Raw genomic sequence first — 72,089 nt, 5'->3', positions numbered from 1 at the left:
CTTCACGAAACTGCGTATATGTGCGTACTGAGCTAGTTTATGCTCTGGGATCTTATTTAATAATTAATTACTTTCATTAATATCTTGCAATGTGCTATTAATTGTGTGATCACTTAACTTGATCCCCGAAAGCTTTTACGACCGTTGGTGTCACTTGACATTTGAAACGAGCTATGTATTTCGGTACACGTTTAACTTTGGTCATAATCAGAATATTATGACTACGAAACACTAATTGTTATTTTATAATAACAATTACTTGGGTTTTTGGATGCTTAATTACGCTTAGTAATTTACTAGAGCACACAAGTTAGTCTTGTTGGACTTTCTACCTTGTTGGACTTTAGCCCACCCTACACTAGCTAGCGGACTATTTAATTAGCCAAATTTAAATAAGTTAGTGACCCATATTAATGAAAGATAAATGCCCATTTATTAGAGGGAACATACTAGCATTTTTGTTAAGCATTATCCTTAATGTTGCATGAGATCCTAACATAAGCACCAACTTTAGACAACCATTAACCAAAAAGCAAAAAGGTGTCCCCCTTGTCCCCCACCATATCCCACGTCCACCATCACCCACCCACCTCCTCACCACCTATAAATACAAGCCTTAGCTCACCCATTTCACACTTGATTTCATTTGTAATTTACACACACTTACTCTATAATTCTCTCTCTAGTTCGTCTCTCTCTAAAAAGTGTAAGTATTTGATTTTTCTTCTTCTTCTCCATTCATCACCCACGACATCATCATCATCATGTATGGATCTAGCCTTTAGCTTTTGATCTTGTTATATCTTAAAGATTCAAACTTGGGTTTGAATCCTTCAAGATCATGGAAGATTCAAGCTTTCTAGCTTTGAATCTTCACTTATTTTGTAGATCTAAATCTTTTCAGCTTTAATCTTGTTATTTTGTTATAAAGATTCAAACTTGTGTTTGTAATCTTCATGTATCTTAAAGATCCAAGTTTTATGCTTCAAGATCTTCAAGAACACTAAAGATCCAAGCTTTTTAGCTTAGGGTTTCATTATTATGTTAAAGATCTTAGCTTTTTAGCTTATGGTCTCATTACTTACATTATTTTGTTAAAGATCTTAGCTTTCTAGCTTATGGTCTCATTAATCTTGTAAAGATCCAAGCTTTCTAGCTTAGGGTTTTCTTAATACTTGAGATCTAAGTTATTATTGTAGATCTCACTTACTTGGAACCTTTTTGTGTTTATTGTGATGATAAAGATCAAGTCTTCATCATCACATATGATGGAGATGCATAAATTTGTGTAAAAATGACAAAGGTTGAAGCTTTATTGGATTTATGCAATAAAGAGGCAATCTTGATGTTCAAAACTTGTAAAATGATAGATTTTACTCTTAGTTGTGTGTTGATGGTTGAAACTTGGTCAAAGAGATGCTAAAACATCAAAGAGTTGTACACTTGAAGCTTCCAAGCATCAAGGATGAGAACCGTGATGAGCATCAAGCACCAAGAACCTCACCGGAGCACTTGTTTGCTGTTTTTCGGGGTCTGATCAGACCCCTAGGCTTCTGGAAAATTAATTTTCAGATAGATCATTTTGAGTAGATGACTTTTCGTTTAGGCCTCGACTTAATCCGATATACGGTTTAGGATTAATGGCCTTCCGAAAGTCACTACGCCCTTGTAACGTTGTGCTGAAATTTCTGACCTACTCGCACTAAAACCGTCGCCACGGTCAAACGAAGACGAGTTAGGTTCTGAAAATTGGTCAACAGTTAGAGGACTCACATACGGAGCCATAGCCATTGACTACGCGTCTTTTCGATTTTTAAAGAGGTCGTAACAGCTGTCCGAATTCAGCCTTTTGTTTTGATCTCTATTCTTGTTAAACTTACCTTAGTATTAATGCATGATGATGATAATGATGATGTCGATGATGACACTTAAACTTAATTTATTCACTTTTAACCTTTTAGGACAACATACTGACCTAGTGACCTTTGACTTAGGTTGACGACCTTTCGGACCGACTTACTACCTGCATACGTTTCGTATCGACTTTTACTGCTTATTCACTGTGAGTTATAGCTTCCCTTTTTACTTATACTTTTTTGGGACTGAGAATACATGCGCTTTTTACGTTTTACTTACGTGACACGAGAACTTAAAATTTACATATGTGTGGGTTATATAACGGCATAAACTTTCCCCTTAGCACGGTAACGTTTAATCATTGGTTTTGAACCGGTGAACGCGAATATTAGATATGGATCCATAGGGTTTGACATCCCCACTCGGGCTAATCGCGCTAGCATTTAACGGGTGTTTGATACTTCGAGGACATACGCACTCGCCAAGTGTACTTTTAGGGGGTATTACTATTACGTTAAGTTAGTTACCGGGTGTCCACGGTTAAGAATATACTTTTCATACTGATTTAAACTGCTGGTTGAAGCACTGAAATCTCGTAGTCTACATTACTTTACTGATTATAAACTATAGCTCACCAACATTCGTGTTGACTTTTAAAGCGTGTATTTCTCAGGTGCTTAGACGTTGTTACTTCCGCTGTTATCTAACGACCCGTCTTAATCCATCTGAATGAATACATTACATTTGGTTACATCGCGAGGTACTTGACCTCTATATGATACATTTTACAAACATTGCATTCGTTTTTAAAAGACAAACTTTCATTACATCAAAAGTTGACAGCATGCATACCATTTCATAGTATATCCAACTATAAATTACTTAATAATATTCTTGATGAACTCAACGACTCGAATGCAACGCCTTTTGAAATATGCCATGAATGACTCCAAGTAATATCTCTAATATGAGCAAATGCACAGCGGAAGATTTCTTTCATACCTGAGAATAAACATGCTTTCAAGTGTCAACCAAAAGGTTGGTGAGTTCATTAGTTTATCATAATCAATCATTTCCATAATTTTAATAGACCACAAGATTTCCTTTATTCAATAATCATACACTCGCAAGTGTTTAAATATCATTCATATGGATTGAACACCTGGCAACCAACATTAACATCATGCATATAGAATATCCCCAAAACAGAAATCCATCTGTATAATATAAACTCGAAGTACTAAAGCATACCATTTTCTAGTATGGGGGGAGTTAGTGCCCGTAGATCTACCTTTAGGATTCGAGTCAATTAGGGTGTTTGTTCCCTAATTCTTAGGCTACCAAGCTAAAAGGGGTGATATTCGATTCGATAATCCAACCATAGAATGTAATTTTCAAGTACTTGTGTCTATTTCGTAAAATATTTATAAAAGCAGCGCATGTATTCTCAGTCAAAAAAATATATATTGCAAAAGCATTTAAAAAGGGAGCAAATGAAACTCACAATACTGTATTTTGTAGTAAAAATACATAGGACGACATTGAACAATGCAGGGTTGACCTCGGATTCACGAACCTATATTATTTGCATACTCATTAATATATATAATTGTAATTGATTAAATATATATATATATATATATTATTATTAGTGATATAATTTTTATATTTATTAATTTATAAATTTTATTATTTATTTATATATTTTCATTTTTGTACATAATAATATTAATATAGTTAAGTTAAATATAGTTTTATATGGGGATCACTTGGTTGAAATTAATAATTATGATAATACTAATATTAGTAATAATATTGATACTATATGATAATGTTAAAAGTGATAATAATAATGTTAATGATGATAATGATATTAATAATGATAATAATACTAAATTGTATTAAGATAACTATGATAACATCAATTATAATAAATCCTTTAAGACATACTTTAGTTAAGATTTTAATCATTTTCATAATAATGTTTATATCCAAAATTTCTATATTTTTAATCTTAACAATATTATTAAACCTGTATATTCATAGTTATAATAATCATAACCTTCGTGTTTAATTTATAAACTAATGACTATAGTTTCTTTTAACATAAATTTGTATTCATAATCATAATCTTCATGTATTCATATAATTATAATAAATTTCCTAATCTTTATCATATCACCTTTTCATTATAAATTAACATGTTTAATATTCTTGGAATCAAAATAATATTACTTATGTCAATATTAACAATTCCATTATTTATAAAAAGATATTAATACTAATATTTACGAAAATGATAATAATTCATATTACTTTCATAATAATAATAAACATATTTATGATAATAATACTAGTGATACTCATATCATACAAATATATATTTTTTTTATCATCAAAACATATCAAATTATTATCATTTTCATAATAACAATAATTCTTATAATACTTAGTATTAATAATACTAATACTTTGTAATGATAATAATAATAATGATAATGGTAATAACAAATATAATAATAATAATCATAGTAGTAGTAGTAATAATAATAATAATAATAATAATAATAATAATAATAATAATAATAATAATAATAATAATAATAATAATAATAATAATAATTATAATGAAATAATAAAAATAATATGTTTAAATGTACAACCTTTGGAGAAAACAGGTTCCAAAAAAAATACACCACCGCCGGGGCTCGAACCCAAGACGTCACATTCACCCAACCAACACGCTAACTCATTTCATCTGATTAAACCCACACCAAAATTTATTTAAACCATCCCTGCTGTTTTCCCTATTTCTTCATCTTCTTCGTAAAATCAAAATCAAACTACTAATCTTTCAATCTTGATAATAGTTACCAGATTGATTTCATAATATATTATCCAACACAAAATAATTTAATTGTGATGAATTGGATTAAGGAAAAATAATATAAAAAAAAATATACAGGAAGCAGACTGCAGCTTCGTCGCTTATAGGAAAGAAAAAAAATTGTTTTTGAAATCTAGACCGTTATAGACTAAGTTCATAACATGAAATACATTGTAGTTCACCCTTAGAAACTATTGAAATCATTAATTGAAGTTGAAACATAACTATAAACTCGAATTTCTTCAAGAACAAATTCGTTGACCTTTTGAATAATAACTTTGACTCAAAAATTCGTCTTCGTTTCGAAGAATTGGAAAGTGGGATTTTGAAGAAAGATTTACTAGTTAATTCCTAACCTAACTGCACTTTTACATTTTTAATTTGTTTCGAAATCATGGATTTTGCAGTTTGGGTTTCAAACAGAGGTATTCGTACTTAAAGGAAATATATCTGTTTTTATTTTTGATATGCAGTGAGTAATGAATTTGTTTGAGTAATTGAGTGACTTGTAGTGCATATAGTCGATCCAAATCAGCATGGAAGAGTCACAATATTCAGAAACGAGGTCCAAGAATGAAGAAGGGGTAGAATTACTGAATGTGGATGTCGACGTCTAACGGATTACAGACAAGGAGTAGACAGGAGCAAGAAAATTGAGAAAGGAAATAAATAAAAAGTATAATTCGATCGGGACTTGCAACAGATTTTGTTGTTATCTTGTTGATTGATTCCTCAATGAACTGGCAATAAGGAAATAATACAAGAACAATCGATGGAGCCTCCTAAGTAATCGGGTAATTATTTGACTCTTTAATTTATAATTATTAGTATATATATATATATATATATATATATATATATATTAATAATAATAATAATAATAATAATAATAATAATAATAATAATAATAATAATACTAATAATAACAATAATTATACAAATAATAATAATAATAATAATCTTCTTAACAATAATGATAATAATAATTCTTAAAAATGATATTACTAATGATAATAAAAATAAATTGTGTTATTTTTATAAAAAAATCTTATTATTATTAATAATGATTTTATTGATAATGGTAATTATAACAATAATAAAGATCTTAATAATAACTAAAATCTTAAATTTTACTATTATAAATAATCATACTGATATTAATAATAACACAATAATATTAGTAATTCTAATACTATAACAAATTATATGTATCAACTTTCATATCTATATATTATATATAGTAATATAACTAATATTGAATTTTAATATTACTATTAATAAAAGTAATTATAGCATTAGTATAGTAATTATATTTTTTTTAAATTGTAATTACGTTTAACATGTTAATATTATATATTATAAATATACCATATATATATATATATATATATATATATATATATATATATATATATATATATATATATATATATATATATATATATATATATATATATATATATATCATATGATAACATATGTCGAATATTTAATACATTATATAATATGTGTTGCGTATTAAATATGAGAATATAATTATCTTATATATATGAGTATTGTATATATATTTATTTAAAATATTATATTCTTTCATCGTACAAGTAATTTTCAACATATAATATCTATAACTTTTATATATATATTCCAATATACATATGATAATAATTATTACACAAATCATATATATATATATATATATATATATATATATATATATATATATATATATATATATATATATATATACATAGATTTATTTTAATAACAACTTTCTTATATTGTATATTATTTTACATGTTTAATTCTGCTAATTAAGTTTGTATTTTATTATTTCACATTATAATATATATACTTATTTATGTTTATATATATATATATATATATATATATATACACATAATTATTTACACACAATTGTTCGTGAATCGTCGGGAATGGTCAAAGGTCAAATGTTATCATGAAATAGTTTCAAAAATTTTGAAATTCAATTTAACAGACTTTGCTTATCATGTCGAAACCATATAAAGATTAAGTTTAAATTTGGTCAAAAATTTCCGGGTCGTTACATGTTAGACTTGCTGTCTTGGTGTTATAGACTTGCTGTTATGGACCTGCTGTGTTAGATTTCCGCTGCATTACTTAGAGATGTCTCAATCCTGAAACTTTTATCTTGCATTCGTAACTTATGTTATTTTCAAATAATGGCTTTGTAACGACCTTTGGGTCACATACTTATGTTAACGTTTCTAGTAAGCATGTTATCTTTTGTAAACGCTATCTTTTTATGAATGCAAAACAGGTTTTCAAACAGCATGTAGTGTTTGACCGTGTAAAGATCCTGTTGTTGACGAATCGTACACGAGGATTTTGTACGGGACGTCACACATCTCCCCAGTCATAAAGAACTGCTCATCTTCATCTCCAAAATTCCAATCATCTTCCACGAAACCTTCATCACTGTGTTGAGTTTCAGTTTCATCAACAAGAGTGTTCAATTGATTGAATAACTTGAACAATTGTGATTTTGAGATTGTATTTCCTCTGTTGTTGTGCTTAACATTCACATCGGCTGTCCTTTTAAAAGAAACATTGTGTGTTCCTCGCCTGGCTTTCCACATTCCTCCACTAGAACTCCCCATCAACGGCTTCTGCAATTATGGTATAGTTTCATGAACTTGATCATCGGTGTTACCAGTGTGCGGTAGGTCCTCTTCTTCAATTGAAGTTTCCTCAATAGTTAGCTGATCCACTGGTATGTTCTCGATGATGTTTTCATCAACTGGTTCAAGTGTTGTTTTTGATGAGGTTGTTTCGGTTGTCTTCGTGTTCTTGGTGGTTTTGGTGGTCCTCGAGAAAGGTGGCGCCATTTGTTGGTATGATTTTCCGTATAACGGCTGTAAAGTACCACTACAAGACAATAGCTGCTCAGCGTGTGGCGTATACTGTTGATTGTTGTTTACCCTCGAGAAATAATCTCTGCAGACCCGAAACACAGATGTAAGATCTGTGGGGTGGCCTCAATCAATCTGTGGATCAATCTGTAATGATCCGTCTAGCGTACTGCTGCTAAGCGGCTAATGTGTTTTTAGAGTGAGAAAGAACTGTGTCAGAGAGAAAGTGTACTTCTCTCTGATTGAAGTTCAGATCAGAATGATGTGAAATGTGGTGACCCAGGGGGTCTATTTATAGGCGTAGAATGTCCGAAATTAACGGGATACACGTGTCAATCACTGAATGGTTCTGTTATGTGAAGTATCCGGAATGTCGGTGGCGTGTGCTGACGTGGCTGCGTGCCGTTCACGCGCTGAGTTAAAGGGCTTATGCATAGAAGCTGCCTGCATGGCTTACGCTTGACGCTGGGCGGCCTGCTCTACGCTGGGCGGTAAATACTGAATACCGCTAAATTTTGTTATCTTTTGTGCTTTTTTATCCATTTTTCTGTATGAAAATGGTGTTTTTATGCGTATATCTCCTAGGATACACCATTACGTAGTGGCATGAAGCACGATCCGGTAGCGTCATAGCATTACGTATGGTGTGAACCATGAGCCGGTAGCACCATAGCGTTTATGGTTAACCATATTATGTTGTTGGATATTGTTTAGCATGTTATGTATATATTGTGTTGAGTATATGCTAATGTGGTGTTGTGATAGTGTACGAGTTGTTAGCATTATGAGTATGACGGCATGCTATTTGAGTTATATTTTCGTATGAGGTATTTGGTGGGTGCGATTGCAAATAGATGGGTTATATATGTGTATGTATAATTGCTGCACTCACTAAGCTTTGCTTACCCTCTCGTTGTTTACCTTTTTATAGGCTCTGGCGTGGACAATGGTAAGGGCGTTCGTTTGGATTAGAGACCCCGCTTTGTTGTGATAGGGGACGCTTTTTGGATGTGTTAGCTTTTGAAGTTTGACCGAGATTTGGGTAGTTTAACCCCCAAACATCATGCTCTAGTGTCGTTTGGAAATTAAACTAATTTGGTCGAAACTTGTATTTTGTATGAAACTCGTGAATTGGGCACATGTGGGCCCGGGTTCGTAAAACTTGTTTTATTATTGAAACGTGTTAGTTTTACATATTAGAACATGTTGTGAAAAGCGTTTCGTCTAAATATGTCGGGAAGTGGGAGATCTTTTTTTGAAAAACTGCAAAACCGGACAGAAGCTGATGCAGCTTGTGCACGCCGCGCAAAGGGGTGTTGCGCGCCGCGCACCCTTTGTAAAAAAAAAAAAAAAAAAAAAAAATTTGTTTACTGTTTTGGTTGGATATTGGGTTGGGTTGTTACATTTTGGAGTTGGGATATAACCACGTTAAATCCTGTGTCGTTTACATTTATTGTTACATGCTTTATTTTTTCGTTTATCGTTCGTGAAATTGGTGATTGATTTAAATCACCGGTCTTATTTGGGTCCATAAAATCCAAACACTAGTAGTCTTATTTTTTCATTTGGTCTAATATGCACAACCTAAATCAACCCAAATTAACATGTCGGTATTGCCACCTCTATACAAAGACAATGATTAGGAAACAAAACAGCTTGTCATGCATCAAGTCTAATATTGTAGTTCTAGAATAGGGATAGATTCTTTACTTGAAAATTAATCTTATATTTTTCTATTGAAAAATTCAAGCTCTAAGAAGTTCTACAGAATAGACTTTTGTATACAAGAATTCACTTGTACATAACTCCACCTACTTCCTTTTTCTTCTCTTTAATAACTAACTCTCTTCGTTTCTCTCATTGTGTTTACTTTAGGCATTTGTTTTCATGCATATCAGTGATCAGTGATCAGTGAATCAGTGATTATTAAGGGTTTATATATAGTCGGTTTGTATCATTGTATGAGTCATGATGCGTTATACTAGTAGTACAGACTACCTAGCTATTAATATGAATATATGATTTGTTGATGCGCGCATTCATACAATCTAAAGAATAATGTCAACGACATTGATTATAGTGGCGAATCTAGGATAAAAATTAATGGAATCTTATTTATTTTTTTTCAATTATATTTGAAATGTACTTAAATGGTTGTTTATCTTGAAAAATCATAAATTTTAAAAATATATTGTGTCTCGTATCTGAATTTAACGGTGTCATGTACATTTTGAAGAATCAATTATATAAAAAAAAATTCACACTAGTAGGGTCATAGGACCCCACTCCATTCACACTACATTTCCCCCGATTGATTGATCAACAGATTAAGTCTTTAGTTTCTTATATTTTGTGTATGAGAAGCAGTGTTGTAAAAGTCGTCCGACTTGGCCGACGTGTCGGCCGATGCGTCATTTTTTTGGGTTCTCCGTCCCGTTTTTTCTGAAAACGACTCAAAGACGGTCAAAGCTAAAAGTTCGATCAAAGTCTCTCAAAGTTGGTCAAAAACGGTCAAAATCAGTCAAATTTTCGTCAAGATGTGATATGTTTTAAAATTAGGGTTTGTTTTCATTTTTTGGGCCGCTCTTTTCTTGGTGTCCTTGCTGATTATGTACTCGGTAATATAAATTGAGTTTAAAGTTTGATTGTTTTTAAATTAAAGTTCTTATTTAAGAAATTTATAGTACAGAATCAACTATTTTATACATATATAAATATATATTTAAGAAATTATTAATAAAGTCAACATTGGTTAACGACCAATGCGTCCCCGACGCGTCCCCGACTCGGCCGACGCGTCCTTTATAAGTCTCGACCGATGCGTCCCCGACTCGCGACTTTTACAACCTTGATGAGAAGAAATAAATACAAATAGAAAGAAAAAAAAGATTAATATTGGTTAGACCACAAATAACGGGGCCCCAACAATCTGATGTCCCTAAATCTGAATTGGCATGTGAGGTGGTACAAAATCTGAGGCCCTGACGCTTCTAATGTATCGTCAGATCTGAGTGTTAGTTTTTTTTTCCAACCAATCAAATTGTACCAAATATATTTATATATTATTATTTTTTTGAACGGCGATTTTTTAGCATCAGTAGATCATTTCTTTCAACGACTTTCATCATTTGCACGTAACACACACGTTCGGGTGGAAACCCGAACCCGATCGACGGTACCCGGGAACACATCCATTCGGGCAGTGGTTCCGGGTAAGGGTCCGTAAACAAATCCGGTAAAACCTCCTTATAGGGTCAATATATACCACTATTATTGGTGTTCAATTGGTTAAAGAAAATCATGTCATCCTTAAGGATCGAACTCATGACCTCTCCCTATCCCATGACACAAAGTACATGGGGAGAACCGTTGAGCTATGCCCGCAAGTTCAATTTATTTTTTCTATATGTTTCTCTCAATCACATTTTTATCACATCACTCAAAATATTTTCACTCACTCAAACTTAACACTTACCACTACCACGTCTCAGTCAAAAGTTCACTTTTTCACCAAAATATGCACCAAGTGACTCCACGTAAAAGTCAAAGTTATTTGTGGTCTTATAGAATAGAATATCTTAATCTTAATCTTAACCCCAACCACTAAACTTGAAGAATCATAGGGTTGAGGAGGAGATGACAGCGAAAATGGAAAAGTTATCTTGTTGGCTAAGAACATTCATATTATTCATTATTTTGGGGCTTAAGTTTCATAAAGAGTACTCTATTTCTTGCATACTGATAATATACTTGGAGACTAATACACAAATGATGAACTTTAGATTAGACATGTGGTATGTACAAAATTTCAAATATGGGGTATACTATTTTTGATGGGGTAATGATAAATTCATTTATTTATATTTTATATTTTCTGATATATCCACTTTTTTATGTTATGCATAAAAATAAGTGAATTTATCAAATACGGAGTACTTAATTGAAAATATCACCCCCTTTTGATGTGTTTGGTTCCCATAGTTTTCACTCGTTATGCATATGATCCCTAACACTAACAGCTGTTAATCGTGTTAAAAAAGTCATGTGTCTGACGCGCGAGGGTAACAAAAATCCCAAACTAAAAAAAATTTGAACGACAAATTTGAATTTCGAAAGAACTAACAAATACCAAACTGAAATAAGGTTGTTGTATTACATAGATCGAGTCTATCGCATACGTACTGATAATTTACTTGGTAGAATTAATACACAAATGATGAACCTTTAGATTATATTAATCTCAACCATTTGGTCAATCCCTTCTGTTAAAAAGTATGAGCTTTGTTAGTCCTTTTGCCTTTTATCATTGATCATTGATCATGTATTAAAAGATAGTAAAAATACTGCTGATCTACATGCTTAAGTAATGTAAGTGCATTTTTACTGGTCAAATGCAAACTATGCATTGAATCTTCTATTACTCTTTTTTAAATTAGAGATCTTTCTAATGATCAATCAAATCTTGTCAAATACAAACAATGCATTGAATCTCTACTGTAACCCTTCTTTTTAATTCGAGATCTTTTTTGCGATTAGTCAAATCTATCAACCGATAATCTTTTCGCACAATCCCCATTTTTCATAAATATTTACCATTTTAATCTTGTTATCACTTGTTAGTATAGTACATCATGTTCTTGAATGTATTCTAGTTTAATAAATACCGCGTTAAGTTGAGGGCAATTACGTCATATATCATTTGATCATACTGCTTGTGATTAGTGATAATTGACTAAGGTGATCTTTAGAACATTGAACCATAATTTCTTTGCTTTGATTGAGACCTTCAACGTGACCGCTCTTGTCCTTATGCCAAATTTTTTAATGAAAGAAAATAAAAAGTAAAGACGACAGAGGAAGAAAAAAACAATTAGGTTTTTGATTACACAAGGGCACCAACTAATTAATCTTTTCGAATAATATTGTGTTGTTTGTTTCTAGATTTGAATTTGATGAAGAAAAAGTAAATGGAATCTAAAGAAATCAATAACTTGTAGTATTTCTTGAATGGAAATTAATTAAGTTGCAGCTCCATTTGTTATTGTACTTTTGTGAGTTTCATCTCATGAAATTGTATAGTGAAAAAAATGTGAATGAGGTTGGCAAACACACATAACCATACACGAATTTAAACACGAATATATATATATGCCCACCCGGAAACTCGAACCAACAATCTATAGGTTGAAAAGATCAACAGGTGAATATGGCAGTATCATTAAATTATAATTATAAGTTACTATTTAAAACTTAAGAATAAACCCTTGTAAATGTTAAAATTCAATATTGAAAGACAAACATGTATATTTCATTGCATACATAATAAGGAATTTACAACTATTGGCGACAATAAGTAAGGATCAGACCCTCACGACTTGTACAAACATGATGTTATAATTATTACAAAAATGATAATGTTACTAAAAAGTTATAAATTTATAATTATAAAAAAACAAGTTTTCTTGCTAGATACGGTATCCTAGTAGTTGACTGGACAAACATCCAACCAAGAGAGGCTACAAAATGCCAATACCATGCAACTACTTCAAACGCAAAGGGGTGCTCCTTGGTCAGATGATCAAGATGTTGGCGAATACTACATATAATTGAGAAAAAAGTACCCAACCATGAGCCAGATGCTAAGAAAGTGTTTCCAAATCCCAAAATCTCTCGATCAAAAGTAGGGGTGGTCAGTATTTGGTTTGAAACCGTGGAACCCGAAAACTAAACCGGAAAAAAACTAAATCGAATTTAAAAAACGGTTTTCGGATCGAGTCAAACCGAAACCGAATTTGAATTCGGTTTTCGGTTTTGAAAATTCTGAATTCGGTTTAACCGAAAACCGAATTCAAAAACCGAATTCAAAATTTTTAAATATTTAATTTGTATATTTATGTTTTAATGTCATTATAATTTGGAATCCAATCAATAAAATATGTTCTCACTCATATGACGATTTGCTAACTCACATTATAATTATATTACTCAAATTATTATGTTTATCTTCTTAATAACAGAAGCAGTAAACGTCATATTTAAGCTGTAAATATAATAAATCATTAAATTCTTTATAATTTAATAGTACGTCATTGTTTTATAATATAAATAATTAAGACATCAGTAAAGCCACAATTAAACTACTATTGTTCTCAGCTTTTTCATAATATTCGGTTTTAACCGAAAACCGAACCGAATCCGAATTTGAATTCCGTTTTCGGTTCGGTTCGGTTTTAAATTTGAATTCGGTTTTCGGTTCAGTTTTCTGTTTTGTCCAAAAAAATTTCAAAACCGAATCTACCGAACCGAATAAACCGAACAAACCGAAAACCGAACCGACAAACACCTCTAATCAAAAGACTTCTTGCATGGGTAATTTTTGTCAAAAGAAAAGAAAACTGTTTGTTGGTTGTAAGTTTCAATTCTTTGGTCTAGCTTACTTGGACCGAAGCAAAACAATTATATATTTTTTTTAACGACTTTTTTTTTGCATCGAATAATCTCATTTGCGACTCACACACATTAGGTAGGAAACTCCAAAGATTGACCCGGGTTGCTTGGCAACTAATCGCGGGTTCCGGGTTGCTTGATAACTAATCGCGGAAATATCCAGGAGAAAATCGAAAACCTCCCCTTTATCGGAATTAATATATAGGGTTTTTGAAAATTTTAGGGTTTTTAGAATATTCGGTCATGTTTCGATGACCTATCTAGCACTCCATCAAAGAAGCCATTACTCGGATGTTTACGGTCTAATCGAGTTATTTCATGATCATTTATCATCGATTCTTGGATATATTCTGAACATAAGATTATTTGTGAGAATATAGCAGATCAATAACCATTAAACCTTTGAAAGTGTATAGTGACTACCAAAATTAATTATCTTTTCTAGTTTGTTTGTTTATAGGCCCCAACAAAATGATGGATCATGCGTAACCTTTAATGATAGAGATACAAAGAAAAATTATGCATAACATTACTCTCAATCATCGGTAAAACTTTCTCCAAAATTGACTTATTATATCAGCGTCACGATAGCATCTTTTCTAACTTCCCCTCAAAACTGAATGGGAACTGAACCTTTGTCTTTAATGACATACTCACTCAGTCACTCCAAAAAATTGAACCATTTACATTAATTAATTAAACCAGTGTACGTATTAAAGCAAACTGTACAACCATGTGTATTCAAGAGCTTCACACTTGAGTATGTTTTTTCAGGATGAAATGGAGAATGAAAACATTGAGGCGAGTAAGAAAGTGTTACTACAATCCATTAGCCCTCAAGAACTAAGGATCGCGATGATGATAACACCACCATTGGCAATATAATAATGGTCTAAGTTATCTGTCAATTAACAAATTAAGTCTTTACACTTTAGGTCTGTACATATAACATTTGTATGTTTGGTTAACACTGGTAAAAATCCCTAAGAGCACCAGGAGTCGGGGTATTTTTTCGGCGTTAAAGGATTTTAACGGTGGGGACGGTGGTGCCACCCACTCCCCGCCGGCGTTAAACCACCGTTAAAGGTGTTTAACGTCGGCCACCGTTAGCTAGGCGATGCTGTTTCTACTTCGTTTTCCTTTTTTTTTTCTTTCTTTTTTCCTTTTGTTATCTGATGTTGCTGTGTGTTTTTTTGATTTTTGCAGGTGAGTTTCAGGAGGAAGAAGAATACGGAGTAAATTAGTATAAATAAATAAATACTCCGTAATTAGGTTTAATAAAAAGATTGGTTAAAAAATGGGCCAAATTAGTGGGTAGTGGGCTTACATTTATTTTTATAGTTGGGCTAAATTCTATTTAAATATTTATAATTTATAATTATAAATATTACTAACTAAAAGTATTATTTATTTTTATAGTTTATAATTAATAATCATATTAAATAAATAATAGATAAAAGTATAAAAAAATTAAGTTAAATAATATTATTAAAAGTATTAAAAAAATAATTAAATAATAATTTAACACTGAACCATTTCCCCTGTTTTGGCCTCAGTGTTAAATCCAGTGTTAAATTTAACACTGAGATTTAACACCGAACGACTCTCTGTGCTCTTATTAAAAGCGATAACAGAAAAATGTTGTATGCGAAACTTTTATGATGATCTTTGCAAGGTTATACAAACGTTTAAATAACGTACTAGCAACGTTATAAGATAATTATTTTTTGTTAGTGTACATTCCCTTTAGAATATCCACATGAAAAATATAAAGACTGACCATACATATAGACATAGGTCGATAGATATATTCCTTAATAATTTAGATAGTACAGATGGATATAATAATGAAAAGATTTTGAAAATGAGTCTAGGATGTTGTAACTACGCACGTGCGAATGGAATAAGAAAAGATGGGTAAGACAAAAGCATTTGCTAATAGTTCTATTCCAATATTTTTCAATCAAGAAGTTGCTAAAAATGCCTCCTACTAAACTTGCAAGAGAAATATTGACATATATACGTAGGTTTGAATGTTTAATTCATATTGGTATAAACCCCAAAAGAATTTTGATGTATAAGTGCCCTTGTGTGTAGATAGCATCTAAGAGAAATGGGTGAAAGGAGAAGCCTTTTATGCAAACAACAGGCCATTCATACTACGGTCATTTTTATCATCTGAGTTGTTATAGTGTGGTGTATATATATATATATATATATATATATATATATATATATATATATATATATATATATATATATATATATATATATATATATATATATATATATATAGGCAGGATCAATGGGGAAGTAACCAATCGGAGGGAAGCAGGGGGAAGCAAATATTTTTTTTTCGTTTTTTTTTGGAATTTTTTTTTTCTGGCATCAAGATCGCATGAAAATATGAACATTTAGAAGAGACACTTCGTGATGAATGTTATTATTTAGGCGGGAAAACGATCGACAAAAATAACATTCAAGATAATATTGTTCGTAAAGAATATGAACGTTTTTTTTCATGTTTTGTGATGTAAAATTTAGCCCGATTTAGAGTTTAGGGTTTAGGGTTTGGTGTTTTGGGTTTATTCCATAAACCCAAAACACCAAACCCTGAACCCTAAACTCTAAATTCTAAACCGTTCGTGTTAAAAACTCAATCTAAATCCTAAATCTAAACCCTAAACCCTAAATTTCTAAACCCTAATATCTAAACCCTATAAACCCTAATATCTAAACCCCAATAGCTAAAACCTCAACATATGCTCGAAAAACACGATAATTGTTATATATTATTTCTTCGAGCATTTTCCCGCCAAAATAAAAACATTTATCACAAAGTGTCTCTACTAAATGTTCATATTTTCATCACATCTATAATGTTCGTGAACAAAGTTTTTTCAAAAAACGAAAAAAAAAAAGTTTTTCCTGTAGTGACCCGAACTTTTCCATGATTATATATCAAATGAAAACTATATTTGCATGATTAAATGTTTCCAACATGTTAAGCAATCAAACTTGTTAAGACTTGATTATTTGAAATGAGTTTCATGTGGACAATTGACCACCCAAGTTGACCGGCGATTCACGAACGTTAAACTTGTAAAAATTATATGATATATATATATATATATATATATATATATATATATATATATATATATATATATATATATATATATATATATATATATATATATATATGTGTGTGTGTGGATATATATATAGTTAACATGATATTATAATAAGAAAGTATCTCACTAGGTATATTAACAATGAGTTATATACATAAAATGAGACTATTGAATTAAGAAAACTCGAAACGATATATATAACGATTATCGTTATAACAACGTCTTACTAAGTACATATGTATCATATTAAGATATTGTTACACTATATTTAACATGATAAAATGATAATTATATATATCATTAAGTATGTTAACAATGAACTATATATGTAAAACAAGACTACTAACTTAAGAATTTCGAAACGAGACATATATGTTACGATTATCGTTGTAACGACATTTTAATGTATATATATCACATTAAGATATATTCATACATCATAATATCATGATGATGTAATAATTTAACATCTCATTAGATATAATATACATTGGGTTAACAACATTAAATGAGATCGTTAACTTAAAGGTTTCAAAACAACACTTATATATAACGACTAACGATGACTTAACGACTCAGTTAAAAAGTATATACATGTAGTATATTAAGATGTATTAGTACACTTTTGAAAGACTTCATGACACATATCAAAGTACTTCTACTTAACAAAAATGCTTACAATTACATTCTCATTCATTTTCATTAACAATTATATTCGTATGCAACCGTATTCGTACTCGTACAATACCCAGCTCCTAGATGTACACACTATTGGTATATACACATAAAAAAATACTCCTTAGCAGCCTTAAATGATTAAGGAACATGTGGAACCAACCATTTGTCAACTAGCATGAATTATTTAGCAAGAAAACAAACTTAAGAATCTTTTCTTTCTTTATAATGAGTAAAAACGTTTTTATGATTTCACCTCATTTTTCCATTCCATTTTCTCATACTTACACTCCAAATTCTCTCTCAAAATAATCCTAACATCATACTTGATTATCTCCAAGCATTTTCACCATCTTTTAGCTTCAATTACAAGCTTTAATCATCATAAAAACAACCATTCAAGAACACTTCAATAAATCTTTCAAACTTGCTAGATTACTTCCAAGCTTTCAAATCCATTCCAAGTAATCATCCAAGATCAAGAAACTTTTGTTAATCTCAGTAGGTTTTCATTCTAAATCAAAGGTAAGAATCATATTCAAGCTTTGGTTCAATCTCTATAAACATAACTATCTTAATTCAAATAGTAATCTTACTTGAATTTGTTTTCGTGTCATGATTCTACTTCAAGAACTTCCAAGCCATCGAAGATCCTTTAAAGCTCAAGTTTATTTTTCATCATTTCTAGTAGGTTTACCTACTACACTTGAGGTAGTAATGATGTTCATAACATCATTCGATTCATATATATATATATATAACTATCTTATTCGAAGATTTAAACTTGTAATCACTAGAATATAGTTTAGTTAATTCTAAACTTGTTCGCAAACAAAGTTAATCCTTCTAACTTGACTTTTAAAATCAACTAAACACGTGTTCTATATCTATATGATATGCTAACTTAATGATTTAAAACCTGGAAACACGAAAAACACCGTAAAACCGGACATACGCCGTTGTAGTAACACCGCGGGCTGTTTTGGGTTTGATAATTAAAAGCTATGATAAACTTTGATCTAAAAGTTATTCTTCTGGAAAAATGATTTTTCTTATGAACATGAAACTATATCCAAAAATCATGGTTAAACTCAAAGTGGAAGTATGTTTTTCAAAATGGTCATCAAGATGTCGTTCTTTCGACGGAAATGACTACCTCTTTAAAAAATAACTTGTAACCTGTATTTCCGACTATAAACTTATACTTTTTCTGTTTAGTTTCATAAATTTCAGCTCATTATGAAACCATAGCAACTTGAATCACTCAAAACGGATTTGAAACGAAGAAATGACGGGTAAAACAAAATTGGATAAATTTGCTAGCTACGAAAATTTTGTAACAAATCTAGACTAAACATATCCTAACTAATTTATATTGTATTGTACATATTATGTAATCTTGGGATACCATAGACATGTATACAATGTTTTAACATATCATATCGACCCATCTATATATATATTTCGGAACAACCATAGACACTCTATATGCAGTAATGTTTGAGTTAGCTATACAGGGTTGAGGTTGATTCCAAAATAATATATATACTTTGAGTTGTGATCTAGCCTGAGACTTGTATACACTGGGTCGTGGATTGATTCGAGATAATATATATTGATTTATTTCTGTACATCTAACTGTGGACAACTAGTTGTAGGTTACTAACGAGGACTGCTAACTTAACAAACTTAAATCATAAAAACGTAATAAAAAATGTTGTGAATATATTCCAATCATACTTTGATATATATGTACATATTTGTTATAGGTTCGTGAATCGACCAGTGGCCAAGTCTTATTTCCAACGAAGGAAAAATCTGTGAAAGTGAGTTATAGTCCCATTTTTACTATCGAATATTTTTTGGATGAGAATACATGCTGTTTTATAAATGATTTACAAAATAGACACAAGTACTTGAAAATTACATTCTATGATTGAATTATCTTATTGAATATCACCCTTTTGCTTGGTAACCTAAGAATTAGTGAACGCCACTAATTGACGCGAATCCTGAAGATAGATCTATGGGCCTAACGAACCCCATCCAGGTTATGGATGCTTTAGTACTTCGATTTTTATATACAGATAAGTGTACCTGTATATTTGGGGGTATTCTATATGCATTTGTTAATGTCGGTTACCAGGTGTTCTTCATATGAATGATTTTTATACAGATGAGTGTTCCTGTATTATATATATATTTTTTTTTTTGCAGATGAGTGTTCCTGCAGTTAATTATGAAAAATGAAATCTTGTGGTCTATTAATATAATTTGATACATAGGTTAAACCTATAACTCACCAACATTTTTGTTGACGTTTAAAGCATGTTTATTCTCAGGTGATTATTAAGAGCTTCCACTGTTGCATGCTAAATAAAGACATGATTTGAGTCTGTATGCTTGTACAATATTGTTTAAAAACTGCATTTGAAGACTTAAGTTGTTGTGTAATATTATTGTAAACTATTATGTAATGGTCGTGTGAAAACGCTACATTTTAGATTATCATTATTTGATAATCTTCGTGATATTTTAAACCTTTATCGCAAATATAAAGGTTATGGTTTGTTTCAAAAATCGAATGCAGTCTTTGAAAAACGTCTCATATAGAGGTCAAAACCTCGCAACGAAATCAATTAATATGAAATGTTTATAATTATTATGAACGGGACATTTCAGTTGGTATTCGGGCGTTGGTCTTAGAGAACCAGAAATTTGCATTAGTGTGTCTAACCGAATTTGTTAGGATGCATTAGTAAGTCTGGACTTCGACCGTCTTTTCTTAAAAAAAAAAAAACGATTGCTTAACATTTTTTTTGTTGGAAACTATATATTATTAACATGTAAATATTATGTGATATATTAATCTCTTAACGTGTTTGATATTGTGTGATAGATGTCTACCTCTAATACAAATTCCATCGACTCACCTAATAATAATGAAGAGTCGAATATATATTGGGAAGATTCACAAATTCCCGAAGAAGAACCAGAAGAAGAGGAACCGGAAGAAGAGGAACCGGAAGAAGAGGAACCCGAAGAAGAAGAAGAGTTTCCGGGGGAGGAAATATTAGAAACCACTGAAAACAGATAAATAAAAGAAAATCCTCAACCAATGGACCAAAATTAATAATGGTCAATGGTGTTTCCGCCGAGGAAGCAAAATTTTGGGAAGATTACCAATTTTCCGATGAATCGGATCCCGATGAGGATTCCGATGATGTTATAGAAATTACCCCGACACAATTTGAAAAGGCAAAAGAAAATAATAAGGAAAAAGGCATAAAAATAGAAAAACCCGAGTCCAACCCCGATGACCTCTATGTTAACATGAAATGTCCCGATGGAAAATACCGTCAACACTCGTATTTCTTAAGTTTTAGCTATAACTTGGGAAAATATAAGCCACCGGGTCCTTCTAGACCATTTGTGAAAAGAACGGCTCGTATTAGGGGAGCACCATATATCCCTAAGAAATTAGCGAAACAAACCAAGTCCGAAGAAGAAGAAACAAGTGAGTCGGAATAAAGAGTTGTAATCATGCGGTGTAATATATGTAATATAAGTGTGCTTGTACTTTCTTATTGTATGTAAAAATTGCTTGTATTATTTGATAATTATCTTTTACGAATCTAATTCTCGTTTGTTTTACAGTATAAAAACACAATGGACGTTAAGGATAGACAACCAAAAATTTTAGAAGACCTACCCGGGGACATGATTGATGAAATCTTGTCTAAAATCGGTCAGAATTCGTCGGCACAATTATTTACAGCAAAATTAGTTTGTAGAACATTTGAAGAACGTTCCAGGCATGCCTTAGTTTATAAAAGGCTTTCATTTGAAAGATGGGTATATCACATTGGGGACACCGTAAGTTACGCCGTGTTTTCTTTAAAGCGTTAAATGCGGGGAACCCAAATGCAATTTTACGCTACGGGTTAAGAACATATTTTGACTCAACATATCCCAACGTAGGACTTCGTGAGTTAGAAAGAGCTTCTAACATGCAACATAAAGAAGCATGTTATGCTTACGGGTTAGTGATGTTCGCTTGTCATCAAAGTGAGAAAAAGAACATTGGATTACAACTTTTAAATAAAACCTTCCTACAGGTGACGGATTCAGTAGTTGGGGTGAGAAACAAGGTTTTTAGATTATTACGGGGCTGTTGGGCATTACGTAACCCCCGTCCTTTTGAAAACGTTACAACATGCTGCCTAGCCAACGGTCACAACGGTTATTTTTCACAAGACCAAGGATGGGAAATAATACTAGTAAAACTTGAATGCATGACTTGTTTCTGGACTTATGAATTACGTGTCTTTATTGCTTTTGCTGAACGACTTGCATATTAACTATAATTGTCTTCACAACTGCCTTGTATCTAAGTTATTGTGTAATATATTGCATGCTATATGTAAAATAGCGGTATTGTAAGTTGTAATTTTTTTATAAAAGTTTGAACGCGAAATGTTTTTGTATTTAGTTTTTCATATAGAATCTGTGTAGTTGAATTGTATAGTAGCTACTAAGTATGAACTTAACGGGTAGGTACTACCCGAATTAAAAACTATAAAACGCTAATATGAAGAAAAAACTTTTATAAATAAGTTCATATTATGCTACGAAATACTATTGACTACTCTTAATATTCTATATGATTAATTTAATTCTTTTGGCTATTTTTGAAGGAAATGGCACCGACTACTCGTCAGAACTTGAACATGAGCGAGGAAGACTTCCGTGTTTTCCTTGCAACAAACATAGCCGCAGTGCAGGCCGCAATGCAAAATAACAACAATAACTCTGGATCTAGCAGTGGAACTAATTCCACAAGAAATCGTGTGGGATGTTCCTACAAAGAGTTCACTGCTTGTAAACCTCTGGAATTCGATGAAACCGAGGGTCCAATCGGATTAAAACGGTGGACCGAGAAGGTCGAATCGGTGTTTGCCATAAGTAAGTGCACTGAAGAAGACAAAGTAAAGTACGCTACGCATACCTTCACAGGTACTGCGTTAACGTGGTGGAACACCTATCTCGAGTAGGTGGGACAAGATGCTGCTTACACGCTATCGTGGTCAGCATTCAAGCACTTGATGAACGAACAGTACCGTCCCAGAAACGAGGTCAATAAGCTCAAAGTAGAGCTTAGAGGATTACAAACGCAAGGTTTCGACATTACCACGTACGAACGACGATTCACAGAGTTGTGCCTATTGTGTCCAAGAGCGTTCAAAGATGAAGAAGAGAAGATCGACGCATTTGTAAAAGGGTTACCAGAAAGGATTCAAGAAGATGTGAGTTGAAACAACCCAACCCGTACTTCGTACGATCAAATTTTTTTTTTTGTAATAATGATACACATTTACGCGCCAATTAAATATGTAAACCATTCCACACGCTTCATTAAAATATACTACGAGTTTAATGTTTACAAAAAGGCACAAAGGCCATTAACGATTATGATACAAGTTTGACCAACTACAAATGATAGTTTATAATCCAAACGACCCCTTGAGCATGGTTTGGGACTAAACTACCCAAAACGTAGGTCAACTTCCAAAAGCTTCATCATAACATCATCAAGGACACCTAGTGCTCAATAATCCCCTTGCCCTTGTCCACACCTGCATCTAAAAAGATATACAACGAGAGGGGTAAGCTAATGCTTAGTGAATGCAATAATTATACATACACATATATAATATATCTACTTGCAATCACTTACACAACACCGTACACAAGCTAGCAATTCGACAACCATGCAAAACATTATGCATATACCAATGACCGCAATTCACATTGAGCTAGCAATAACAAAAGCATATAGTTCATATTTAAGTATGCTAATGCACAATTCATAAATCCATGGTTAACCAATCATAAAAGGAATGGTACTCTAATTTCCCATTGGTGTTCATAACAACCGTTAGTGCACAACACATATATCACTAACCCTTGGACAACACATATCCGTTTATAAAATCGTTAGTGTACAACACATATAACACTAAATCGGACAACACATATCCATTCATAAATCATTAGTGTACAACACATATAACACTAAATTGGACAACTTATATCCGTTCTTAAAAACGTTAGCGTACAACGCATATATCACTAACTTGGACAACACATATCCATTTCTACAAGTAAACACATCATATACGTACATGTATACTTATTCCACTCACCTTGACACAAGGATGATGATTATGCAAGTCCGAACTTCAAGACAATGTACCTAATTCATTAAGTACACATTCAATACACCAACTAGTAGAATTAACCACATTACACTTACTTGAGCATTTAATGACCCAATTCGCATTAAATGACTCAATCACACCAATACCGCCCTTAAATGGCCAAGACCCGACTTTAACCACTAAAGCTATTGCATTAAAGTCTACCAACTTCAATTAACACAAACTTAGGGTAATTCATACCCATTTCACCCAAACTAGGTCAACTAGTACATTTTGACCCATTTTAAATTACTTAGCCACTCAATCAAGTCAAACTTACCCATTAACACTTCTTCCATAAATCCAAAAGTGTATTAGTGACTAGCAATACCATTTGACACTTACAACCTCAAATCATAAGACCAAAACTCTAGTTTGTGGCCATTAGGGTTTCATTACAACAACATAACCCAAATTCACCCATTTTACCCTCAAATGGGTCATACAAGTCTCTAGTAACCAAAACCCTAGCCATTAATCAATTAAAACTTAAAACATAGAGTTGGAACTTACCGAGACTATCAACGCGTAGCTAGAAACAAGAGGAACAACTTTAATTCTTGCTCCAAAGATCAACCCTCAATCCTTCACTCTCAAATCTCACTTTAAATCTAAATGGGTGTTGAGTTTTGGGAGAGAAAATAGAAAGAAAAGGGAAAGAAATTAAATGAAATGGGTGTGTGGTTGGGATTTAATGCTCCCATCAGATTTATACACCAAATTACCAATTTGCCCCTTAAAGTCATTTAATTTGAGCTAGAACCGGATTCTGTCCAGCAGGACTGTCGCGGCGCGACGTAACAAAGGAAAATCGACCCTTCTTAAGTCCCTTTCTGATCCTAGTTTGCTCTATATGTCGCGTCGCGACCCAGATTGTCGCGGCACGACATTTGCCTTTGCCTGGACACACTTAAACCAAAAATCATTTTACACGACTTACAATTCATTCATGCTTCCGATATACGTCTAAACATCATATCTAAGCTTCACAAGACTTAACGCTAACCAAAACTCATATATAGACTTGCTTATGCAAACAATATCAAGTATATATATATACACACATATATCTATACAATTACGCATAAACTAGCGAGTTTCAAACATATAAATGATTAAGTATGTACCTTTCGATACGTACAGGAAAAACGGGGTGTTACAACTCTCCCCCACTTGAATCGGAGCGCGTCCTCACGATCCAAGCCGCATGACAAGCTGGAAGATAAACCAAAACAAACTCTTCGGATTCCCACGTAAACTCGGACCCCTTTCGATGTCGCCATTGCACCTTGAAAGTTCTAATTTCCTTGCTTCGCAACATCTTAACCTTCTCATCAAGGATCGCAACCGGTTCTTCTGCATACTCTAGTTTGTTATTTAACGTAATCTCATCTAAAGGCACCCAAGTCGAGTCATCCGTAAGACACTTACGAAGATGGGAAACATGAAATGTGATATGAATTCCCGCAAGTTCTTCGGGTAACTCTAGTCGATAAGCAACCTCACCAACACGTGCCAAAACCTTGAAAGGACCAATAAACCGAGGAGCTAACTTTCCTCGTTTCCAAAACCGGCTAACACCCTTCCATGGAGAAACCTTAAGCATCACCATGTCGCCATCTTGAAACTCAATCGTTCTCCTACCTTTATCGACATAAGACTTTTGTCGATCTTGGGCCGCTTTAAGTCGAGCCCGAATCATCTCAATTTTACTATTCATCTCCAAAACCAAATCGGAACTTTCGATTTCTCGTTGACCCATTTCTCCCCAATAAATGGGAGTTCGACACCTACGCCCATAGAGCATCTCATAAGGTGGCATTCCAATACTAGTATGGTAACTATTGTTGTATGAGAATTCCACCAAGGGTAAGTGCTCATCCCAACTTCCACCAAAATCAATAATACATGCCCTTAACATATCCTCCAATGTTTGGTTCATACGCTCGGTTTGACCGTCCGTTTGAGGATGATACACCGTGCTCATTTTCAATTGAGTACCCATATCTTCATGAAACTTGTTCCAAAACCGGGACATAAAACGAGTATCTCGATCCGAAACAATAGATATAGGAACCCCATGTCTCGATATCACCTCCTTGATAAACAACTTGGATAAAGTCTCCGATGATATCATTTCCCAAATGGGAAGAAACAAAGCACTTTTCGTCAATCGATCAACTATCACCCAAATCGTATCATATTGGGTTCTCGCCGTCTTCGGTAACTTAGTAATGAAGTCCATGGTAATGTGCTCCCATTTCCATTTCGGGACTTCCAAGGGTTGTAACTTACCGTACGGCTTTTGGTGTTCGGCTTTAACTTGCAAACACGTGACGCATTGTTCAACATACTTAACCACATCACGTTTCATACCGGGCCACCAATAATCTTTCTTTAAGTCATAGTACATCTTTGTTGCACCCGGATGAATGGAATATTTTGACTTATGTGCTTCATCTAGTAGCACTTGTCGGTTACCACCCATCTTAGGTACCCACACTCTTCCTTGAAATGACAATAAACCACGTGAGCCCATAGTAATGAACTCTGTTTGCCCCACAATCCATTCTTCATGCTTGTTGTGAACATACGCTTCTATTTGAATCTCACCAAGCTTTACTAGGAAATCGTTAGTAATAATCATGCATAACGATCCTACTCGTATCGCCGGATGTTGACTCTTTCGACTCAACGCATCCGCGACCACGTTCGCCTTTCCCGGATGGTATAGTATCTCACAATCATAATCCTTTACCACATCCATCCACCTACGTTGACGATAATTCAAATAGTACACTTGATACCATACAAGTAGTGGGGCCAAATTTTCAACGCATGAACCACCGCCGCTAAATCAAGATCATGAGTCGGGTATCTCATTTCGTGTTCCTTTAACTGTCGAGAGGCGTAAGCAATGACTTTACCTCTTTGCATTAGAACACACCCGAGCCCATTTAACGACGCATCACAATAAACCGTCATATCTTCCACCCCTTCCAGCAAAACTAACACCGGAGCTTGACACAACTTCTCTTTTAACAGTTGAAAAGCGATTTCTTGCTCGTTCTCCCAATTGAATCTTACGTTCTTCCTCGTCAATTTCGTCAAAGGAGAAGAAATCTTAGAAAAGTCTTGGATGAACCGACGATAATAACCGGCCAATCCGAGAAAGCTTCGGATTTCCATAGGCGTAGTCGGTTGTCCCCAACTCTTCACCGTTTCTATCTTCCCCAGGTCTACTTGAATTCCTTCTTGATTCACAATATGGCCAAGGAATTGAACTTCCCTTAGCCAAAATTCACATTTGGAGAATTTTGCATACAACTTCTCCTTCCGCAATGTCTTCAACACTTCACGCAAATGGTGCTCATGTTCCTTCATACTCTTAGAATAAACAAGTGTGTCGTCGATGAACACAATTACCGACTTGTCCAACATAGGTTGGCACACTCGGTTCGTAAGATCCATGAATGCCGCCGGTGCATTCGTAAGACCAAAAGGCATAACTACAGATTCAAAATGCCCGTAACGCGTTCGAAAAGCCGATTTCTCTATGTCTTCCTCACGGACCCGCACTTGATGATAGCCGGACCGTAAGTCAATCTTAGAAAAATACGTTGCACCTTGGAGTTGGTCAAACAAATCGTCAATCCGAGGTAATGGATAACGATTCTTGATCGTCACTTTATTCAACTCCCTATAATCGATGCACATCCGCATACTTCCATCTTTCTTTTTCACAAACAAAACCGGAGCACCTCATGGCGAGGAGCTCGGTCGAATGAAACCCTTCTCAAGCAACTCTTGGGTTTGATTTAACAACTCTTGCATTTCTGTCGGCGCTAAACGATAAGGAGTTTTAGCGATGGGAGTAGCTCCCGGAACTAACTCAATGCGAAATTCTACTTGTCTTTCCGCCGGAACACCCGGTAACTCATTCGGAAAAACATCTTCGAACTCACTAACCACCGGAATTTCACGTATAGGTGGTGGCTCGTCACGAGTATCAACAACATGGGCAAGAAAAGCCATGCCACCACTAACAAGAGAACGACGTGCCCGTGCAAAAGTGCATATCGGCACAAGTCTCCTGCGCTTATCACCGTGAATAACTAATTCTTCCCCACTTGGGGTCTTCACTCGAACAGATTTTTCGTGGCATGCGATATCGGCTCTATTTCGATCGAGCCAATCCATACCAACAACGATATCAAAATCGCCCAAAGTCATAGGAATCAGATCAATTTTAAAGTTTTTGGCACCAAACACAACATCACAATTTTTACATACGTCAACCACTAGCACCGTCTTGCCGTCCGCTATTTCGACTTCTACCGGACGACTTAACTTAGCTAATAGCTTATTAAGTTTAGGTACAAATCGAGGTGACACAAAAGACAAATTTGCACCACTATCAAATAGAATCCTTGCCGGATTAGAGTTAACCATGAAAGTACCTGAGACAACTTCGTTTGATTGTTTGGCTTTGTCATTGGTCATCAAATAATTTCGACCTCTAGCCGTACCCGCCGCCTTTTCTAACCGCTTAACATTATCATTGCGCAACTCGGGACACTCGGGCCTCTTGTGCCCTTCTTTACCACAATTGAAACAAGTAAATTTGGGTGTGGAAGGTGAGTTGGGGCAATCACAAGAGATGTGACCTTTTTGCCCACAAGTATAGCAAGTGGGTACATGACCACCGGAGCCACCTTTCTTCCTACTGTTAACATTTCGGAGCCCTTCTTGTTCCTTTTGTTGGAAAAGCTCGATTGACTCGAATTCTCGAACTTCCTCTTTTCAAAAGTAAAACTATTCTTTCTCAACACAAGCGCTTCAAAACCCTTCGCCATATAGAACAATTCATCAAAGCTCTTCACCACGTTCACACTAATTTTCTCTTGATAATTATCATTCAAGATCCTATAAAAATCTTCCTTCAACATCTTATCGTTCCCGACATACTCCGGGCAAAATTGGGTTTTGGACAAAAACACGAATTTGAGAGTGTTCAAATCCATTGACCCTTGCCTCAAGGAACGTAACTCGTCCTTAAGCCTAGTTAGATAGGCCGAAGTTCGGTACTCATCGAAAAACTCTACCTTGAATTCATCCCAAGTAAAATCCATGCATTGTTCTTCACCATAAACTTGGATTTTCGCATCCCACCATAGCTTGGCGTCACCCCTTAACATGCTACAACCAATCCTTGTCTTCTTATCAAGAGGACATTCACAAGTACGGAAAGCCCCCTCCATATCGGAGATCCATCGGACACTCTTGAGAGGGTCTCGTTCACCTTCAAAGGTGGGAGGTTGAGAATCCTTAAAATTCTTATAAAAGAAGTCCCGTCTCCCCACATTATCCTCTTGATGAACGGCCTTCACTTGCTCCTTGACTACATTGAATAATTGCTCATCAATCGTATCTAGAAACATTTTCTTAACATCCTCGAGGAACTCCGCCTTTTGACGTTTAAAGATGGCCTCAACTTTGGCCGTGAACTCAACGTCCTCACTCGTACCCCCATTTTCGGTGTCGTGTCCGTTTCTCATCTTCATTCTATAAAACGGAAAAGATTAAACAACGAACGAACAAAAGGACATAACACGTATGCATATACGTATACCCCACACTACTCCATCTTACTCAACAATCGTCGTACATTACTTGTTTGACACGATTTGCATCCGTAACAATGGTAGCTAATCATTGTTACACGAACACGTCGCATTAACTCGCTAGTACAACGTCCATCTCGCTTGATGATTGCTAAACACAACACAATTCAATTAGCACGAGGTTAGTTCACATAAACCAAAGTACTAACAATTCCCGATTTGACCCAAAGTCCTACAAGTCCCGCATAAAAGCGCATGCACAATAAAGTCTAAGTCTAGGCACCTATCTCAAGTTGCCTAAATCCCTTAGACCATGCTCTGATGTGAGTTGAAACAACCCAACCCGTACTTCGTACGATCAAATTTTTTTTTGTAATAATGATACACATTTACGCGCCAATTAAATATGTAAACCATTCTACACGCTTCATTAAAACATACTACGAGTTTAATGTTTACAAAAAGGCACAAAGGCCATTAACGATTATGATACAAGTTTTACCAACTACAAATGATAGTTTATAATCCAAACGACCCCTTGAGCATGGTTTGGGACTAAACTACCCAAAACGTATGTCAACTTCTAAAAGCTTCATCATAACATCATCAAGGACACCTAGTGCCCAATAATCCCCTTGCCCTTGTCCACACCTGCATCTAAAAAGATATACAACGAGAGGGGTAAGCTAATGCTTAATGAATGCAATAATTATACATACACATATATAATATATCTACTTGCAATCACTTACACAACACCGTACACAAGCTAGCAATTCGACAACCATGCAAAACATTATGCATATACCAATGACCGCAATTCACATTGAGCTAGCAATAACAAAAGCATATAGTTCATATTTAAGTATGCTAATGCACAATTCATACATCCATGGTTAACCAATCGTAAAAGAAATGGTACTCTAATTTCCCATTGGTGTTCATAACAACCGTTAGTGCACAACACATATATCACTAACCCTTGGACAACACATATCCGTTTATAAAATCGTTAGTGTACAACACATATAACACTAAATCGGACAACACATATCCATTCATAAATCATTAGTGTACAACACATATAACACTAAATTGGACAACTTATATCCGTTCTTAAAACCGTTAGCGTACAGCGCATATATCACTAACTTGGACAACACATATCCATTTCTACAAGTAAACACATCATATATGTACATGTATACTTATTCCACTTACCTTGACACAAGGATGATGATTATGCACGTCCGAACTTCAAGACAATGTACCTAATTCATTAAGTACACATTCAATACACCAACTAGTGGAATTAACCACATTACACTTACTTGAGCATTTAATGACCCAATTCGCATTAAATGACTCAATCACACCAATACCGCCCTTAAATGGCCAAGACCCGACTTTAACCACTAAAGCTATTGCATTAAAGTCTACCAACTTTAATTAACACAAACTTAGGGTAATTCATATCCATTTCACCCAAACTAGGTCATCTAGTACATTTTGACCCATTTTAAATTACTTAGCCACTCAATTAAGTCAAACTTACCCATTAACACTTCTTCCATAAATCTAAAAGTGTATTAGTGACTAGCAATACCATTTGACACATACAACCGCAAATCATAAGACCAAAACCCTAGTTTGTGGCCATTAGGGTTTCATTACAACAACATAACCCAAATTCACCCATTTTACCCTTAAATGGGTCATACAAGTCTCTAGTAACCAAAACCCTAGCCATTAATCAGTTAACAACCCAACATTGGTTTACCAAAAACACGACACAAAAAAAAATTTGTCAGACAGCGTATCTGGACGGCGTCCCATAATCTGGACGGCGTCCAGAGATAAAGACCAGGACGGCGTCCCATGATTCTAGACGGCGTCCAAATGAACTAAAGTAGACTGATCAGTTTTTATTTACACGCGAGTGGAAAACCCGCTTCCCGACACTTTTAAACGTAACCAATTTCACAATATGTCATATTAAGTAAAACTAAGATGTTTCCACCATAAAAACAAGTTTTATGACACTGGGCCCACAATGACCCGTTTTACAAATAATGTAGCGATTTCGACCCATTTATCTCTTTAGACGGATTAGGACTCCACAACCCAACCCGATACCAAGAGCATAATCCCGGGGACTACCAAAAACCCCCATCCGCGTACAATTATCTGAAAGCTACTCCATCAAGCCCAACCGCTCCTGCACATCTAGTCTAACAACTAGCTAGCATCATTAACACAATACCTGTAAAAAGGTAAACAACGAGAGGGGTAAGCATAAAGCTTAGTGAATGCAATAATTATACACATACATATATAATATACCTACTTGCAAACACTTACTCACATACCGCATACATGCTAGCAACACAATTAGCTTATCATCACAATTACAAGCTATAACCTCCAATAATCAAGCTAGCATATCAAAAGCATATATAATATGAACAAATATAATATGCTTACGCTACAACACAAATAACCATGGTTAACCAATAGTACAAGGGAACGGCGCTCGCGAAAACGCCATCGGTGTTCATAACATCCGTTAGGGCACTTAACACCTCGCACCTCTAACCCCTAGGGTGGCACCTTAACACCTCGGCACATCACCCTGAGTGGCATCTTAACACCTCGATGCAACACTCATTATTTTACGGAGTGGTGTCTTAACACCTCGACACTACACTCCTAGGTGGCATCTTAACACCTCGATGCTACACCCGAGTGGCATCTTAACACCTCGATGCTACACTCTTCACGTGAAACATGGTGTCTTAGCACCTCGACACTACACATTCCACGCTACAACAAATAGATACATTATATACCTACACATATAATTATTCCACTCACCTCAAATTGCCCGCACAAGTCATAAATGTAAATCGCCTCCAAAAGCAACCGAGCAAACCTTTTACCTATAATACGCATATAGATATACAAACAATCAACATACATTCTCTACGAGAGAATTCGACTTCAACACCCTTAACTAAGGGTTTACACCTATCACCACAAACCGCCCATTTAGACACATAAAGTGGACTTCACCAATTACCACTACGGGTGGTAATTCCGACCCGTCCAACAAGTACAATTTAATCAAAATTATATTTGACACCATTTAAACCAATCTAGGTCTTAACCAACTTATCATCCAATTATTCCAAAATTAAAGTCATTACCAAATTTGACCCATCTAAGTCAACCCATTTTGACATAAGTCCCAAAAACATCTTTAATCATTAACGGCTAGTGACTAACTTTCCAAAATACCATTTAACACTTGAATCAAACATTTATATACTTGGTTCATCAAATCTTGACCCATAACTTAGTTTGACACCGAATCAAGCTTACTTGACCCAAAATACCCATTCGACCCATTTTGACCTAGATTAGGGTTTACACCCAAAAATCAAGTCAACACAAGTGTTATAAGGTTTAACTAACACATGCAAGGTCCAAACTAACAATTCCATCAATTGAAACCCTAAGTCACCAATTCGGGTTTACATACATGAATCTTCCCCAAAAACCCCCAAACTTCACAATAAATGGGTTATAACTCTAACTAGCACAAACTTTAACTCAAATAATAATCTTAACAAAGAAATTCGGATTTAGAGCTTACCAACACTACCACCACGTAGCCGTGAACGAGGTGAACAACTTTAACTCTTGAGACCCGACCCGAATCACACTTCTTCTTCTCCAAATCCCCATCTCTCTCTCGCTAGAACCTCTCTCTCTCTCACTAGGGTTTGATGAGAGTGTTTGAGGAGGTGAAATGGGGATAAGAATGAGAGTGGATCAGTTTTAATGGCTCAAAACCGACCCCCAAGTGAAAAGACTCAAATACCCTCTTTTAAAACCTTTAAAATACAGCTGCTGGCCTGTCAGGCACTTTGAACGGCGTCCAAAATGGCCGGACGGCGTCCCACCCTTCATTCTTGGACGGAGTCCCAAAGTCTGGACGGAGTCCCAATGAACTGAGCCTGAAACTGAACTTGTTTTGGTCGTAACTTTCAAACCGTAGCTCCGTTTTTGATGAACCAAATATCGTTGGAAACGTAATGAGATTTACTATCCAATGGTAAGGTTTTAGAACATCAACTCCAACTTTATTTGGGATCCAAATATACACTTACATGCCTCGTATTTCGAATGTCGTTCGAAATAACTCGTAACTGAAAACGGGTGTTACAACTCTCCCCCACTTAAATTGGATCACGTCCTCGTGATCCGCACCTATAATAGAAGTTAAACAGTTCTCCCTCGAACATCTCCGCTTCCAATGCGGAGTCACACAAGTAGTACTTGCATCCGCACTCTCGCTTCGTGCACTAATGCATCATAATACAACAATATTGGGTAATCAACCCACGAGTCGAAACAACCGTAACCGTTGCTCCTACGCCGAGTATCCAAACTCATACCATACACTTCACAATCGTCCTTAGAGTAGAACAATTTGCCGACAAACATCGTCGTCACGCCTCACGATCTTACGAAACGCAACCAAGCCCGACATCCATAACATCTTCTACAAATCCGAAGATCTAACCACACGCTAATAATTACTAGCGTGCACTACCGCAACAAACGATAACTCATACACTCAACGTCCAGAGTTTCCATATAGGAAAATACGATAATCACTACATATACCTTCAAGTTCTCTCGGCTACAACTCGCCACAAGCTACGTCCGTAACCATATCACTCAGTCAGTCAATCCGCACACGACCAATCCGTCACTAGATTAATCCAGGACAACAATAATACACCATGTGCTGAGCAAAACATCAACACTCGACGAGGGTTCCTCCTCTAAACCCTACGACACAACCACACCAGACGGCTTCCTAGTACTAGCATGGAGACTAATCATATACTAGAATCCCGTTAAGGCGAATTATCATCACAAAATTCCGCAATTCGCCACACGATCTACAAAAATATTCACCACGCCGGGTGGACCTTCCTACCTAGACCGTCCGTTAAAGATGGTCTCGACATTTCAATGCAACTAACAGTCGCATTACTAGGGAACACACTCTCGCAAACAAACAACATCCGAGTGTCTCGATGTGAGACAATCAGAATCGACACTCTCCGCCTCACATTCGTCCATAAAGTGGAATAATCCACTGACAATCTCCACGATTGCGTTTCCCGACAGGGAAAATACGATATTCGTCACGATATCGAACTTGTTCTCATTCAATTATACTGTCCGGGTTTCACGACAACCCAGATTTTTTACTACGGGAGCACCCGCAATGACAACTTCATTCTCTCACTCCGGAATCTCAAACTTCACATTTGGTCTCATACCGCACATTGGTACTACACGACCACCTTACATAGGAAGTCTTACACTTCCTTCGATCCCATCATCACAATCTTCACGCATAACATTCTCGAGTTGTAACTCATAATCGTAAAGCATGATCTCGAGTCGACATTAGTAACCCGTCACTCTTCCTCGTTAGGAGCTCTGAATACCCATTGAGGCTTAGCACGGTACGCTCCAACATTTCACTATACATAACACTACTGGAGTTTTCCTCGGGCGGCAGTAAAAACTCCCCCACTTAGGATTTATCTCCCTATTCTCACCGCCAAGATGATAACATCCCGCGGAATTTGTAATTCCATGTCACACCTGACCATTCTCACCGTTGGTCATAAACATCAATTCACCGCAAATTCGCTTTAGGCTCTCAGAGCCGACATGCACAATCACTTGAGACGTCGTACACGCGATGAAATTGCACCTTCATACCACAATTCATAACTAACTACCTTAATCGTTCGAAAAGCAAACTCCACCAAAGTCTTACATATGCCTCTAAGCCTAGGCATATGTCACGCCGCTTACTTAGTCGTGATTCTCAGTCGAGATCACCCGACCTTCCACTTGACGAATCGTTATCAACAATTGCTCACTCTCATGGAGAAAAGTGACCAATTCTGACACCATAATTGCGTCCACTACAATATCAACACTTCATCAAAACCCTTCGGACTAACCGACCATTAAGTCCCTCACGGCTCACCGGTCATCTTTACCCGTCTATCACTTAAGAGCAACAAGATTTGCTCACCCGTTACTTCATAAGAAGTATTCATCACAATGCTCTTAAACTTCGACTTTTGCAACCGTCGTATTACTATCACCCGTCGATCACTATTATAATCTCCGCTGCTTCCAAGGGTATCTCACCAGCACCCTAAGCACAAAGTGATCACACCATCATCGGAGTTGAACATCACACTAGCAGGTATACGAAGGCACCTGACGCAGTGTCATACAGACTCCCGCCACAACCTACTAAATTTTAGAACTCGATCTTTAGGTTCCATACACCCGATGTCACCCGTCTCTCTATAATAATGATCTGAAGTCATTCATACCCGACAAACCTTACGGTTTATCGTCTTATCGAAGGTTCCTAGAGATCACACGCTACCCGCAATTTTCACAAGGCCAAAACGATATAGCCTAACGAAACCCTTCATCTAACACTAAGGAGATGCTTGAGAACACCAAGTCTTACACCCTTCCACCTATCGGCACAGTCACAACGACAGGGGTATTCCGTTAGGAATGTTACCCTATAATCCACAACACACCAACACACTATCGTAAACATCGTCATATGGGTCCCACTCCCATGAGTTTAATGACCCGAAGACTCCTCGATTCGCCAATTCCAAGGCGACTCACAATTAGAATCCTAACACAATTCTCTACCCACACACTCTACCGAGTGTAACTCAAAACTACAATCATTAGACTTGTCGCATTCCATTACGGAATTCAAGTCCTCATCGCACACACGCAAGCGTAAATTGGTCATCCTAGTTACAATGGGTAACTAAAACCAATTACAATCTCAATAATGCAACCACTACTTAGGGTGGCTAAGCACGCACCAAACTCGTGAATTAGCTCGCTCACTTAACTAACCGATTCCATCGTAACACTTCACGACTCACAACGAACCCGATGCGACTACAAGTACATCACCCGAGACAACTATCACTTAGGAACCAATAAAGATTCCTCATTTATCCCGAATCTACCCCAACCATGCCACATTTCCTCCGTTCGGTACTCGTCATGTCATGCTTGATGTCAAGATACACTTTCGTAATAATGGTGATCGGTCACTATTACAAATGCGTACCTTACCATTTTCACATGGTCACGCAAAGTACTTTATCCGGACTGACGCAACATTCACACAAAATAACACGCGATATTTCCTAGTACCCGAATGACCAAAGTCCTTACCGCGAACTTGATCACTCAAACCGCCAAGTATTCGAATCTCTCCAATAGATTCGTCCCTAGGACACCGCACGAAATAGATACTTGTATATATATACCTATATACAATATAAATACTAAATGTACACAAGTACACCGCAACAACAAGTCAACCTACAACCTATGTGACTATCACTAAAACAACGTCCAAGTTCGACTACTTACATTAGGCACTAGCAATCTAAGGCACTAATTTACTCACGAAATAAGGCCCCACATCATCACACTTTGGACAAAAACAAGTCCTAGTTAGTCACCTACTCTAAGGCACTAACAAATCTCAATCCGACCCGTAATTCTACAAGTCCCGCAAATAATATATAACCGCCAATAAGTCTAAGACTATGCTCTGATACCACTTGTAACAACCCAACATTGGTTTACCAAAAACACGACACAAAAAAAAATTTGTCAGACAGCGTATCTGGACGGCGTCCCATAATCTGGACGGCGTCCAGAGATAAAGACCAGGACGGCGTCCCATGATTCTAGACGGCGTCCAAATGAACTAAAGTAGACTGATCAGTTTTTATTTACACGCGAGTGGAAAACCCGCTTCCCGACACTTTTAAACGTAACCAATTTCACAATATGTCATATGTCATATTAAGTAAAACTAAGATGTTTCCACCATAAAAACAAGTTTTATGACACTGGGCCCACAATGACCCGTTTTACAAATAATGTAGCGATTTCGACCCATTTATCTCTTTAGACGGATTAGGACTCCACAACCCAACCCGATACCAAGAGCATAATCCCGGGGACTACCAAAAACCCCCATCCGTGTACAATTATCTGAAAGCTACTCCATCAAGCCCAACCGCTCCTGCACGTCTAGTCTAACAACTAGCTAGCATCATTAACACAATACCTGTAAAAAGGTAAACAACGAGAGGGGTAAGCATAAAGCTTAGTGAATGCAATAATTATACACATACATATATAATATACCTACTTGCAAACAGTTACTCACATACCGCATACATGCTAGCAACACAATTAGCTTATCATCACAATTACAAGCTATAACCTCCAATAATCAAGCTAGCATATCAAAAGCATATATAATATGAACAAATATAATATGCTTACGCTACAACACAAATAACCATGGTTAACCAATAGTACAAGGGAACGGCGCTCGCAAAAACGCCATCGGTGTTCATAACATCCGTTAGGGCACTTAACACCTCGCACCTCTAACCCCTAGGGTGGCACCTTAACACCTCGGCACATCACCCTGAGTGGCATCTTAACACCTCGATGCAACACTCATTATTTTACGGAGTGGTGTCTTAACACCTCGACACTACACTCCTAGGTGGCATCTTAACACCTCGATGCTACACCCGAGTGGCATCTTAACACCTCGATGCTACACTCTTCACGTGAAACATGGTGTCTTAGCACCTCGACACTACACATTCCACGCTACAACAAATAGATACATTATATACCTACACATATAATTATTCCACTCACCTCGAATTGCCCGCACAAGTCATAAACGTAAATCGCCTCCAAAAGCAACCGAGCAAACCTTTTACCTATAATACGCATATAGATATACAAACAATCAACATACATTCTCTACGAGAGAATTCGACTTCAACACCCTTAACTAAGGGTTTACACCTATCACCACAAACCGCCCATTTAGACACATAAAGTGGACTTCACCAATTACCACTACGGGTGGTAATTCCGACCCGTCCAACAAGTACAATTTAATCAAAATTATATTTGACACCATTTAAACCAATCTAGGTCTTAACCAACTTATCATCCAATTAATCCAAAATTAAAGTCATTACCAAATTTGACCCATCTAAGTCAACCCATTTTGACATAAGTCCCAAAAACATCTTTAATCATTAACGGCTAGTGACTAACTTTCCAAAATACCATTTAACACTTGAATCAAACATTTATATACTTGGTTCATCAAATCTTGACCCATAACTTAGTTTGACACCGAATCAAGCTTACTTGACCCAAAATACCCATTCGACCCATTTTGACCTAGATTAGGGTTTACACCCAAAAATCAAGTCAACACAAGTGTTATAAGGTTTAACTAACACATGCAAGGTCCAAACTAACAATTCCATCAATTGAAACCCTAAGTCACCAATTCGGGTTTACATACATGAATCTTCCCCAAAAACCCCCAAACTTCACAATAAATGGGTTATAACTCTAACTAGCACAAACTTTAACTCAAACAATAATCTTAACAAAGAAATTCGGATTTAGAGCTTACCAACACTACCACCACGTAGCCGTGAACGAGGTGAACAACTTTAACTCTTGAGACCCGACCCGAATCACACTTCTTCTTCTCCAAATCCCCAACTCTCTCTCGCTAGAACCTCTCTCTCTCTCACTAGGGTTTGATGAGAGTGTTTGAGGAGGTGAAATGGGGATAAGAATGAGAGTGGATCAGTTTTAATGGCTCAAAACCGACCCCCAAGTGAAAAGACTCAAATACCCTCTTTTAAAACCTTTAAAATACAGCTGCTGGCCTGTCAGGCACTTTGGACGGCGTCCAAAATGGCCGGACGGCGTCCCACCCTTCATTCTTGGACGGCGTCCCAAAGTTTGGACGGAGTCCCAATGAACTGAGCCTGAAACTGAACTTGTTTTGGTCGTAACTTTCAAACCGTAGCTCCGTTTTTGATGAACAAAATATCGTTGGAAACGTAATGAGATTTACTATCCAATGGTAAGGTTTTAGAACATCAACTCCAACTTTATTTGGGATCTAAATATACACTTACATTCCTCGTATTTCGAATGTCGTTCGAAATAACTCATAACTGAAAACGGGTGTTACAACTCTCCCCCACTTAAATTGGATCACGTCCTCGTGATCCGCACCTATAATAGAAGTTAAGAAGTTCTCCCTCGAACATCTCCGCTTCCAATGCGGAGTCACACAAGTAGTACTTGCATCCGCACTCTCGCTTCGTGCACTAATGCATCATAATACAACAATATTGGGTAATCAACCCACGAGTCGAAACAACTGTAACCGTTGCTCCTACGCCGAGTATCCAAACTCATACCATACACTTCACAATCGTCCTAAGAGTAGAACAATTTGCCGACAAACATCGTCGTCACGCCTCACGATCTTACGAAATGCAACCAAGCCCGACATCCATAACATCTTCTACAAATCCGAAGATCTAACCACACGCTAATAATTACTAGCGTGCACTACCGCAACAAACGATAACTCATACACTCAACGTCCAGAGTTTCCATATAGGAAAATACGAAAATCACTACAAGCTACGTCCGTAACCATATCACTCAGTCAGTCAATCCGCACACGACCAATCCGTCACTAGATTAATCCAGGACAACAATAATACACCATGTGCTGAGCAAAACATCAACACTCGACGAGGGTTCCTCCTCTAAACCCTACGACACAACCACACCAGACGGCTTCCTAGTACTAGCATGGAGACTAATCATATACTAGAATCCCGTCAAGGCGAATTATCATCACAAAATTCCGCAATTCGCCACACGATCTACAAAAATATTCACCACGCCGGGTGGACCTTCCTACCTAGACCGTCCGTTAAAGATGGTCTCGACATTTCAATGCAACTAAAAGTCGCATTACTAGGTAACACACTCTCGCAAACAAACAGCATCCGCGTGTCTCGATGTGAGACAATCAGAATCGACACTCTCCGCCTCACATTCGTCCATAAAGTGGAATAATCCACTGACAATCTCCAAGATTGCGTTTCCCGACAGGGAAAATATGATATTCGTCACGATATCGAACTTGTTCTCATTCAATTATACTGTCCGGGTTTCACGACAACCCAGATTTTTCACTACGGGAGCACCCGCAATGACAACTTCATTCTCTCACTCCGGAATCTCAAACTTCACATTTGGTCTCATACCGCACATTGGTACTACACGACCACCTTACATAGGAAGTCTTACACTTCCTTCGATCCCATCATCACAATCTTCACGCATAACATTCTCGAGTTGTAACTCACAATCGTAAAGCACGATCTCGAGTCGACATTAGCAACCCGTCACTCTTCCTCGTTAGGAGCTCTGAATACCCATTGAGGCTTAGCACGGTACGCTCCAACATTTCACTATACATAACACTACTGGAGTTTTCCTCGGGCGGCAGTAAAAACTCCCCCACTTAGGATTTATCTCCCTATTCTCACCGCCAAACATCGTATCTAAGCTTCACAAGACTTAACGCTAACCAAAACTCATATATAGACTTGCTTATGCACACAATATCAAGTATATATACACTTATATCTATACAATTACACATAAACTAGCGAGTTTCAAACGTATAAATGATTAAGTATGTACCTTTCGATACGTACAGGAAAAACGGGGTGTTACATGAGTTCACACGAGCCCACCTCCATACAAAAGGCAAGTCGAATGGCTCACAAACTCATAAATCAGATTGAGGGAAGGATTAAAGAACAGGAGGCCGAAGAAGCCAACACGAAACAAGTCAAGAGAAAATGGAAAGAAAATAATGACAAAACTCACCAACACAACAACAGTAACAATCATCACAACAATAATCACAAATTTAATCGCACCATTTATCGCACCAAAAAATGCCCCAACAACAATAATAACCACTATAACAACCATCCTAATAATAATTTCAACCGCACCAACAACCCCAACAATAACAACAACAACAACAAGAGGCAGAAAAATCGATACCTAAGGTGTGAGAAATATCATTCGGATGACTTTTGTAGGGAGTTATGCACCAAATGCAACCGAACGGGTCACATTGTTACAAAGTGTGAAGTCCACGGACCAGCGGATAACAGAAATAAAGGAACGTATAACGCTGGAACAAGTATTGCCAACGTTACATGTTTCGGATGTGGGAAGAAGGGTCATTACAGAAATACGTGTCCAAACCCGGGGAATAATAATGGTCAAGGCCGAGGAAGAGTCTTCAACATAAATACGGTGGAAGCACAGGAAGACCCGGATCTTATTACGGGTACGTTCCTTATTGATGAAAAACCTGCTTATGTTTTATTTAATTCGGGTGCGGATAGAAGCTATATGAGTAGAGATTTTTGTGCTAAATTAAGTTGTCCATTGACGCCTTTAGATAATAAATTTTTACTTGAATTAGCAAACGGTAAATTAATTACAGCAGATAAAATATGTCAGAACAGAGAAATTAAACTGGTTAGCGAAACGTTTAAAATTGATTTGATACCAGTAGAGTTAGGGAGTTTTGATGTGATAATTGGCATGGACTGGTTGAAAGAGGTGAAAGCAGAAATCATTTGTTACAAAAATGCTATTCGCATTATGCGCAAAAAGAGAAAACCCTTAATGGTGTACGGAGAAAAGAGCAACGTGAAGTTAAATCTTATTAGTAACCTGAAGGAGCAAAAACTAATAAGAAAAGGTTGCTATGCCATTCTAGCACACATCAAAGAAGTCCAACCCAAAGAAAAGAACATCAATGATGTTCCCGTCGCAAAAGAATTTCCCGATATATTTCCGAAAGAATTACCGGGACTACCTCCACACCGATCTATTGAATTTCAAATAGATCTCGTACCAGGAGCTGCACCAATAGCTCGTGCTCCATACAGACTTGCACCCAGCGAAATGAAGGAACTCCAAATCCAATTACAAGAACTTTTAGAGCGTGGTTTCATACGACCAAGTACATCACCATGGGGAGCTCCTGTTTTGTTTGTCAAAAAGAAGGATGGTACATTCAGGTTGTGTATCGACTACCGAGAGTTGAACAAACTTACCATCAAGAACTGTTACCTACTACCGAGAATCGACGACTTATTTGATCAACTTCAAGGCTCGTCAGTTTATTCGAAGATTGATTGTAACACACGTTTTTCAGTTACGAGTTATTTCGAACGTCATTCGAAATACGAGGCATGTAAGCGTATATTTGGATCCCAAATAAAGTTGGATTTGATGTTCTAAAACCTTACCATTGGATAGTAAATCTCATTACATTTCCAATGATATTTGATTCGTCGAAAACGGAGTTACGGTTTGAAAATTATGACCAAAACAAGTTTCAGTTTCAGACGCAGTTCATTGGGAAGCCGTCCAACCTTTTTGGACGCCGTCCAAATGGCCTGACGAGCCAGCTGTGATATTTTGAAGTTTTTAAAAGAGGGTATTTGGGTCTTTTCACTTGGGGGTCGTTTGGGCCATCAAAACTGATCCAAATTCATTCTTATCCCCATTTCCACCTTTCAAAATAATCTCATCCATTCCTAGAGAGAGAGGGACCATTTTAGAGAGAGAGAGATCTTGGTTTGGGGAAGAAGAAGGGTGAATCGGGTCGAGTCGCGAGTGTTAATGTTGTTCACCTCGTTCACGGCTACGTTGTGGTAGTGTTGGTAAGTTCTAAATCCGAATTTCATTGTTAAGATTATTGTTTGAGTTAGAGTTTGTGCTAGTTAGAGTTATAACCCACTTATTGTGAAATTTGGGGGTTTTGGGTAAGATTCATGTAAGTAAACCCGAATTGGTGACTTAGGGTTTTGATTGATGAAATTGTAAGTTTGGATCTTGCATGTGTTGGTTAAACCATAGAACACTTGTGTACTAGTGATTTTGGTTTGTGTTTGACTTGATTTTGGGGTGTAAACCCTAATATGGGTCAAAATGGGTTTTATGTTGAAATGGGTTAAGTTTTCTTGATTTTTGGTGTCAAATGATGATTTTGAGATACAATCACTAGTTGTTAGTGATTGTAGGTACTTTGGGTGTAATTCGACAAGTCAAGTGAGTTAAACCTAATTTGGTCAACGGAAGTTAAACTTTTGTGTTAAGTGTTAAAATGGTGATTATGGGTCAAACTTGACTTGTTTTGGTGGTTTAGTGCAATTTGGGTCAAGTTGCACTTGTGGGTTAGTTTTGTATGATCAAGTGCAATAAGGGTTAGTTTGTACTTGTTTGAATGGGTCAGAATTACCGCCCGTAGTGGTAATTGGTAAAGTCCATTTTAGGTGTCTAAATGGGCGGTTTGTGATGGTAAGTATAAACCCTCAGTTAAGGGTGTTGGCGTCGAATTCTCTTGTAGAGAATGTATGTTGATTGTGTGTATACATATATGCCTATTATAGGTAAAAGCTTGCTCGGGTGTGTTGTTGGAGATTTCGCGCGTGGTTTGTAATGCTCGAGTTCGAGGTGAGTGGAATAATTATATGTGTAGGCATATAATGTATTTATTTGTTGTAGCGTGAGATGTGAAGTGTCGATGTGCTAAGACACCACATTTCACGTGACGAGTGAAGTGTCGATGTGCTAAGACACCACTCAAAGTAATATGACGGGTGAAGTGTCGAGGTGTTAAGATGTCACCCGGGGTGAAGTGTCGATGATGTGTTAAGACGCCACCCGGGGTGAAGTGTCGATGATGTGTTAAGACGCCACCCGGGGTTACTTCAACAGCCGGAAATCCCGCAATGGAAGTGGGAGATGATAACTATGGACTTTATCACCAAGCTGCCAAAGACGGTGGGCGGATACGACACCATTTGGGTTATTGTTGATCGTCTTACAAAATCTGCACACTTCTTAGCAATGAAAGAGACCGATACAATGGAGAGGCTTGCTCAACTTTATATCAAAGAGGTCGTATCACGACACGGTATACCTATATCAATCATCTCCGATCGCGACCCTCGTTTTGCTTCTAGATTTTGGCGTTCTCTACAAGAAGCCATGGGAACTCGTCTCGACATGAGCACTGCATATCACCCTCAGACTGACGGGCAAAGTGAACGAACAATTCAAACCTTGGAGGACATGCTACGTGCATGTGTTATTGATTTTGGAAAGGCCTGGGAAAGGCATTTGCCACTCGCCGAATTCTCGTACAACAACAGTTATCACTCGAGCATTAAAGCTGCACCTTTTGAAGCGTTGTATGGCCGCAAGTGCTGTTCTCCTCTTTGTTGGGCCGAGCTAGGTGAAGTGCAACTCACCGGGCCCGAGATAGTCCATGAAACCTCGGAAAAGATTGCTCAGATTCAAAACAGACTCAAGGTAGCCCGTGATCGCCAAAAGAGTTATGCTGATCTTAAACGTAAAGACTTTGAATTCAACGTTGGTGATCGTGTTATGTTGAAGGTTGCACCTTGGAAGGGTGTGATTCGTTTTAGGAAACGCGGAAAGTTAAACCCGCGGTACGTTGGTCCATTTGAAATTTTGGAACGTGTTGGACCCGTTGCTTATCGTCTTGATCTTCCAGCACAATTGAGCTCAGTTCATCCTACCTTCCATGTATCAAACTTGAAGAAGTGTCTTGCTCCACCTGAACTTATCATACCATTGGAGGAACTTACTATCGATGACAAACTCCACTTTGTGGAAGAGCCCGTTGAAATCATGGAAAAAGAAGTCAAGGAGTTGAAACACAATAGGATTCCGATCGTCCGAGTTCGATGGAATTCCAAACGAGGACCTGAGTTTACTTGGGAACAAGAGGACCGCATGAGACAGAAGTATCCTCACCTTTTCCCACCTCCTCCATCACCTTCAGATTCAGCTTAAAATTTCGGGACGAAATTTTCTTTAACAGGTGGGTAATGTAACGACCCTGGTTTTTCCAACGTCATTTATTAATAATTATTATTATTAATACATGTGATTAAACGAATGTATCTAATTACATTTACATGTTGCTTTGATTGCCCGTACTTGAACTTTAAATGCCCGAAACATCTTTGTGACACCCGGAACTTGCACGAATAATATTTTCAAGTATTATTTACATTCATGATTAATTTTATTAATCATTTTAATTAACTAAAGCTATTAGTTAGTTACTTGGGCTTAAGTTGGACTTTTATTGGATTACTTGCAACTTGGGCTTTAATTAGTTTAATGGACTCATGAATAAGACTCACAAGCCCACCCTACATCTTAAATGGGTTTATTAGCCCATGTCTTTCATAGTGTAAGTAATACTTACAACAATAACTAGCTAGTTTGTATATTTAGAATCTTGTTGCCTTATAATTCCCATGAAACACCACTCTTAATCCAACTTTTGTAAGCTTTGTAGGCAAGTAACCAAGGGACTAAACCCTCCCCCCCTTTCCTATCCCAACCGTCGGCCAAGCTCTCCCTTTAGGAGAGTTTTGGTTTCAAAAATCTTCATTTCATTTTACTCCATACTCTCTCATTTCAAAACACCCACACATTACTAGCAAATATCTTTCTTCTTTTTTTTCTCTCAAGGTTCTTTGTTCTTGCAAGTAAGTTAAAGACTTTTCTTCCTTTCTTGCTTAAACAAAACCGTGGCCTAAGTGCCCTTTAATCATCATCAATCTTTGTTGTCTAAGCTTTTGTTACTTGTTCTTGTTTAAAGTTAATTACTTGTAGATTACTAAGTTGTTTACTTACTTACTTTCATGTTACAAGAACAAACTTTTTAGTTTGATTCTTCATTTATATCTTGTATTTATCAAGAACACAAGAACTAAACTTACTAGTTTATGTTCTACATACTTTGTTTCAAAAGATTGAAGTTCATAGTTGTATAAACTCATTACTTGTAGTTCTTGAAGTAACTTTAAAGTTACTTTGCTTAAAGATCAACTTTGGTTGAATCTTTAAAAGTATGAGCAACTATGAATCATTTTCTTGTTTACTTAAGTTACTACTTCATTTATGCACTTTATTTACATGTTGTTAGTTTATTTGGTCAAGTACTACAAGTTAGACTTGATCTCATAATCTTCTTGAACTTAAAAGTTAACTTATGAGTTTCAAGAACATAGAAGTGTAACTTACAAGTTACAACTTCAAATACCTTTGAAAGATCTAAGTTATCTAGCTTATGGTCTTCTTAAATTGTCATAAACAAAAGCTATAAAGCTTACATACACTTTACTAGTTGTTGATTTAAGTTTATAACTTGTTTTTACTTCTAAAGTTCATGTAAGTGTTGAAACTAAGCCTTGATGTAACCTTGGTTCATCAAACACTTACAACACTTGCACTTGAGTTATGATGGACAAACCTTGGTCAAAATGATGTTAACACATCAACGAGTTGTACACTTGAAGCTATACGCATCAAGAATGAGAACCGTGATGAACATCAAGCACCGAGACAACCGGAACTCTCCAAAACCCACTGTTCTGTCCAAAACCTACTGACCTGATGCTTCTGGAACAGACCAGTAGACCTGGGCTGTTCTAACCTTGATTTTTAGATAGAACTTTTCGAGTAGATAACTTTTCATATAGGACTCGTCTTAATCCGAGTTACGGTTTAGGATTTATGGCCCTCCGATCGTTACCATGTCCTTTAACGTTGTGCAGAAATTTCTGACCTACTCGCACTTAGACCGTCGCCACGGTCAAACCAAGACGAGTTTGCTTCTGTAAATTTTACCACACTTAAGGGACTCATAGGCGGAGCCATGACCACTGGTCTCACCTTAATTCAGTAAGGGTAGAGGCCGTGGTGACTGACTGAAGTCAGACCTTGTTTTAAACTACTTTCATAAACGAAACTTACTTTACGCCTTTTGATTGATGATGAATGATGATGACCCTTAAGACCTTAATTACATACTTTTAAACCTATTAAGACGATTTACTGACCTAGTACTATTTGACTTAGGTTGAGGACTTCGGACCATTCACTTGCACACCTTTACCGGACCGACTTTACGACTACATTATCATTGTGAGTTATAGCATTCCCTTTTTACTTTAACTTATTTTGGGAACTGAGAATACATGCGGATTTTATGTTTTACATACTAGGCACGAGTACTTAAACTTATATATGTGTGGGTTATACAACGGCATAAACATTCCCTTTAGCTCGGTAACGTTTAATCATCGGTTTTTGAACCGTGAACGCGAATCTTAGATATGGATCCATAGGGTTTGACATCCCCACTCGGGTTAGTAGCGCTAGCATTTAACGAGTGTTTAATACTTCGAGGTTATACGCACTTGCCAAGTGCACTTTAAGGGGGTACATTAAACGTTAAGTTAATTACCGGGTGCCCACGGTTAAGCATATACTTTTACATACTTTTGAAACGCTCGTTGTAGCACTGAAATCTCGTGGCCTACTTACATTACTGTTATACTTAAACTATAGCTCACCAACCTTTGTGTTGACCTTTTTAAGCATGTATTTTCTCAGGTGCTTGAAGTCGCTTCCGCTATCTTACTAGTCGTGCTGTAGAACCCGCTGCCTAGAGTTGTTATCGCATGACTACTATTGTTGCATTCAAACTTTTTACTTATGAACTTATGTTATGTAACGAGCATTATGGTCACGTACACTTATTTAATGCTTCTACTTAGTGAAGCATACTTTTGATTTGTAAAACAATTGACGTATGTTATGACGTCACTTTTATTAATGAATGCAAACTCTGTTTTTAAAACGCATATAGTACTTAACCTTGTAATGATCCTGTTGATGATGGTCCGTACATGATGATTTAGTACGGGGCGTCACATTTGGTATCAGAGCATTGGTTGTAGGGAATTAGGATGCATTAGTGAGTCTAAGACCGACCCGAGTAGGATTCATTAATAGGGCTAATCTACAACTTATTAGTTTACTTGTTTCCGCTGAACTTACTGCATGCTGCTGCTTACTGTTACTGCTATATGCCGTATGCTACTACGTGATTTCACTACTGCATGCTATTACTTGCTTTCGATTGCATGCTAGTTTCGTACGATTACTGATATTGCCATGCTACTTATTGTTATACATGATTTAAACTGTTGGCCTATTATTTGCTTGCTTTATGACATACTGACATGGAAAATTTATTTTTCCTTGTTCAGATGTCGGACGTTCCACCTGCTGACATCCCGAGCGGCTCAGGCCCCGTTGTTCCACCCACTGCTGCACCTGTTGCTGCTGCTGCTGCCGACATTCCGGCCCCGACACCCACTGGCGACCCCGGCGCCTCTAGTTCTGGAGCTAGCTCTAGTGTGCCTATCCCGGCGTCTTCTTCCAGACCCCCGAGGCAACTGGCTCACATTGGTGGCATGGAGATCCCCGCGGAGTTCGGGGAAGGTCCCTTCAGTAATCACTGGCGCACACCTTGCCGACGCACTGCCGACGGCCGCTTAGCCGTGATTACGCCAGGCCGACACCGACAGATGTTGGCCGCTTTCGGATATGTTGAGCCACCCGCGCCACCACCGCATGATTCAGACGACGGTTCTTACACCGATGCTTCTTCAGACGACACCTCATCTGACGACTCCAGTGATGAGGAGGATCCCGCTGACCGACCGATTCAGGCACCTTCTACCCCGCCGAAGAAGCGGTATCGCTTCGCTGGCATAATTCCTGGTCGTACTGTCACTGACGCTTATGGTCGGCGTCGTAGGATCACCGCTCGTAAACGGCTGGTGCCGTACCCTGCCGACCCACTGATATTACCATCTCCACCCAGAGCTGCACCACCTGCACCACCGGCACCTCCCGCCCCACCTGCCCCACCAGCTCCCTCTAACGAGGAACTGTGGAGGGAGATTGAGATTCTCCAGACTCGAGTTACTGAGCTCGAGGAGCAGTTGGCTCATGTTTTGGACATCTTGCACCCACCATCACCGTAGGACTTTGTACTAGATTCTGTATTGTAATCTCTTTTGTAATTTCCTATTTCACTTATGTAATGTACGCACTTATTGTAATGTATGAACTTATTATCATTAATGAATGGAAATTTGTGTTGTTTACTTTGTGCGCAAGTGTTCTATTTACGTTATCATATCATGGTTTTGTGGTACTTATATATGCTTGCATTACTTAATCAACATGTGTTGTGCTGTTTTCATGTTGGTTGTTATATACTATATTATTATTATTTGCATAATGGATTTTGACTTGAGTCAAAATGTTTGTATAGAACATCATGGCCAACGGGAGATCTATCCCCACCGCGGCACAAATTGAGGAAATGATTAACGAGCGAGTCGCTGCTGCACTAGCTGAAAGACAACCCCAAGCTCCACCACCACCGCCTGTCAATCCACCTGTCGTCCGAGATGGGTGTACTTACAAGGAATTTCAAAACTGCAAGCCACACTACTTCAGTGGCACTGAGGGACCCGTCGGTCTCACCAGATGGTTCGAAAAGTTGGAATCGGTATTCAGGGTTAGCAATTGTTCTGAGGCTAACAAAACGAAATTTGCATCTTGCACACTTTCTGATGGCGCGCTCACATGGTGGAATACCATGGCCCAAGCGCAAGGAATTGATGAGGCGTATGCTACGCCTTGGGAAGAATTTAAATGTGCCATGATCGAGGAATACTGTCCGAGAACCGAGATTCAAAAGATGGAAATCGAATTTATGCAATTGAAAACCGTAGGGAACGACCTTAACAGCTACAACCGTAGGTTTTTGGAATTGGCTCTTATGTGTCCAACCATGGTCACCCCCGAATTTAAGCGTTTGGAGAAATACTTCTCGGGACTTCCTAAGTCCATCAAGGGTAATGTTACCTCATCCAAGCCACCAAGTGTTCCCGAAGCAATGCGCATGGCGCATACTCTCTTGAATCAAATCATCCTTGACGAGCCGGAGAAGGCTAAGTTTGAAACTGTTAGTGGTGAAAAGAGGAAATGGGACAACAACCACAACAACAACAGGGGTAGGAACTATGATCAAAACCCGGCAAAACGACATGAAGGGTTCAGGCAAAACAACAACATACACAACAACAACACCAACCCCAACAACAACAACCGCACCAACCCGAACTACAAAGGAACCTTACCACAATGCAATAGGTGCTACAAGCACCACACTGGGTATTGCAATGTTATCTGTGAGAAGTGCCAACGATCTGGACATGTTGGCAAGGATTGCAAGGTTACCACTTTGAATGTGAAGCCAAACCACAACAACAATGGGCCTAAGAAGTGTTATGAATGTGGAAAGACGGGCCATTTCAGAAACGAGTGTCCTAACAAGCGTAAGGATGGCGGACCACCACGTGCTAGAGCCTTCAATGTTAATGCAAGGGACGCTCGCGACAACCCCGACTTGGTGACAGGTATATTCAAAATCAACAATCTTTTAGCTTCTGTCCTATTTGATACTGGTGCCGATAGGAGCTATGTGTGTAGACATTTTTGTGATAAGTTAGATTGGTCGTTAGTTCCTTTGAAGGAAAGTATGCTTGTCGAGGTCGCCAATGGATAACTTGAAAAGGTTGACCATATTAGTTGTGGAGCTATTATCAACATAGCTGGTGCAGATTTCGAAATTGATTTGATACCTATCAAACTGGGAAGTTTTGACGTGATCGTCGGTATGGATTGGTTGAGCAAGATAAAGGCCGATGTTATCTGTGGAGATAAAGCACTTCGCATACCACAAGGAGATGGCGAACCACTGGTTATCTATGGAGAGAGATGTACCTCGAAGTTGAACCTCATTAGTTGCGTGAAAGCGCAAAAGATAATGAAGAAGGGACGCCTTGCTGTCCTAGCTCATGTGAAAACCGTAGGAACCGAGGAGAAGAAGGTGGAAGATGTGCGTATTGTGAACGAGTTTTCCGATGTCTTTCCCGAAGAACTGCCGGGATTACCGCCACCGAGGGCAGTAGAGTTTCAGATTGACTTAGTGCCAGGAGCTGCACCTGTAGCTCGCGCACCCTATAGACTTGCACCTTCCGAGATGCAAGAATTGCAAAGCCAACTACAAGAGTTACTTGATCGAGGGTTTATTCAACCAAGTTCTTCGCCGTGGGGCGCACCTGTATTGTTTGTGAAGAAGAAGGATGGATCCTTCCGAATGTGTATCGACTACCGTGAGCTTAACAAATTAACAATCAAGAATCGGTATCCTCTTCCACGGATTGACGATCTTTTTGACCAACTGCAAGGATCGTGTGTTTACTCAAAGATCGATTTGCGATCGGGCTATCACCAGTTGAGGGTGAAAGAAAGCGACGTGATGAAAACTGCATTTAGAACCCGCTATGGTCATTATGAGTTTCTTGTAATGCCATTCGGTCTAACCAATGCACCTGCTGTATTTATGGACCTTATGAACCGTGTTTGCAAGCCGTACTTGGACAAGTTTGTTATAGTCTTCATTGATGATATCCTCATCTACTCTAAGAGCGAGGAAGAACACGAGCATCATCTCCGATTAGTACTTGAGCTCTTGAGACGAGAGCAACTCTACGCGAAGTTTTCTAAGTGTGAATTCTGGTTGAAGGAAGTTCAGTTTTTGGGTCATGTTGTGAGTGACCAGGGCATCAAAGTTGATCCCGCCAAGATAGAAGCGATCAGCAAGTGGGAGACCCCCACTACTCCGACTCACATCCGCCAATTTTTGGGTCTTGCCGGTTACTACCGAAGGTTTATCGAAGGTTTCTCTCTGATTTCACGTCCGTTAACCGCACTCACTCACAAAGGAAAGAAATTTGTTTGGGGAGACGAACAAGAGAAGGCATTTCAATTCTTGAAACAGAAGTTAACCACCGCACCTATCTTATCACTTCCTGAGGGTAATGACGATTTTGTTGTTTACTGCGACGCCTCGAAAACTGGTTATGGTTGTGTACTGATGCAACGCATGAAGGTCATCGCCTATGCTTCTCGTCAACTTAAGATCCACGAACGAAACTATACCACACACGATCTTGAACTTGGAGCCGTTGTCTTCGCACTCAAATTGTGGAGGCACTATCTGTATGAGACTAAATGCACTATCTTCACCGATCACAAGAGTCTCCAGCATATATTCAATCAGAAACATTTGAATATGAGACAACGAAGATGGATTGAGACACTAAATGATTACAAGTGTGAACTTCGCTACCATCCGGGTAAAGCCAACGTTGTTGCTGACGCATTAAGCCGAAAGGAGAGATCGGCACCTCTTCGTGTTCGAGCATTGAACATCACGATTCATTCCAATCTTCAGAACCAAATCCGAGCAGCCCAAGAACAGGCTCTCATAGAGAAGAACTTGCGGTATGAGTATTTGAACATTCTCGTCTCTAAATTCGAAGTTAGGGAATCCGGACTCCGATGTTATGCCGGAAGAATTTGGGTACCACGTTATGGAGATCTACGGAGTCTCATACTTGATGAAGCTCACAAGTCTAGATATTCGATTCATCCTGGAGCGGGCAAGATGTATCATGATATTAAAGAACAGTATTGGTGGCCCAATCTCAAGAAAGATGTTGCATCTTATGTTAGTAAGTGTTTGACTTGCTCAAAGGTTAAAGCCGAACATCAAAAACCTTCTGGGTTACTTCAACAGCCGGAAATCCCGCAATGGAAGTGGGAGATGATAACTATGGACTTTATCACCAAGCTGCCAAAGACGGTGGGCGGATACGACACCATTTGGGTTATTGTTGATCGTCTTACAAAATCTGCACACTTCTTAGCAATGAAAGAGACCGATACAATGGAGAGGCTTGCTCAACTTTATATCAAAGAGGTCGTATCACGACACGGTATACCTATATCAATCATCTCCGATCGCGACCCTCGTTTTGCTTCTAGATTTTGGCGTTCTCTACAAGAAGCCATGGGAACTCGTCTCGACATGAGCACTGCATATCACCCTCAGACTGACGGGCAAAGTGAACGAACAATTCAAACCTTGGAGGACATGCTACGTGCATGTGTTATTGATTTTGGAAAGGCCTGGGAAAGGCATTTGCCACTCGCCGAATTCTCGTACAACAACAGTTATCACTCGAGCATTAAAGGTGCACCTTTTGAAGCGTTGTATGGCCGCAAGTGCCGTTCTCCTCTTTGTTGGGCCGAGCTAGGTGAAGTGCAACTCACCGGGCCCGAGATAGTCCATGAAACCTCGGAAAAGATTGCTCAGATTCAAAACAGACTCAAGGTAGCCCGTGATCGCCAAAAGAGTTATGCTGATCTTAAACGTAAAGACTTTGAATTCAACGTTGGTGATCGTGTTATGTTGAAGGTTGCACCTTGGAAGGGTGTGATTCGTTTTAGGAAACGCGGAAAGTTAAACCCGCGGTACGTTGGTCCATTTGAAATTTTGGAACGTGTTGGACCCGTTGCTTATCGTCTTGATCTTCCAGCACAATTGAGCTCAGTTCATCCTACCTTCCATGTATCAAACTTGAAGAAGTGTCTTGCTCCACCTGAACTTATCATACCATTGGAGGAACTTACTATCGATGACAAACTCCACTTTGTGGAAGAGCCCGTTGAAATCATGGAAAAAGAAGTCAAGGAGTTGAAACACAATAGGATTCCGATCGTCCGAGTTCGATGGAATTCCAAACGAGGACCTGAGTTTACTTGGGAACGAGAGGACCGCATGAGACAGAAGTATCCTCACCTTTTCCCACCTCCTCCATCACCTTCAGATTCAGCTTAAAATTTCGGGACGAAATTTTCTTTAACAGGTGGGTAATGTAACGACCCTGGTTTTTCCAACGTCATTTATTAATAATTATTATTATTAATACATGTGATTAAACGAATGTATCTAATTACATTTACATGTTGCTTTGATTGCCCGTACTTGAACTTTAAATGCCCGAAACATCTTTGTGACACCCGGAACTTGCACGAATAATATTTTCAAGTATTATTTACATTCATGATTAATTTTATTAATCATTTTAATTAACTAAAGCTATTAGTTAGTTACTTGGGCTTAAGTTGGACTTTTATTGGATTACTTGCAACTTGGGCTTTAATTAGTTTAATGGACTCATGAATAAGACTCACAAGCCCACCCTACATCTTAAATGGGTTTATTAGCCCATGTCTTTCATAGTGTAAGTAATACTTACAACAATAACTAGCTAGTTTGTATATTTAGAATCTTGTTGCCTTATAATTCCCATGAAACACCACTCTTAATCCAACTTTTGTAAGCTTTGTAGGCAAGTAACCAAGGGACTAAACCCTCCCCCCCTTTCCTATCCCAACCGTCGGCCAAGCTCTCCCTTTAGGAGAGTTTTGGTTTCAAAAATCTTCATTTCATTTTACTCCATACTCTCTCATTTCAAAACACCCACACATTACTAGCAAATATCTTTCTTCTTTTTTTCTCTCAAGGTTCTTTGTTCTTGCAAGTAAGTTAAAGACTTTTCTTCCTTTCTTGCTTAAACAAAACCGTGGCCTAAGTGCCCTTTAATCATCATCAATCTTTGTTGTCTAAGCTTTTGTTACTTGTTCTTGTTTAAAGTTAATTACTTGTAGATTACTAAGTTGTTTACTTACTTACTTTCATGTTACAAGAACAAACTTTTTAGTTTGATTCTTCATTTATATCTTGTATTTATCAAGAACACAAGAACTAAACTTACTAGTTTATGTTCTACATACTTTGTTTCAAAAGATTGAAGTTCATAGTTGTATAAACTCATTACTTGTAGTTCTTGAAGTAACTTTAAAGTTACTTTGCTTAAAGATCAACTTTGGTTGAATCTTTAAAAGTATGAGCAACTATGAATCATTTTCTTGTTTACTTAAGTTACTACTTCATTTATGCACTTTATTTACATGTTGTTAGTTTATTTGGTCAAGTACTACAAGTTAGACTTGATCTCATAATCTTCTTGAACTTAAAAGTTAACTTATGAGTTTCAAGAACATAGAAGTGTAACTTACAAGTTACAACTTCAAATACCTTTGAAAGATCTAAGTTATCTAGCTTATGGTCTTCTTAAATTGTCATAAACAAAAGCTATAAAGCTTACATACACTTTACTAGTTGTTGATTTAAGTTTATAACTTGTTTTTACTTCTAAAGTTCATGTAAGTGTTGAAACTAAGCCTTGATGTAACCTTGGTTCATCAAACACTTACAACACTTGCACTTGAGTTATGATGGACAAACCTTGGTCAAAATGATGTTAACACATCAACGAGTTGTACACTTGAAGCTATACGCATCAAGAATGAGAACCGTGATGAACATCAAGCACCGAGACAACCGGAACTCTCCAAAACCCACTGTTCTGTCCAAAACCTACTGACCTGATGCTTCTGGAACAGACCAGTAGACCTGGGCTGTTCTAACCTTGATTTTTAGATAGAACTTTTCGAGTAGATAACTTTTCATATAGGACTCGTCTTAATCCGAGTTACGGTTTAGGATTTATGGCCCTCCGATCGTTACCATGTCCTTTAACGTTGTGCAGAAATTTCTGACCTACTCGCACTTAGACCGTCGCCACGGTCAAACCAAGACGAGTTTGCTTCTGTAAATTTTACCACACTTAAGGGACTCATAGACGGAGCCATGACCACTGGTCTCACCTTAATTCAGTAAGGGTAGAGGCCGTGGTGACTGACTGAAGTCAGACCTTGTTTTAAACTACTTTCATAAACGAAACTTACTTTACGCCTTTTGATTGATGATGAATGATGATGACCCTTAAGACCTTAATTACATACTTTTAAACCTATTAAGACGATTTACTGACCTAGTACTATTTGACTTAGGTTGAGGACTTCGGACCATTCACTTGCACACCTTTACCGGACCGACTTTACGACTACATTATCATTGTGAGTTATAGCATTCCCTTTTTACTTTAACTTATTTTGGGAACTGAGAATACATGCGGATTTTATGTTTTACATACTAGGCACGAGTACTTAAACTTATATATGTGTGGGTTATACAACGGCATAAACATTCCCTTTAGCTCGGTAACGTTTAATCATCGGTTTTTGAACCGTGAACGCGAATCTTAGATATGGATCCATAGAGTTTGACATCCCCACTCGGGCTAGTAGCGCTAGCATTTAATGAGTGTTTAATACTTCGAGGTTATACGCACTTGCCAAGTGCACTTTAAGGGGGTACATTAAACGTTAAGTTAATTACCGGGTGCCCACGGTTAAGCATATACTTTTACATACTTTTGAAACGCTCGTTGTAGCACTGAAATCTCGTGGCCTACTTACATTACTGTTATACTTAAACTATAGCTCACCAACCTTTGTGTTGACCTTTTTAAGCATGTATTTTCTCAGGTGCTTGAAGTCGCTTCCGCTATCTTACTAGTCGTGCTGTAGAACCCGCTGCCTAGAGTTGTTATCGCATGACTACTATTGTTGCATTCAAACTTTTTACTTATGAACTTATGTTATGTAACGAGCATTATGGTCACGTACACTTATTTAATGCTTCTACTTAGTGAAGCATACTTTTGATTTGTAAAACAATTGACGTATGTTATGACGTCACTTTTATTAATGAATGCAAACTCTGTTTTTAAAACGCATATAGTACTTAACCTTGTAATGATCCTGTTGATGATGGTCCGTACATGATGATTTAGTACGGGGCTTCACACACCCCAAGTAAGTTGATGAGTGAAGTGTCGACGTGTTAAGACACCACTCGGAGTGAAGTATCGATGTGTTAAGATGCCACTCCAAGAACTATCACGGGTGAAGTGTCGACATGTTAAGACGCCACCAAGGGGTGAAGCATCAATGTGTTAAGGTGCCACCCGTGGGATTAGTGTACGACGAGTTAAGTACTCTAATGGTTGTTATGAACACCGATGGGAAATTCGAGTACCATTCCTAGTATGATTGGTTAACCATGGTTATGTGTTGTAGTGTAGCATATTATATTGTTCGAGTTATATGCTATTGTTTGTGCTAGCTTGTGTATTGCAGATTTAGCGTTATACTTTGCGATGGTATGCTAATTATATTGCTATCGTTTATGCGGTAATTGTGTAAGTGATTGCAAGTAAGTAGGTTATATATGTATGTGTATAATTATTGCATTCACTAAGCTTTATGCTTACCCCTCTCGTTGTTTACCTTTTTACAGGTATCGTGTTTTGAAGCTAACTAGTTGTTAGACTAGATGCTTAGGAGCGCTTGGGTTCGATGGGGTAACTTTTGGATATGTTAATGCGGATTGGGGGTTTGGTAGTCCTCGGGATTATGCTCTTGGTATCGGGTTGGGTTGTAGAGTCCTAATCCATCTAAATATATAAATGGGTCGAAATCGCTATATTATTGTAAGACGGGTCATTGTGGGCCCGGTGTAGTAAAACTTCTTTTACTGTGAAAATATCTTAGTTTTACTTAATATGATGTGTTGTGAAAGTCATTTCGTTTAAAAGTGTCGGGAAGCGGGTTTTCCGTTCACGTAAGTTGGACCTCGGGGACAGAATTTTACAGATCATTTGGACGCCGTCCCAATAGATTGGACACCGTCCTGGCCTTCGATACTGGACGCCGTCCAGATAACTGGACGCCGTCCAGATGTACTGAATAAGGAAATTTTTTTTTTTAAGGCGTGAATTTGGTAAAACGAAGTTGGGTCGTTACATTGATTTACGTTCTGGGTATCATCAAATGCGGGTGAAGGAGGATGATATTCCGAAGACTGCTTTCAGAATGCGTTACGGTCATTATGAGTTTATGGTTATGCCGTTTGGATTAACTAACGCACCATCTGTGTTCATGGACCTCATGAACCGAGTGTGTGGGCCATATCTTGACAAGTTTGTCATTGTTTTCATCGATGACATACTGATTTACTCAAAGAATGAACAAGAGCACGGAGAACATTTGAGAAAAGTGCTCGAATTGTTGAGGAAAGAAAAATTGTACGCTAAGTTTTCAAAGTGTGCATTTTGGTTGAAAGAAGTTCAATTCCTCGGTCACATAGTAAACAAAGAAGGTATTCAGGTAGATCCGGCAAAGATTGAAACCATTGAAAACTGGGAAACCCCAAAAAATCCGAAGCATATACGTCAATTTTTAGGACTGGCTGGTTACAACAGAAGATTCATCCAAGATTTTTCCAAAATAGCAAAACCCTTGACTGCATTAACGCATAAAGGGAAGAAATTTGAATGGAAGGATGAACAAGAGAAAGCGTTTCAATTGTTAAAGAAAAATCTAACTACGGAACCTATGTTGTCATTGCCTGAAGAGAATGATGATTTTGTGATTTATTGTGATGCTTCAAAGCAAGGTCTCGGTTGTGTATTAATGCAACGAACGAAGGTAATTGCTTATGCGTCCAGACAATTCAAGATTCACGAACAAAATTATACGTCTCACGATTTGGAATTGGGCGCTGTTGTTTTTGCATTAAAGACTTGGAGGCACTATTTATATGGGGTCAAAAGTATTATATATACCGACCACAAAAGTCTCCAACATATATTTAATCAGAAACAACTGAACATGAGGCAGCGTAGGTGGATTGAGTTATTGAATGATTACGAATTTGAGATTCGTTACCACCCAGGGAAGGCGAATGTGGTAGCCGACGCTTTGAGTAGAAAGGACAGAGATCCTATGCGGGTAAAAGCTATGAATATAATTATTCGTACTAACCTTACTACTCAAATAAAGGAGGCGCAACAGGGAGTTTTAAAATAGGGAAATTTGAAGGATGAAATACCCAAAGGTTCAGAGAAACATCTTAATATTAGGGAAGACGGAACTCGGTATAGGGCTGAAAGAATTTGGGTACCAAAGTTTGGAGATGTGAGAGAAATGGTACTTAAGGAAGCACATAAAACCAGATACTCAATACATCCTAGAACGGGAAAGATGTACAAAGATCTCAAGAAACACTTTTAGTGGCCGAGTATGAAAGCCGATATTGCTAAATATGTAGGTGAATGTTTGACGTGTTCTAAGGTCAAAGCTGAACATCAGAAACCATCAGGTCTACTTCAACAACTAGAAATCCCGGAATGGAAATGGAAAAAAATTACCATGGATTTCATTACTAAATTTCCAAGGACTGCAAGTGGTTATGATACAATTTGGGTAATAGTCGATCGTCTCACCAAGTCGGCACAATTTTTGCCAATGAGAGAAGATGATAAAATGGAGAAGTTGGCACGATTATACTTGAAGGAAGTTGTCTCCAGACATGGAATACCAATCTCTATTATCTCTGATAAGGATGGAAGATTTGTTTCAAGTTTTGGCAAACATTACAACAAGCATTGGGAACTCGTCTAGACATGAGTACTGCCTATCACCCACAAACTGATGGGCAGAGCAAAAGGACGATACAAATGCTTGAAGACATGCTACGAGCATGTGTTATTGATTTTGGAAACAGTTGGGATAGACATCTACCGTTAGCAGAATTTTCCTACAACAACAGTTACCACTCGAGTATTGAGATGGCACCGTTTAAGGCACTTTATGGTGGAAAGTGCAGGTCTCCGATTTGTTGGAGTGAAGTTGGGGATACACAGATTACGGGTCCAGAAATTATTCAAGAAACCACAGAGAAGATCATTCAAATTCAACAACGGTTAAAAACCGCCCAAAGTCGACAAAAGAGCTACGCGGACATTAAAAGAAAAGATATAGAATTTGAAATTGGAGAGATGGTCATGCTTAAGGTTTCACCTTGGAAAGGTGTTGTTTGATTTGGTAAACGGGGTAAACTAAATCTAAGATACATCGGACCATTCAAGATTATAGATCGTGTCAGACCAGTAGCTTTCCGACTTGACTTACCTCAACAACTCGCCGGAGTACATAATACTTTTAATGTCTCGAATCTGAAGAAATGTTTTGCTAAATAAGATCTCACTATTCTGTTGGACGAAATCCAAATCAACGAAAAACTTCAATTCATCGAAGAACCCGTTGAAATAATGGATCGTGAGGTTAAAAGACTTGAGCAAAATAAAATACCAATCATTAAGGTTTGATGGAATACTCGTAGAGGACCCGAGTTCACCTGGAAACGTGAAGACCAGATAAAGAAGGAATACCCGCACTTATTTCCAGAAGATGCGTCAACACCTTCAACCGCTTAAAATTTCGGGAAAAAATTTATTTAACGGGTAGGTACTGTAGTGACCCGAACTTTTCCATGATTATATATTAAATGAAAACTATATTTTCATGATTAAATGGTTCCAACATGTTAAGCAATCAAACTTGTTAAGACTTGATTATTTGAAATGAGTTTCATGTAGACAATTGACCACCCAAGTTGACCGGCGATTCATGAACGTTAAAACTTGTAAAAATTATATGATGATATATATATGTGTGGATATATATATATATATATATATATATATATATATATATATATATAGTTAATATGATATTATGATAAGAAATTATCTCACTAGGTATATTAACAATGAGTTATATACATAAAATGAGACTATTGAATTAAGAAAACTCGAAACGATATATATAACGATTATCGTTATAACAACGTCTTACTAAGTACATATGTATCATATTAAGATATTATTACACTATATTTAACATGATAATATGATAATTATATATATCATTAAGTATGTTAACAATGAACTACATATGTAAAACAAGACTACTAACTTAAGAATTTCGAAACGAGACATATATGTTACGATTATCGTTGTAACGACATTTTAATGTATATATATCACATTAAGATATATTCATACATCATAATATCATGATAACGTAATAATTTAACATCTCATTAGATATAATATACATTGGGTTAACAACATTAAATGAGATCGTTAACTTAAAGGTTTCAAAACAACACTTATATATAACGACTAACGATGACTTAACGACTCAGTAAAAAAGTATATACATGTAGTATATTAAGATGTATTAGTACACTTTTGAAAGACTTCATGACATACCAAAGTACTTCTACTTAACAAAAATGCTTACAATTACATTCTCATTCATTTTCATCAACAATTCTATTCGTATGCAACCGTATTCGTACTCGTACAATACACAGCTCCTAGATGTACACACTATTGGTATATACACATAAAAATCTACTCCTTAGCAGCCTTAAATGATTAAGGAACATGTGGAACAAACCATTTGTCAAATAGCATGAATTATTTAGCAAGAAAACAAACTTAAGAATCTTTTCTTTCTTTATAATGAGTAAAAACGTTTTTATGATTTCACCTCATTTTTCCATTCCATTTTCTCATACTTACACTCCAAATTCTCTCTCAAAATACTCCTAACATCATACTTGATCATCTCCAAGCATTTTCACCATCTTTTAGCTTCAATTACAAGCTTTAATCATCATAAAAACAACCATTCAAGAACACTTCAATAAATCTTTCAAACTTGCTAGATTACTTCCAAGCTTTTAAATCCATTCCAAGTAATCATCCAAGATCAAGAAACTTTTGTTAATATCAGTAGGTTTTCATTCTAAATCAAAGGTAAGAATCATATTCAAGCTTTGGTTCAATTTCTATAAACATAACTATCTTAATTCAAGTAGTAATCTTACTTGAACTTGTTTTCGTGTCATGATTCTACTTCAAGAACTTCCAAGCCATCGAAGATCCTTTAAAGCTCAAGTTTATTTTTCATCATTTCCAGTAGGTTTACCTACTACACTTGAGGTAGTAATGATGTTCATAATATCAATCGATTCATATATATATATAACTATCTTATTCGAAGATTTAAACTTGTAGTTAATTCTAACTTGTAGTTATTCGAAGAACATAGTTTAGTTAATTCTAAACTTGTTCGCAAACAAAGTTAATCCTTCTAACTTGACTTTTAAAATCAACTAAACGCGTGTTCTATATATATATATGATATGCTAACTTAATGATTTAAAACCTGGAAACACGAAAAACACCGTAAAACCTGACATACGCCGTTGTAGTAACACCGCGGGCTGTTTTGGGTTTGATAATTAAAAACTATGATAAACTTTGATTTAAAAGTTGTTCTTCTGTAAAAATGATTTTTCTTATGAACATGAAACTATATCCAAAAATCATGGTTAAACTCAAAGTGGAAGTATGTTTTTCAAAATGGTCATCAAGGTGTCGTTCTTTCGACGGAAATGACTACCTCTTTAAAAAATAACATGTAACCTGTATTTCTGACTATAAACTTATACTTTTTCTATTTAGTTTCATAAATTTCAGTTCATTATGAAACCATAGCAACTTGAATCACTCAAAACGGATTTGAAACGAAGAAATGACGGGTAAAACAAAATTGGATAAATTTGCTAGTTTTAGCTACGAAAATTTTGTAACAAATCTAGACTAAACATATCCTAACTAATTTATATTGTATTGTACATATTATGTAATCTTGGGATACCATAGACACGTATACAATGCTTTGACATATCATATCGACCCATCTATATATATATTTCGGAACAACCATAGACACTCTATATGCAGTAATGTTTGAGTTAGCTATACCGGGTTGATGTTGATTCCAAAATAATATATATACTTTGAGTTGTGATCTAGCCTGAGACTTGTATACACTGAGTCGTGGATTGATTCGAGATAATATATATTGATTTATTTCTGTACATCTAACTGTGGACAACTAGTTGTAGGTTACTAACGAGGACTGCTAACTTAACAAACTTAAATCATAAAAACGTAATAAAAAATGTTGTGAATATATTTCAATCATACTTTGATATATATGTACATATTTGTTATAGGTTCGTGAATCGACCAGTGGCCAAGTCTTATTTCCAACGAAGGAAAAATCTGTGAAAGTGAGTTATAGTCCCATTTTTACTATCGAATATTTTTGGGATGAGAATACATGCAGTTTTATAAATGATTTACAAAATAGACACAAATACTTGAAAATTACATTCTATAATTGAATTATCTTATTGAATATCACCCTTTTGCTTGGTAACCTAAGAATTAGTGAACGCCACTAATTGACGCGAATCCTGAATATAGATCTATGGGCCTAACGAACCCCATCCAAGTTATGGATGCTTTAGTACTTCGATTTTTATATACAGATGAGTGTACCTGTATATTTGGGGATATTTTATATGCATTTGTTAATGTCGGTTACCAGGTGTTCTTCATATGAATGATTTTTATACAGATGAGTGTTCCTGTTGTAACACCTTAATTTTTTTTTTAAATCACAGCGGAAGACTGAGTTTACATAAATACCCTTAGTTAGTTACAAACATGATTATCACAAATCATAAGTTAATTACTTTATTACAAACCATAGGTGTTACGTTAAACGACTAGTTACATATTTACAAAACTTAAAACATCAGAGTTGGTCTTGTCAAACATATCGTCAGCCCTACTCCCGTCCCTACCAGAACTAAGATCCAAAACCTGCAAGGGAGGAGGTGAGGGGTTAGCACAAGGCTAAGTGAATGGAACTATCAAAAGGTCTAGCATACAGTACCAACTTGTACTCCTATATCAACAGCTATATGCAACCACATACAACAAACAACAACTAGCAACTGTGCTCCAACTAGAGGATCGGCGGCTTGTACGGGCACACGACCACTAGCTGATCAGTCTAGCGTCTACCGATAGTCTTTACTACTGAATCCCCAGTATAGTCATCCACACGCAGGTGATGCGTCATTCAGCATTATACTCAACAAACAGTAGCCAACTAGACCCAACCACAACTAGGTTGATGAAATGTCCCGTTCTTATTGATTAAAAATGTTCCTTATTAATTGATTTCGTTGCGAGGTTTTGACCTCTATATGAGACGTTTTTCAAAGACTGCATTCATTTTAAAACAAACCATAACCTTTATTTCATAAATAAAGGTTTAAAAAGCTTTATGTAGATTATCAAATAATGATAATCTAAAATATCTTGTTTACACACGACCATTACATAATGGTTTACAATACAAATATGTTACATCGAAATCAGTTTCTTGAATGCAGTTTTTACACAATATCATACAAACATGGACTCCAAATCTTGTCCTTATTTTAGTATGCAACAGCGGAAGCTCTTAGTATTCACCCGAGAATAAACATGCTTTAAACGTCAACAAAAATGTTGGTGAGTTATAGGTTTAACCTATATATATTAAATCGTAACAATAGACCACAAGATTTCATATTTCAATACATATCCCATACATAGAGATAAAAATCATTCATATGGTGAACACCTGGTAACCGACATTAACAAGATGCATATATAAGAATATCCCCATCATTCCGGGACACCCTTCGGATATGATATAAATTTCGAAGTACTAAAGCATCCAGTACTTTGGATGGGGTTTGTTAGACCCAATAGATCTATCTTTAGGATTCGCGTCAATTAGGGTGTCTGTTCCCTAATTCTTAGATTACCAGACTTAATAAAAAGGGGCATATTCGATTTCGATAATTCAACCATAGAATGTAGTTTCACGTACTTGTGTCTATTTTGTAAATCATTTATAAAACCTGCATGTATTCTCATCCCAAAAATATTAGATTTTAAAAGTAGGACTATAACTCACTTTCACAGATTTTTACTTCGTCGGGAAGTAAGACTTGGCCACTGTTGATTCACGAACCTATAACAATATATACATATATATCAAAGTATGTTCAAAATATATTTACAACACTTTTAATATATTTTGATGTTTTAAATTTATTAAGTCAGCTGTCCTCGTTAGTAACCTACAACTAGTTGTCCACAGTTAGATGTACAGAAATAAATCGATAAATATTATCGTGAATCAATCCACGACCCAGTGTATACGTATCTCAGTATTGATCACAACTCAAACTATATATATTTTGGAATCAACCTCAACCCTGTATAGCTAACTCCAACATTCACATATAGAGTGTCTATGGTAGTTCCGAAATATATATAGATGTGTCGACATGATAGGTCGAAACATTGTATACGTGTCTATGGTATCTCAAGATTACATAATATACAATACAAGTTGATTAAGTTATGGTTGGAATAGATTTGTTACCAATTTTCACGTAGCTAAAATGAGAAAAATTATCCAATCTTGTTTTACCCATAACTTCTTCATTTTAAATCCGTTTTGAGTGAATCAAATTGCTATGGTTTCATATTGAACTATATTTTATGAATCTAAACAGAAAAAGTATAGGTTTATAGTCGGAAAAATAAGTTACAGGTCGTTTTTGTAAAGGTAGTCATTTCAGTCGAAAGAACGACGTCTAGATGACCATTTTAGAAAACATACTTCCACTTTGAGTTTAACCATAATTTTTGGATATAGTTTCATGTTCATAATAAAAATCATTTTCTCAGAATAACAACTTTTAAATCAAAGTTTATCATAGTTTTTAATTAACTAACCCAAAACAGCCCGCGGTGTTACTACGACGGCGTAAATCCGGTTTTACGGTGTTTTTCGTGTTTTCAGGTTTTAAATCATTAAGTGAGCATATCATATAGATATAGAACATGTGTTTAGTTGATTTTAAAAGTCAAGTTAGAAGGATTAACTTTTGTTTGCGAACAAGTTTAGAATTAACTAAACTATGTTCTAGTGATTACAAGTTTAAACCTTCGAATAAGATAGCTTTATATGTATGAATCGAATGATGTTATGAACATCATTACTACCTTAAGTTCCTTGGATAAACCTACTGGAAAAGAGAAAAATGGATCTAGCTTCAACGGATCCTTGGATGACTTGAAGTTCTTGAAGCAGAATCATGACACGAAAACAAGTTCAAGTAAGATCATCACTTGAAATAAGATTGTTATAGTTATAAAAATTGAACCAAAGTTTGAATATGATTATTACCTTGTATTAGAATGATAACCTACTATAAGAAACAAAGATTTCTTGAGGTTGGATGATCACCTTATAAGATTGGAAGTGAGCTAGCAAACTTGAAAGTATTCTTGATTTTTATGTAACTAGAACTTGTAAAATATATGAAGAACACTTAGAACTTGAAGATAGAACTTGAGAGAGATCAATTAGATGAAGAAAATTAAAGAATGAAAGTGTTTGTAGGTGTTTTTGGTCGTTGGTGTATGGATTAGATATAAAGGATATGTAATTTTGTTTTCATGTAAATAAGTCATGAATGATTACTCATATTTTTGTAATTTTATGAGATATTTCATGCTAGTTGCCAAATGATGGTTCCCACATGTGTTAGGTGACTCACATGGGCTGCTAAGAGCTGATCATTGAAGTGTATATACCAATAGTACATACATCTAAAAGCTGTGTATTGTACGAGTACGAATACGGGTGCATACGAGTAGAATTGTTGATGAAACTGAACGAGGATGTAATTGTAAGCATTTTTGTTAAGTAGAAGTATTTTGATAAGTGTATTGAAGTCTTTCAAAAGTGTATAAATACATATTAAAACACTACATGTATATACATTTTAACTGAGTCGTTAAGTCATCGTTAGTCGTTACATGTAAGTGTTGTTTTGAAACCTTTAGGTTAACGATCTTGTTAAATGTTGTTAACCCAATGTTTATAATATCAAATGAGATTTTAAATTATTATATTATCATGATATTATCATGTATGATGTATATACAGTTAAATGTCGTTACAACGATAATCGTTACATATATGTCTCGTTTCGAAATCATTAAGTTAGTAGTCTTATTTTTACATATGTATTTCATTGTTAATACACTTAATAATATATTTACTTATCATTTAACATAATTAACCAAGTGTATCAATATCTTAATATGATTCATATGTACCTAGTAAGACGTTGTTATAACGATAATCGTTATATATATCGTTTTCGAGTTTCTTAAATTAATAGTCTCATTTTTATGTATATAACTCATTGTTAAAATACCTAATGAGATACATACTTATAATAAAAACATGTTAACTATATATATAACCATATATATGTCATTGTATAGTTTTTACAAGTTTTAACGTTCGTGAATCACCGGTCAACTTGGGTGGTCAATTGTCTATATGAAACATATTTCAATTAATCAAGTCTTAACAAGTTTGATTGCTTAACATGTTGGAAACATTTAATCATGTAAATATCAATCTCAATTAATATATATAAACATGGAAAAGTTCGGGTCACTACAGTACCTACCCGTTAAATAAATTTCGTCCCGAAATTTTAAGCTGTTGAAGGTGTTGACGAATCTTCTGGAAATTGATGCGGGTATTTCTTCTTCATCTGATCTTCACGCTCCCAGGTGAACTCGGGTCCTCTACGAGCATTCCATCGAACCTTAACAATTGGTATCTTTTTTTGCTTAAGTCTTTTAACCTCACGATCCATTATTTCGACGGGTTCTTCGATGAATTGAAGTTTTTCGTTGATTTGGATTTCATCTAACGGAATAGTGAGATCTTCTTTAGCAAAACATTTCTTCAAATTCGAGACGTGGAAAGTGTTATGTACAGCCGCGAGTTGTTGAGGTAACTCAAGTCGGTAAGCTACTGGTCCGACACGATCAATAATCTTGAATGGTCCAATATACCTTGGATTTAATTTCCCTCGTTTACCAAATCGAACAACGCCTTTCCAAGGTGCAACTTTAAGCATGACCATCTCTCCAATTTCAAATTCTATATCTTTTCTTTTAATGTCAGCATAGCTCTTTTGTCGACTTTGGGCGGTTTTCAACCGTTGTTGAATTTGGATGATCTTCTCGGTAGTTTCTTGTATAATCTCCGGACCCGTAATCTGTCTATCCCCCACTTCACTCCAACAAATCGGAGACCTGCACTTTCTACCTTAAAGTGCTTCAAATGGCGCCATCTCAATGCTTGAATGGTAGCTGTTGTTGTAGGAAAATTCTGCTAACGGTAGATGTCGATCCCAATTGTTTCCGAAATCAATAACACATGCTCGTAGCATGTCTTCAAGCGTTTGTATCGTCCTTTCGCTCTGCCCATCAGTTTGTGGATGATAGGTAGTACTCATGTCTAGACGAGTTCCTAATGCTTGCTGTAATGTCTGCCAGAATCTTGAAATAAATCTGCCATCCCTATCAGAGATAATAGAGATTGGTATTCCATGTCTGGAGATGACTTCCTTCAAATACAGTCGTGCTAACTTATCCATCTTGTCATCTTCTCTTATTGGCAGGAAGTGTGCTGATTTGGTGAGACGATCAACTATTACCCAAATAGTATCAAAACCACTTGCAGTCCTTGGCAATTTAGTGATGAAATCCATGGTAATGTTTTCCCATTTCCATTCTGGGATTTCGGGTTGTTGAAGTAGACCTGATGGTTTCTGATGCTCAGCTTTGACCTTAGAACACGTCAAACATTCTCCTACGTATTTAGCAACATCGGCTTTCATACCCGGCCACCAAAAATGTTTCTTGAGATCCTTGTACATCTTCCCCGTTCCAGGATGTATTGAGTATCTGGTTTTATGAGCTTCTCTAAGTACCATTTCTCTCATATCTCCAAATTTTGGTACCCAAATCCTTTCAGCCCTATACCGGGTTCCGTCTTCCCGAATATTAAGATGCTTCTCCGATCCTTTGGGTATTTCATCCTTTAAATTTCCCTATTTTAAAACTCCTTGTTGCGCCTCCTTTATTTGAGTAGTAAGGTTATTATGAATCATTATATTCATAGATTTTACTCGAATGGGTTCTCTGTCCTTCCTGCTCAAGGCATCGGCTACCACATTTGCCTTCCCCGGGTGGTAACGAATCTCAAAGTCGTAATCATTCAACAATTCAATCTACCTACGCTGCCTCATATTCAGTTGTTTCTGATTAAATATGTGTTGAAGACTTTTGTGGTGGGTATATATAATACTTTTGACCCCATATAAGTAGTGCCTCCAAGTCTTTAATGCAAAAACAACCGCGCCTAATTCCAAATCATGCGTCGTATAATTTTGTTCGTGAATCTTCAATTGTCTAGACGCATAAGCAATCACCTTCGTTCGTTGCATTAATACACAACCGAGACCTTGCTTTGATGCGTCACAATAAATCACAAAATCATCATTCCCTTCAGGCAATGACAATATAGGTGCCGTAGTTAGCTTTTTCTTCAATAACTGAAACGCTTTCTCTTGTTCATCATTCCATTCAAATTTCTTCCCTTTATGCGTTAATGCAGTCAAGGGTTTTTCTATTCTGGAAAAGTCTTGGATGAACCTTCTGTAGTAACCAGCTAGTCCTAAAAACTGGCGTATGTGTTTTGGAGTTTTTGGGGTTTCCCACTTTTCAAAAGTTTCTATCTTTGCCGGATCCACCTTAATACCTTCTTTGTTCACTATGTGACCGAGGAATTGAACTTCTTCCAACCAAAATGCACACTTTGAAAACTTAGCGTACAATTCTTCCTTCCTCAATACTTCTAACACCTTTCTCAAATGTTCACCGTGTTCTTGGTCATTCTTTGAGTAAATAAGTATGTCATCAATGAAAACAATGACAAACTTGTCAAGGTATGGTCCACACACTCGGTTCATAAGGTCCATGAACACAGCTGGTGCATTAGTTAAACCAAACGGCATGACTATAAACTCGTAATGACCGTAACGTGTTCTGAAAGCAGTCTTTGGAATATCATCTTCTTTCACCCGCATTTGATGATACCCGGAACGTAAGTCAATCTTTGAATAAACAGACGAGCCATGTAGTTGATCAAATAAGTCGTCGATTCTCGGTAGTGGGTAGCGGTTCTTGATGGTAAGTTTGTTCAACTCTCGGTAGTCGATACACAACCTGAATGTACCATCTTTCTTCTTGACAAACAAAACAGGAGCTCCCCACGGTGATGTGCTTGGTCGAATGAAACCAAGCTCTAAAAGTTCTTGTAATTGGCTTTGCAGTTCTTTCATCTCGCTGGGTGCGAGTCTGTAAGGAGCACGAGCTATTGGTGCAGCTCCTGGTACAAGATCTATTTGAAATTCAACGGATCGATGTGGGGGTAATCCCGGTAATTCTTTCGGAAATACATCGGGAAATTCTTTTGCAATGGGAACATCATTGATGCTCTTTTCTTCAGTTTGTACTTTCTCGACGTGTGCTAGAACAGCATAGCAACCTTTTCTTATTAGTTTTTGTGCCTTCAAATTACTAATAAGATGTAGCTTCGTGTTGCCCTTTTCTCCGTACACCATTAATGGTTTTCCTTTTTCTCGTATAATGCGAATTGCATTTTTGTAACCAACGATCTCTGCTCTCACTTCTTTCAACCAGTCCATACCAATTATCACATCAAAACTCCCTAACTCTACTGGTATCAAATCAATCTTAAATGTTTCGCTAACCAGTTTAATTTCTCGATTCCGACATATATTATCTGCTAAAATTAATTTACCATTTGCTAATTCGAGTAAAAATTTACTATCCAAAGGCGTCAATGGACAACTTAATTTAGCACAAAAATCTCTACTCATATAGCTTCTATCCGCACCCGAATCAAATAAAACGTAAGCAGATTTATTGTCAATAAGAAACGTACCCGTAACAAGCTCTGGGTCTTCCTGTGCCTCTGCCGCATTAATATTGAAAACTCTTCCGCGGCCTTGTCCATTCGTGTTCTCCTGGTTCGGGAAATTTCTAATAATGTGGCCCGATTTTCCACATTTATAACAAACTACATTGGCATAACTTGCTCCGACATTACTTGCTCCGCCATTACTCGTTTCGACACCATTTGTTCCTTTCATTCTATTAACCCCTGGTCCGTAGACCTCACACTTCGCCGCGCTATGACCATTTCTTTTACACTTGTTGCAAAATTTGGTGCAGAATCCCGAGTGATACTTTTCACACCTTTGGCATAGCTGCTTCTGATTGTTGTTGTTGTTGCGGTTATTATTGTTATTGGGATGATTGTTGTAGTTGCTGTTGTTGTTGTTGTTGTTGTTGTTGTTGTGCCGTTTGTTGTAGTTGCGATTGATGTTGCGATTGTTGGGATAATTGTTGCGATTATTGTTGTAATTGCTGTTGTTGTTGTATTGGTGATTCTTATCACCGTTTTCCTCCCACTTTCTTTTGACTTGCTTCACATTGGCCTCTTCAGCTGTCTGTTCTTTAATTCTTTCTTCAATCTGGTTCACTAGTTTGTGAGCCATTCTACATGCCTGTTGTATGGAGGCGGGCTCATGTGAACTTATATCTTCTTGGATTCTTTCCGGTAATCCTTTCACAAACGCGTCGATC

The sequence above is a fragment of the Rutidosis leptorrhynchoides genome, chromosome 10 (assembly GCF_046630445.1).
Source record: "Rutidosis leptorrhynchoides isolate AG116_Rl617_1_P2 chromosome 10, CSIRO_AGI_Rlap_v1, whole genome shotgun sequence".
Classification (NCBI taxonomy): Eukaryota; Viridiplantae; Streptophyta; class Magnoliopsida; order Asterales; family Asteraceae; genus Rutidosis; species Rutidosis leptorrhynchoides.
The sequence above is the reverse complement of the archived record's forward strand: the minus strand, read 5'-3'. Positions refer to the sequence as shown.